Source organism: Miscanthus floridulus, chromosome 11 (genome assembly GCF_019320115.1).
Source record: "Miscanthus floridulus cultivar M001 chromosome 11, ASM1932011v1, whole genome shotgun sequence".
Lineage (NCBI taxonomy): Eukaryota > Viridiplantae > Streptophyta > Magnoliopsida > Poales > Poaceae > Miscanthus > Miscanthus floridulus.
Window position 1 is genome coordinate 75,613,237 of NC_089590.1, and position 67,311 is coordinate 75,680,547.

Sequence of the window (67,311 nt, forward strand, 5' to 3'; positions counted from 1 at the left end):
TGTGCTAGTGTAATTGCTTACTAGTGTAGCTTTAGTTGACGTTTAACGTTTGCTATTAGTATGTGTAGGAGCTCCAGTGTGCGCTCTTGTGCTCTAGTAGCTTAGGTTGTTTGACTTTACTAAGAACAACTCCAGCAGGGCCCCTACTTGAGCCCCCATAGTTAAATATGGGGGCTCAGGCAAAAAACACAGCTCCAGCAGGGCCCCTACTAGAGCCCCTAATTAGGGGTGGGCACTGTTGGTATTTATTAACTTGTCACTTGTTTTAATAGCCACCTATTAATTACCTACATCTCCTAACATTACTTTACTAGGTTGTCATCCCTAGTGATGGTGCCAGAGATGCTTGTTGGTGCTGCCTAGCATCACTACTAGAATGATACTAAGTAGTTCTTTATCATCTTATGTGACTAGAAAGAATATATAGATATGAATGAAAAGGGATCTACAAGCGCACAAATAATATACTATTGTAGCACTTCACCCGAGAGTATTCTAAGTATCATTATTTATATTTTTACCACAGGGAAGGTCTAGCATGGACAAGTATTGATAACTTATACTATTAATGGAGAAGTAAACCATAATCAATATTCTACTCATAACAGGGGTAGGTCATATGATAAGATATATATATATCACTCAGAGTACTCATTTCTATGGCATTAGCATGGTCAGGTAGAATATTAGAGGAATAATTCCTAAGTCATCCTTAATTACAAGTCAAAGCATATATTGATTAGTGCAATTACACCTAGTAATCATGGCTAAGATCATTTTCATATCTACACATAAGGGATATTACTAGGGAAGAGTAAGAACAGAGCTTATCTTCCTTCATAATCAGATCCTACGTGCTACCTACATCGGGGAGTGGACTACAAAAGTGTCACGTCCGCGATCTACCACATGACCCAAAATATAGGGTGTATTCGTAGGTAAACAACGTATAAGCACCATACTTACACAATGTCGATCACCCACCCATGGTACCATAGAGTGAGCGCTATACGAACTTATGTATGAACATGATGATAATCCAACTATACTAAGCATATAATCAAAGTGGACGATGAACATTATAACGAAGAACATGAATAAGATGAATACTAATATTGTCATAACAATTGTAGCAAGCATATAAAAATAATAGAGATACAAAAGAGAGGGGGTACAAAGATTATACCGAACCACGCTCTTGACACGATCGAGAATTCAAACGAAGCTTGCTTGCCTCCCTCTAGATCTATCCTAACTAGCTATGCTCTAGAATATGGAGGAGGAGCTCTGAGGAGATTAGGGTTTGTCTTCTCAAATGACTTGATGATTAGGGTTATGCCTAGGGGAGAGGCAGGGGCTGGATTATATAGCCCTAAGGGTCCAACGTAAGCCCTTGGATCAAACCGACTTAAGCAATGGCATAGATGCATCTTCAAAGGCGGTGGGAGACCGACATACGAAGCTGGCTAATAGGTGGGCCCATGGGGGGCTGGGCGGCCTAACAGTGGGGTGGGGCGGCCCCATATGTCATCCCTTTGCTCTCTGCTTTGGTGACATGGCTTCTGGAGTATTCTAGAGTCTTCCCATGTAGGTACCGTGGTGGAACTCTGTATTTTCCTTTGACGATTAGGTCCTTGACGGTTTTCTGATAAAACCCTGCTGGAAATACAGATTCACCAAAACTCATGTAATTTATTAGTTTAAACCCCTAGATCTTTGTTGGTGATCTCAATTGTGCCCTTATACATGTTTTATTGACGGTTTATAATGGTTGTTAACTACCGTCAACAGGCACCAAAATCTCTCCCTCAGACCCAATTCCTGTTGGCCCAACACCTCGCCCCCCATCTGCATGGACACTGCACCTTCCCTCCCTCCGCGTGCGCGTGTTGCTCTAGCTCGGCAGCGTTCCCTCCCCTACCTCCGGCGACCCCTGCCCTAGCCTCTCCTCTAGTCATTGAGATCCGGCTCCCTCCGGCAGACTGCTTGAGGAGGTGGAGATAGAGGCGGCCATGGCGCACTCGTGATTCCCTCACGACCATGGTCGCGCCTCCTTCCGTCGCGCCGGCGCACCCTCCTCTTCGGTGGCCCTGGCCCGGAGCTCCTACTCGCTCTGCGACTAGATCTCCTCCCTGTCCATACCTCCCTCCTGCGATGCCTCCCGCCTGTACGCTCTCCCACCACATCTGGTGCAGGGCCGGCTCTTCACCTTGCCAATGCTCAGGAAGATGGCCGCTGCTCCACTGCATGGTCACACGGGGCGCGACTCCTCTCGCCCATACATGTCGGCCGCTTCCTCAGGGTGGTTGTGTTGAGATAGCTCAGTTGCTAGAGCAGAGGATGACAAGTGGGTCCCAATTGTCATTGTTTGTTAAAAAGGATTTGGGGGCTTCTGATGGAGGTGATTGCAAAATAGAGGGCCAACAAAAGTAGGAGGAGCACCCAAATTAGATATGTGGCCCCTGATTTGGGTGCTCCCGCTGGAGTTGCTCTAACTAGACTTATTTAGATGAGCTCCCCTAGCTCGGCACCCTAGTTGCTCACTAGTTTACTCTTTTTGTTAGGGTGCTAGCAAACTTATTAGAGGGGTGTAGTCGAGGCTAGACCGTTAGTTCATTTCCGCATTTAAATTGGCTAGCCTTCACGATTAAGTTTTAGAAACGACTATTCTCTCTCTCTCTCATCGGCCACCTCGATTCTACATCTGTCAATCATTCCCATTCCATAAAATCATATTGCCCTAAAGGTTTTCTAAACCTAACATTCCACTCATCTCCCTGCCAACAGTCTCTAACCATATAATGTTTATCCCTGACATATATTATAAAGACTAGGGAACTCAAGTTCCAGAGGAATATCACATGCCCGAACCTCCTCCCAAAATAAAGTTTTTCTTCCATTATTCACCTTAGAAGGTAGACCCCACTTTAGTCTTTTTCTGATCTTAACAACCCCTTTCTAGAATTGCGATTTCATATTCCCTTCAAAATACACAAATGATTTTTTTGGAAGTATTTATTTTTTAATAGAGTATAACATAAATCATCCTTGTTATCTTTCAACATTCTCCTGACCTATTTTCCTAGCAAAACCTCATTCATCGCCCTGGTATCCATATTTCCCAAACCGCCATATAATATTTGGGAATACGTAGGTTTTCCCACTTCATCACATGACATTTGTGTTTAGCTCAGCGTAGGGTAGGAGGGGACCCACTTCACCATGACTGTATTTCCCTCACAAAAGAGAGCATGATTGTAATTCAAGAATTTATATTAGTGAAACAAAGAAATTCCGGTCCTGCATTTTGTGACCACCCCACCCATTTTCTAGGAGTAAGTTTAGCTCAGTGCGGTGGAATATTTTTTTAATTTTAACCCTTTTTTGAATATAATTTTAAATCTAACACTGTTGGGTTTTTTTTAAACTAACACTTTTGGCCGCGCTTATTGTCCTGGCGCGGCCAAATGCCTATGCCGCGCCATGCACGGTGGCGCGGCACAGGGCTGACGTGGCGTGGGCCGGCCGGGGGGCCGCTGACGTGGCGGGTCTCCGACCCTGGCGCGGCAGTGCCGCGCCCTGTTGCGTGGCACGACTAGACCAAACATACCACATGAGCAGCCACACCACCTAGCCGCTGCGCCTGCCGTCGGCCCGGGCTACCTGAATGGTAGAATCGAAACGCGTCGCGCCCGTATTTTGTTGAGTTTTTTTCATGGCCAAATAGAGAATTTGATAAGCCAATGATTAGTTTTTCATCTTTCATAATACGGTTATGCACCATTTTAACTAATCAATTATAAAAAATTGCCACCGGTGTCCAGATATGCTGGGACTGCCGGTTTCCGAACGCAGGGTACTTAATCTCACCGGCATTGCCGCCGCGACTCAACGAAACGAATAAGAAGCAAGTTGACAAGCTGCCACATAACATATTCATTGTTTTGACATAAGTTTGACATAACATAACCAAATAACCCCGCAAGTTTCAGATGCCAATATTCGTTTGACCTAAACAAACTAAGACCCAGGAGTGTAAGGATCCCTCGGACGCCTCTGTCTCTTTAGATTTGTTGGCAACATATTGGGAGTGTAGCCAACGTCGGTATGGTCGCGTCGACGGTGCGTACGGCTCGTACCCTGCAGGTATATGATACGCACGATTACCTATAATTATTTATGATCGTTAGTTCATGGAGCCTACGTATTGAAATAAACTATCTTTGTTAGTACCTGTGAGGCTTCTTGGGTGCCAAACGGGGCACCACCTAGCTGAGTGAAAAGGTCCTAATGGCTAGAGGGGGGGTGAATAGCCTAATAAAAATTTCTACAACAACACTTAACCAAATGGTTAGACAATTAAGAGACGAAGCGAGTGTTGCGCTAGCCTACTCAAAATGCAAGCCACCTACCACAATTCTAGTTTAGATAGTGTCAATTCACACAAGAGCAATGACACTACCCTATGTTAGTGTGCTCTCAAAGGCTAACTAAAGAGCCACACCAACCAAGCATGCAAGCTCTCACAACTAGCTACACTAAAGAGCTTGTCAACTAGTTTGCGGTAAAGTAAAGAGAGTGATCAAGAGGGTTATACCGCCGTGTAGATGAATGAACCAATCAATCATGAAGATGAATAACAATGATGACCAATCACCTCAGAATCAATGATGAACACAATGATTTTTATCGAGGTTCACTTGCTTGCCGGCAAGCTAGTCCTCGTTGTGGCGATTCACTCACTTGGAGGTTCACGCACTAATTGGCTTCACACGCCAAACCCTTAATAGGGTGCCGCACAATCAACACAAGATGAGGATCACATAAGCCACGAGCAATCCACTAGAGTACCTTTTGGCGCTCCGCCGGAGAAAGGTCAAGAACTCCTCACAATCACCACGATCGGAGCCGGAGACAATCACCACCTCCGCTCGATGATCCTCGCTGCTCCAAGCCGTTTAGGTGGCGGCAACCACCAAGAGTAACAAGTGAAATCCACAGCGAAACACGATCACTAAGTGCCTCTAGATGCAATCACTCAAGCAATGCACTTGGATCACTCCCAATCTCACTATGATGATGAATCAATGATGTAGATGAGTAGGAGTCCTTTGGCTAGGCTCATAAGGTTGCTATGTCAATGAAAATGTGCAAGAGTTGTCCCTTGAGCTGGCCATGGGGCTATAAATAGAGCCCCAATCAAATAGAGCCGTTATACTCCTTCACTGGGCAAAACGCGCTCTGACCGGACGCTCCGGTCATACTGACCGGACGCTGGCCCTCAGCGTCCGGTTGCCTAATGGACGCCACGCGTCATCAGCTTCAAACACTGTTTGTCAGATTTCAACGGCTACGAAGCTGACCGGACGCTTCGGTCAAAACTAACCGGACGCTGAAGCCCCAGCGTCCGGTCGTTTCTAGTAAGCTCCCCGTGGCATATTTTTTTCGACCGGACGTGTCCGGTCCACCTTGACCGGACGCAGACCAGCGTCCGGTGCTCAACCCTACCTACTGTGCCGTCTGACAGCTCGACCGGACACAGCCTTTCAGCGTCCGGTCGCTGAGTGATCCAGCGTTCGGTCAGTAGACCGACGCCAGCATCATTTCGACCAACTCCATTTCAACTCTAACTTCTTCACCCTTGCTCAAGTGTGCCAACCACCAAGAATTTTGCATCCGACGCAATAGAAAATAGACATTTCATTTTTCCGAAAGCGTCGAATCCCCGCATTCCGATACGAGTTTCACCCCTCTTAATAGTACGGCTATCAAACCTAAATATGATCACACTCTCAAAGTGTCTTGATCATAAAAACAAAATAGCTCCTACAAGTTATACCTTTGCCTTGAGCTTTTTGTTTTTCTCTTTCTTCTCTTCAAGTTTAAGCACTTGATCATCTCCATGCTATCACCATTGTCATGTTATGATCTTCATTAGCTCCTTCTACTTGAAGTATGCTACCTATGTCATGATCACTTGATAAACTAGGTTAGCACTTAGGGTTTCATCAATTCACCAAAATCAAACTAGAGCTTTCACTGAGACATGTCGATCTTGTCCTGCGGCCATTCGTCTCACTGGCCGTGCTGTCCGCGAAAGCCTAGGGGTTCGTCGTCGTCGTCGTCGTCGTCATCGTTCTCCTCCTCGTCCTCGGTTGCAGGGTCCTTCCCAGCGCTATGATATGGTGGTGTACGCACCGCGGAAGTGGCACCCTGCGTTATTGGCTAAGAAGAGCCGGCTGGTGTCCTCAAAGAGGCTGAAGACGTGCCACCCGACTGCGCGGGGAGTGGCGGTTCCTCATAAGGAGTGTCCATGCAGCTCAACTTCTGAGCTAGCTTCCTGCGGCTCTTCTTCACCTTCTGCATAAATAGACGTTAAAGTTAGTTCATTAGCCAAACACATATACAATAAATAAATATTTTCAAAATAGACAAGTTTATGTTTACCTCCACAAAAGCCGCGAGAACGCCTGGCCCCTGCCCTCTAGACTCGTGAAGCCGGAACACTGCTTCGTTGGACAGCCTTGACAATTGTGTCGCCTGGGTACAGAAACGCGGTTGGACAGTTTTAGTACACATACTTAATACCAACAGGATAATAAATTGTACCATTCAAATATCTTACCACGTATCTTTGAAGCGGGGCTCTCTGTAGCTGTGTGTCCTCCCTAGTGGTAACGTCGTACACATCTTCGATGATATCTTCCTCCGAGTCCTCGTCAATCGCCACGTCAGTGTACGGAGGCTTGATATGTGTCCTCGTAGACCTGTGAAGCCACCGCAGATACTCATCGAAGGTGTGCTGGTCGTGTGGAGGACCCACAAGGACCGCATGTGGTACCCTGGTGTGCCACAAATGGATGTACAAGCTGTGTGTCACGCGCCAATCCTTGGTCTTGTACATCTTTCTGCGATCAAACCTGCAACAAAACGATATTAGTTGTACCAAACACACCTCTAAATTGTAGCATTGTTATTAATCGATAACGCACCCGTGCAATACTTGATTGGTGGAGTAAAGCGGTGGTGGGCAACCTATCATTCTTCTAAACTATCTGCAGACCCGGATGAGCAAGTGAATCTCGACCACATGGAAGAAAATAAGAGGGACGTCGCAGCGATACTCGTCCCTAGTGATAGGACTCAGATAGTCCTGGAGCTCCGAAGAATCCCAAGGACACCAAAACACCTGAAATTTCGTAATTGTGTTAGGTTGTGATATAGTGTACATCGAAGAAGACACTGCTACGATAATATAGAGAGTGTAACCTAGTGCTATGTCAGGACGTCGTGACTGTTCGTATACTCCCTGTACTTGCGCCACACATTCCCTCTAACTAACTATGCTTCTGTCCAGATATATAGAGCTGTAGGGAATGTATCATGCCCGTTCCATTGCTGCATTGAACACGATAATGAATTAGCAACAAATAATCTCATCATATCTAACTGCCTGGAAGAATATAATGAACCGAAGTACTTACCGGTAAATCTCTAAACCCAAAATCCTAACTATACTAGATAATAAATATATAATCAATCCATATAAAACTTTGGTTCTAAAATTACAAGTAATCTCTCCGTCTCAAAATAAATACACATCTTGCTTCTCGAGTAGTCAAATATATTTAAGTTTGATCAAAACTAAAAAAATGGTATCAATATTTCTATCTCCTAATAAGTTTATTATGAAAGTATACTCCATGCTTAATGTAATAGTACCTATTATGTATCATAAATATTAGTACGCTATTATATAAATTTAGTCAAAGACACTAATAGTAGATACAAAAAATACTAACTATACTAGATAATAATAATAAAAATATGAAATCGAGAGGGAGGTACCTTAGGAGCGGGCGGCCTTGACGCGCCGGCGTTCGTGGCGTGGCCGACTAGGGCGCTGCGCGGCGGGAGTGGCCGGGCGCGGCGTGGGCGAGCGACCGAGGCCGGGCCGTGCGGGCGCGGGCGGGGCGAGGTGAGGCCGGGCGGGCGCGGGCGCGTGCGGCCGCAGGCAGGGCGCTGGCGGCGGCGGCGTTCGGGCGTCGGGCGGGCAGGCAGGGCAGGGGTGCGTGCGGACGAGCGGGCTCGCACGCGGTATATATCTGGTCCTGCCGCGCCACAGATCAGGGCGCGACACTGCCGCGCCAGGGTCGGTGGCGCGGCAAGACCCGCCACGTCAGCGGCCCCCCCGACCGGCCCACGCCACGTCAGCCCTATGCCGCGCCACCATGCATGGCGCGGCACAGGCATTTGGCCACGCCAGGACAATAGGCGCAGCCAAAAGTGTTAGTTTAAAAAAACCTGACAGTGTTAGATTTAAAACTATATTAAAAAAAGAGTTAAAATTAAAAAAAATTCGCGCGGTGCAGGAGGGGGACGCTGACAGACCATGTCAGGGCCCAAGGGAGGAATGCGATAGGGAGAGAATATTTGGTGTACATATTCTTGTGTTGACCTAAGCATGGAGGCCCTGGTTCCTTTCCTGGAGATAGGCTTGGCTTTGATGTGGTAGCTCTATTTGTTTTCTCTTTTGGAGGGGATAAGAAACGGAGGGAGGCATCAAATAGGAAGCTGGCTAGATAGTGGTGCCAACTCACCCCCATCACCCCATCCCCCCAAAAAATGCATGCCAAATGCTAAGGGAAAAAACTCCACCGGATTCTCGCTTTGCTTTCCTCGCTCTGTCACAGCACTTTGTGCGATCATCGCTCCATTAGCCTGGCATAATTATGCTCTGTCTAGTACCATTAATCTTTATTTTGTATTATTTATTTTTACTTGGTCCTTTTTCTTCTTGCTTCTTGGGTAAAGTAAATCGAAAAACTACACCAGCGGTGGATTCATTTTCTGAAGAACCGAATTTCTTTGGGTTACTGCTACCGCACCCGCATCTGCTATATATACGTAACTCACTGTCAGTTATTACCGCCGTGACGTTGAGATGTGCGTGAAACGAGTTCGCGGTAATATAATGGCGGTTGTTCTTACGTGTACAGCATTTCCGATGAATCAAGTGGTTGCAGCGCGTATTTATTTATTAGAGGAAGTTTGGGTTGAATGAAGTCCTCGAGATCGTATTGAATTCTAAAAAATTTGTAAAGCAAAGCAACGTCGTCATGCAGACCAAACACTGTCAAATGAGTTTTTTGGTGGGCTCTCTCCGTTCAGTTCTTCACATTTCCTTGCGTATAAGCAGCCAACTCCGCGGTTCCGGAGCCGGACTGACAGGGAAGTCGCAGCGGCTCCCTCCGTGTTTTTACTTTTTAGACAGCACTATCATGTCTGTACTTCAGGGACTTCGTGTACACTCTCTCTCTCTCTCTCTCTCTGCCCCAGGAGTCGGTAGCACGAAATGCTGCTGAGATAATGTGCAACGATGTCCTTTTTAATTGCCAAAGAAAAATAGCACTGGCCTCTTTTCTTTTCTTTTTTTTTTTGAAACGAACAACAATAGTAGTAGTAGTAGTGACTGGCAAAATGCAGACCTGGGCTAACGGAGCATCTGGCCCGAGGTGCAGTGCCTGGTCAATTTTTGGGTACTTACAGTTACAGGATGGTAGTAGGTTAGGAATGACTTCTGCAGGTGAAATGATTTTGCAGTCGGTATTACTAGCACGTACCGAAGTAGTAGTTTGGTTGCGGGTAGCTTTGCCTTGGAGTGCCCACACTCTGATCTGACGCTGCGTAGGACAAGAGAGCGTCTGTACGTACGTATTTGTCGATCCCCATCACCCCCCCCCCCCCCCCCCCCCCCCCCCCCCACCCCCCCAAAAAAAAAAGAAACCGAAGATAAAGTTGCCACGAATATCAGCAAGCGATTCAGATACCAGCCAGCGGCTGGACACGCAAATCCGCCGTGCGCGGGCGAGAGAGTTCAGGTGCTAAGCAAGGGACGGCTGCTAGCATCGCGTAGAGCCGTAGATGATGGTGATTAGCCAGTCAAAGCGCGCGCAGTTGCTTGACACCGAAGCAGCAGCGACCTTGTAGCGTTCGCGCTCGGGGTCAAACACTCAAACGGGCTGTTGGCATCTACCTGTTCAACTTTGCCGAGTCTACCTGCGTTTCTCGGCGAGCGGACAAAATAGCAGACAGCCCTGTCAACCGTATAATCCCAGGGGAAAAAACATGTTCCGGAAGGTTCAACCATGGCTACTGGCAGCAACGGGGAAACAGAATGTTTTTGTCTTTTATATTAAAAAAAAGAAAAGGAAAGGAAAAGGAAGATAAGAAATCTTGCTCGCTGGGAACATGTGGCTCGCGTGTGGGCCCCGCCGTGACATGGTGCTGATTAGAGTAGAATTATATCGATAGATATATGATATCTATCCACGTGTAGCGGGCGAATTAGGCTTGTTCGCTTGTATAATACGTACTTTTCAGTTTTTTTTAATTAGAACAGTATTTTTCTCTTAAACAAATTAGTCGGAATAGTGTTTCGGTTAAATGGGCCCTCCCTTTCGAGGCGCGGAGTCTCCGTGCGTGCGCTCGTCGCGTCGCGGCCATGTGACGCGCCCTCCGCCCCCTCTCCTTTTGTGTTGTCTCGCCTCTCGGGCTCTCGCGGCGCGCGCGGCCGGCTCCGTCTGGATCTGCCGAATCCGAACAACCCAAGCTGGTTAACCGAATCCGCAGCAACTGCACACTGCCGAGTCCCCCTGCACTGCGCGCAGCAGCCACCACATTGATGGCGTGCGTCCAGTTGCGCCGCGTCGTTGCCTCCACGTCATGCGCTAGATCCAATTCCAACACAAATCACCGTGTAAAGCTGAGGAGTGAATCGTCGCTTTGTGTGCGCATTATTTGTGTTGTGTGTCACTGGAGCGTGCGGTGTGTGTGCGCGGATGATGTCAATCAAAACTCAAAAGACAGACACCGGTGACCGGTCACCACAAAAAAGGCACAGGTTCGGTTCTCCCTACCGTCGCCGGCCCGGCGGGCACATACACAGCACTTGGACGTGCGCTCCGAATTATGTATATGCCAGAATGATGCTACTACACCACTAACGCCCACAAGTAGTAATCAAAGCGGCATCGAACTGGATCGAGCGGCTGAAGAAGCCGGTAGTAGCCACCGACCAAATGAATGATGGTGGACAGGCACCAAGACCGTATGGGGCCACAGCGAGTGGCGGTAGTAGTTAGCCGGGTCCCCATCCTTGACCCTGCCATTGCCACTGCCAAGTAGGAGGAGAGCTAAATGAAAATGGGGTTCCCCTCGGTTCAAAAAAGTAGGAGGAGAGCTACTTACAGCTAATGCTACTGCTTTGCTTTTCGGCTGTCCCATGAGCTCTGCAGTAACCTCTCCCTGTCCTAACCTCTGTAGTGTAGACGACGACCTCCGTGGCTCCATTCCGACGAGGCGACGACACGGTTGCTGCCGTCCACTGGCGACTGGCTAGCCTTCTCTATAAGCGGCCACCTGATCATGCTTCGTGTCGCCGCCGACTGCGAGCGAGCGTCCGGGTATACAGCACGAATGCGGCCAGCCTGCCGCCGAATACGAGTCGCAAAGCAGGGCTGCAACAGATAGAAAACACATACTATCTTGAATGCAGCAAGTATGCATCCTTGCCGACTGCACGATTGTATTCCTCCTGCTCACAATAAAGTCTGAAAGCTCTTGTTATATAAAACAAAGTCTGAAAGCTGTCTCAAAAAGGAAAATAAACTCAGCACGTTGTTATACAATACTGCTATGATTCCCCCCATTCATTTCAGGAAAAGCGTGTGTACTTTCTTCCGGCTCTAAAATGTGACAGAATTTTTCACCTAAAAATGGCAGTCGACCCCCATCTAGATTTGCAGGTAGCTTCATGGCAAGACCCAGAGATTTACTATATCATATATGTTATATGTATCACACAGACTGACTGAACACATCTTCACTGTTGGCAGTTAGTGGTCCTACGACAGGCATCTGGGTGTCTCACTGTCCTCAAGGACAACCAGGCCAATTCAGTGAAAGAATGTCAGGGTTTCTCATATTCCCATGTGCAAACACCTTGGGTTCTTTCACCTGCAGCAAATGTGCAAACAAAGAGAGTAAATTCTTGACAGAATAAGGAATATGCTGGTGGCACCATAGTTATTGCAAGATCCCAAATTTGCAAACTTTACTTGATGAGCTAGTTACCATACCAGAGAGAGCGGGGGAATTTGGGGCTTAAGTTTTACTCTGGAGAATCCATCGACAGCAAACAAGCACTGGTAGCCACCAATGGAGCGGTGTTCACTGTTTCATATGTCCGGGATAAGAGATAGAGCACTAAAGCATCGCGATGTCAAATCCATCAAGTATTATCAAATGAACAAAAGTTGCTCCAAGCATTAAAAAACTTGTTAGGTATCCAAAATGATTGCATGGTCCATCTACGCAAACTAATAAAACTCACTTCAGTACATAGGTGAAATTCCTTTTCTCAAATTCTTCAATGGGAATTTCTTCCTCCTTAGAGTATCTGCCAGACAACAAAACATTATGCAAAACGAAGTCGTGAGAAAATTTAGATGTAAAGCGACGAAAGCTCAGAAATGGTGGTATAAAAATTTAAGATCAAAAGAATGCACAGTAATAAGCAACAAAGACAGACGCATCATCAAGTCACCCTTCAACATTGATGAATAGAAGACCAGTTTGAAAGTAAGCATTTCTGAAGGAAAACTATATGGCACCCAGGATGAAGCACGCCCTGGACATCCAGGCCATTACCCTGTATCATTTTTATGGAGAGAAATTTGATGGGGCTATTCATCCGTTCACAGATTCTTTTTGGGGTACGAATGTGTGTACCTCCTTCACCGGTGAGCCATTTCTTCTCCAGGATGCTAGGCTCTTTCTTCATGTCCGGCGACCTCCATTAACTCTGGTCTGTTATGGTTTTGGTTGGGGTTGGGGTTTGGGTTTGGGGGATCTTGATGGCTTCCGGCTGTAGAGGGATGGCAGGGGAGGTCGCTGACCCAGCGGTGGTGGCGGGTGGTGGGTGGAACGATGAGGCGACAGGGGTGCCACTCACCGTGGTAGTGGTGGACTGCGGTTGGACAGGGATGGAAGCGGGGGAGTCATGCTCGCAGTGGTTAGCGTTGGCCGTGGTGGAGGGCGGCACCTCTGGCGACGCTGATGCTGATGGATCCAGGAGGGGCAGTGGAGGCGGGGGAACAGGATTCATCAAGAGGGGAGGAAGGCGGCTTGCATGCGGGGGTCGAGACGAAGGAGGCACGGGTGGGGATTGGGACAATCACAGCTCCATTTCTCTTTGTCTACTTGTACCGTTTTGGACGTCTAGGATATCCAGAGGGTGCGTCGTCCTGGTGGGCACAGAAACCGAGCTCTATTTCTGAATTCCATTGCTTCCAAATATGAAATTAGTATGCCACAACAAAATTTGGGAAGCATGTAAGGCAGACATGTCATGTAGGAGACTAAGTATAATTTGCCAAATATAGTGAAAGTGTAGTTTGCAAAGAAAGGGACGTGCCTGATTCAGTATTACAATAATTGCATCCTATAACGAAAGAGTACTTGTAAAACTAACATGAGCTAAGTTTAACCTGATAGTCCAAAATCAACAATCCAGAAAGAAAAAACTAATGGACTGGTGATATTAATTGATAATAATGAAAGAAGAATTCTCTTGATAGCAACCAACAGAAAAAAATAAAATCGCATACATATGAATTAATTTTGTCGTTTAGGAACATACCTCCAAGGATATTCATTTTCACAGAAACGAGAAACCCCACTCATCGCAGTGAAGGCATCAATATGTACCATCTTTTCCTTCACTGAAGAATCTGCTAACAGGGGAATGCAAAGATCAATCGCTACTGGTATCTGCCAACAAAGAAACACTTAGTCCACAAACCTGATCATAGCAAAGGCCACTACGAGTAGACAGGTGCTCAACTTGTCACTCTTTGCTTGTAACTTATTCAAACTTAGTTAATTTTTAATAAATAGACGTGCCTACGCCTAACTTGTAGTTCGACTATAGAACACAAGTGTTGCAGTTTCATGTATTCCACAGTAGTCATATAGCCCTCACCTGCTTCGTGTAGAGCCTTTAAAGCATAGCCACCAGGATAATTGTTGTAGGATGCCATAAAAGTCACAGTAGAGTATCCTAGACTACAGGAATCATATAAGTTATCGATGCTGAATGTATTATGATATTCCAAAATTAGTTAAACGTTACAATCATCAAGGCAGAATGTTCTACCTGACAAGAAAGGCACCAAGCATGAGAATATAAAGCAAATTCCACCCAGCTTTCTTTCAGTTATTATATCTGGAAATGATGAAGAAAACCAAATATTGACTAGTTAAATCAAAAGGAAAGGAATGGCACTTGAACAACATGGATTTTCATAAAGAAATGAGGCAAAAGGAAAAATGGTGCTAACAATCCTAGCTTGAATTTATCATTGTTCAATTGGTACGCACTAGATAAGATAGTTGCACACAGTCTGCTAGCAGCTAGTGAAGCAGACACATTAAACATGGGAATTGAGCCAATTATGAAACGAAGTTCCTGAAACATAAAAGATAACAGTCACTATGTGCAATTTTGACCTAGGATTTCAGATATAAGAATCAGACTACTATCCAGAGATGTAGAATAACCTTATGTGGATGTTATGGTGGGGAAGGTGTACCAGCGCCGTAACAAGAAGAGTGGCTAAGCTAGTTGTGCGGAGGCATGCACTAGAGTGCGGCCACCAGGGCCAGGCGTGGGAGCCGGTTCGGCTCTAGCCGGTTCAATAGGAGTTAGTTATCAGGAGTGCTATTTTAGTTGGAGTTTGTTAAGTCGAGTTTGTTAGTCCTTAGATTTAGGAGAGATTTGTTATTGAGTTGGTATAAGTGTCAAACAATCTGAAGGAATAAATCTTTAGCCTGGGATTGAGTTTATCTCACCTTGGGCCCCTCGGGCGTTACTGTTCATGTCTCCCTGTTGTCGCCGAGTTCCTAGCCAGGCGCCGAGCACAGCGCCGCCAGTTCGTGGCCGGGGTTTCAAGCCCAAGCCTCCCCTCTCACACTCCTACGCCCTCAGATCCTTAAGCTCCAACAGTGGAAGCTTGGAATAGAGCACAACAAATAAGAAGACCGGAGCATGTATGGTACTATCCTTCTATCAAGAAGAGCACCAACCTGAAATTGAATGGAAAGGCTTCGTCCGATACTTCTCCGGTAAAGATTAACCACCAAATCAACCAGTAAATCAGTAATGCTGCCTTAACAATACATCAAATCTCAACTAGCTAGTGCATAGAAATTTAGAAATAAGTGCTTTTGCAAATCCAACCAAAGCTAAAGAAAACACAGTCCCTATCAACACAGTTAAAGATAATAAGTCCTTGGGTAATCCTTATAGCATTAATCCCTTACAATTAATATCTCAAGGCGAAATTGGAAATGGAAAACATGGCTTTTATTATTGTGTGGGGGGGGGGGGGGGTATAACCTCAGGTACCCACGGCAATGGACATGGGCCGCACTGCCAGGGGCAAAGTTCAAAAAAGCGCTAAGCGAGCGGTGACCCGCCGCTTAGAGCTTAAGCGGGCTTAAGCGTACAAAGTGTCGCTTAAGCGTTTTGTACTGTAGCAAATCAGATTCATGTAATAGGCTGTGAACTTGAGAAGTATAAATAAAAACATACCTTATTTGATCTTATTCCTAGACTTGTAGAGCTGAGCAATTGTTGGACTTGTACAGGTACAACTCAGCAATTGTTGGTTTCATGTTGTAATGTTCCTAACAGTCACAGATATGGAAAACATCAAATGTTGATAAGGTTCATAAAACAAAACATATACCTCATGATTAAATATTTATAAACAAATAAGGCGAATAGTAATGGCAAGAACACTACTACTTAGTTCATAAGAACATAGCATTGCATCCGAAGTTCATAAACCATAGTTTCAGGTCCTACTTAGTTCCAAATTAAAAGATACATCATTGCAGCCCACTCATGAGCATGACAGTACAACACAACTGATAAATTGATAAAACATCAATGACGGCAATGCATAGATAGACATAACAAAAGATGCCATCATTCCAGCTGACTCATACAAGAAACCCACTTGATCTTTCTCTTTGCCTTCAATAATTCTCCATACAAGAAACCCATAGATGGCTTCACATCCCCATCAACCAAACGAAGAACTTTTCTTCAATTGCTTTGTCCACTAGTTCAAAGATGACTTCACTTGTGTGTGACACATCTGACATCTCCTTTGAGCTGATAAAACTTGTTCCATCAGCACAATTCGTGCACAAGTTCATTATGCTTCTCCTCTTCTTATCAGACCAGGCATCAGTCATGATAGAGCATCCATTCTTCACCTTTTCAGCATCACGTTCCTGCAACAAACTCTTGGTTCTTGCATATTCCTCATTCAACAAAACCCCCTTAAATGATCTTGAGAAGGAGGTTCAAATCCAACACCAAATTGACCAATTGCTTCACACATTTGTACAAACTCATCATTGCCAATAGCATTAAATGGTATGGCTGTGAAATAGAGAAAATAATACAAGTTAATTACCATGTGTATTTTCAAACAATAATGTACATGAAGAATACTGGAATAGTATATGCAAGGGAGGCGATTAGTGAATTACCATGTGTATACATCCATCTTGCAACATACTGCGGCACCTCAGGTGTTCTCTGTTTCCAAAGTTCCTTGTTTATCTTTTGTTGCTTCAAGGCTTCAGCTTGTGTTGATTTAGGATCAATTGGCCTTGTCCACTTATCAATGGGACCTAACTTGTGAGGCTCTGAGCTGCCAAGACAGGATCCTTCTTTCTCTCCTCCTGAAACTCGAGAAACAGACACTTCTCTAAGATTGAGCTCACGAATAGCCTTTTCTTTCCTCTTATTTGCTGCTGCATCTAGTGCTTTCTTACATTTGCTTTATCTTCTTCTATGCTCTTTTCACATTTAGCCACAGAATTCCCAACACCTGCTATGTGTTGCTTCATACGACCCCCCCCCCCCCCCCCCCCCCCTATGCTCACATGTCACATGTTTACATAGCTTGCACTTCAACTTGTTAAGATTGGTAGGATCACATAGATACCTATATTCCCATCCTACATCATCTGACTTCCTCTTGAGAGACAAAGTTTCCTCTACTGCTGACTGGGGTTCTCCTACTGCTTGTGTCCCAGCAACCTCCATCCTATAATTACTTAATTAGTATTCTATTAATCTAGACAAGGACAAGAAGCAAAGGAATTAGGCATAGACTAACTAATCACTAATCTGTAGTGCTGCACAACACAACAAGAAATCTAAAAGCACAAAACAAAACAAGAAATCTGTATTCTACTAATCTGTACAACAAAAGCAGGGAAGAAATTAGGCATAAACTAATCTAGCAATCCAAGACTGCACATGCGCACACCTATATGGAACTGGAGCCTAGCAGTAGCAGTGTAGCACACATTAGGACTCAAAGGAGGGGGAGGAAGGAGAAGGGAAGGAAGAACCAGAGTGGAGAACGGAGAAGCAGAGGAGAGAGGAGCAGACAGTGAAGAAGTCAAGCAGAGGTAGAGGAGCTCATCTTGCCGAGCGTGGGGAAGAGAATCGAGAGGACGACACCGGAGATGGGGGCGGCTCGAGCTCGACCTTAGGGAAGAGACGTCGGACTTGGGGAAGAGACCGACGAGCTCGACCTCCTCCAGCGGCGGCTCGAATCAGTAGTTGGCGGGCGTCGGCGGCGTCCCGCGTCAGTCTGCGGGCGTCAGTCGGCGGGCGGCGGCAGGAAGTCTCTTATGCTTTTATCCCCTCCTCTCCCGCGCCCCGAATAGGGTTCTGCATGGCGCGCGCCAGATTGGAACTTCCGCACGGCGCGCGCATCCATCTTCCGCGCTGCTTTCCCGTGCTACCTTTCCCGCCCGGTCGCTGGCTCGCTGAGCGGCCACGAAGCAGGGCTTCCGCGGCGCCTTTCTCCGCCTCAGCGGCTTCCATGCACGTCCGCGTCCGCTCAAGCGCTGACGCCGCTTAGGGGCCGCTTATGGCCCGAAGCGAAGCGCCAGCCTCCCGCGTAGCGCTTCAGCGCGCTTAAGCAGCCGCTTAATACCGCTTTTTGGAACTTTGGCCAGGGGAGGTCCAGCCCATAAGATCAAGGCCTACGGTGCCCAGTTCTGGTCGGCGTGCACCGCAAAGCAATCAGAAGACATCTTGGCGATGAAGAAAGATCTGTTCGGATATGCTAGATATCGTATTCCTTGTAAATACTTACCATATAGCCGAATAGATCCAGGCCTAAACCGACTTGTAACCCTACATCCCAGACTATATAAGGCGGGTAGGGACCCCCTCGGATTCATCTCATATACAATACAATACAATACATCAAAGACATAGGACGTAAGGTATTACGTCGATCAGACGGCCCGAACATGTCTAAATCGCTGTCTCTGCGCTTGTGTCACCATCCGGTTCCTATGACGCGCACGTCTACTGATTCATCTACTACCGTGGGCATAACCCTCGGTAGACTGCCGACCATATTTCGTCGACAGTGACGCGCCAGGTAGGGGGTGAGCGTGCTGATTCCATGGCCAACGAGATGGTCACTTTCCTGAGCTCCATGGCCTTTCCCAAGCCGGGCCAGATCTTCACGGTCGGTTCCATAACTTGGATCATCGGCCCCGGCGACAACGGGGAGATCGTGGAAGCGGTGCAAGATCACCCTGCGCCGATTTCGCTAACACTTGCAACGACATCTCCGATCCCGACGCCCCGCCGCTGGGTTAGGAGATCCATCAGCAATGATGATCTGATCGCATCCATCGATCGAGTCACAGACCGCTTAGCAGAATGTCAGCTCCTCGTGGATTCGGTCTTAGATCAATCTAGAGCGAGCGACAAATTCCCCGTACTCCAAGATCACCAAGCCGCTACAACCGAGCGACCTGCTCGGCCACTTCGTTCAAGGCGGCCAGATTTCGATCTGGTGGTCACGGCAACTCCGGATGGGTGTACCGTTCAACGCCAACCACTCCCCGCCCTGACGGAGAGCATGCCGAAGCCCTATTCTTTCGGACTAATGGGTGCGGGTCCGATCTGTCAGGACGCCGTGCACCATCTTTTCACCGACCACGCCAAGCGCAGCCGCGTCGACGACCTCTATCAGATCGACTTCCTTGAGGCCAACCAGCCTGCACCAATGGTAAACATGGTGCAAATCCGAACAGATTTTCCGGATGATACGCTCCAAACAATCCTGGAGGAAAGTCCCGAGCCATACTCCGAAGGCTCTACCAGCACCTGCCCACCTTTCCCTCCAGGCTTTGGGAGAGAGCTCTTCATGGTTAGCCATGATAGCGTCGCTATCGATGGAGAAACCAGTGTCCAGCACCGTGAGCGCGAAATCAGGAACGCTGATCGCCAACGACGTCGCAACGAAGATGCAGAAAACGCCGTCCAAGCTACCGGAGGTGACCCGCCGCCTCTCGCTCATAATCTTCAACAAGAATTCCTCATGGTGGACAACCAGCAAGTGGAGCAGACGCTGAGCGCCAATCTGGCTGTGGCCATCCACGAGTTGGCTAGACTCCCACCGACGCCGGAGGTACTCAAGATTCAAGCGCTGCTTAAAGCAGCTCAGGTCCAGCTCAACGACATCCGGAACCCAGCTCCGTCTTTTTCGACAGCGACTGCATGCAGTCGTAACCCCCATGGTTCTCGTCGTGATGGGGGCAGTCATTACCATAGCGGCTAGATTATCCAAGGGGGGTCCAGGGGCAATGTTGCCATCAATCCCGGATCACAAGGACCACGAAATCCGCATGGCCGACCAGCTCGTAACGCCAACCAGGAGGTTAATCAACCCGTGCGCGGTGACGCCCGCGACTGCATCAACGCCAATCTCGATGCCCGCAATTGCATCGAGAACAGTCGTGCCCAGCGACATCAGGCAAAACCCCAACGCCGACAGGAGTACAACGACCAACACGGCGACCCCGTCGGCCTCCGACCACTCCCCGCTATCGAGCCGACGGGACCCCGCCCCTTCACAGCGCAAGGCTGCGAGCTGTACAGTGGCCCGCAGGCTTCAAGATCTTTGGGGTCGATCCCTATGACGGCAAGGCTAATCCCGAGCAGTGGATGCAACTCTACGAGATCGCCGTATGTGCCGCCGGGGGAAACAACAACGTAATGGCAAATTATTTGCCTGTCATGCTCTCCCAGACAACCAACAATTGGCTTATGGGCCTAAGGGAGGATTCCATCGAATCTTGGGATGATCTCAAGAAAGTCTTCATCGAGAATTACATGGCGACGTGCCAGCATCCTGGCACGAAATACGATCTGGAGAAACTCCATCAGACCTCTGGAGAACCTCTGCGAAGCTACATCAGGCGCTTCTCCGAAACAAGGAACACCATCCCCAACATCGGGGACAGCGAGGCCATCTCCGCTTTCACCAGAGGACTCCATCACCATCAGGAGCTGCGCTCCAAACTTTACCGCAAGAAGCCCTAGACCATCGGCGAACTCCTCAAGGTTGCAAACTCATACGCAGATTCCAAACAAGCTGATCGGCAGTTCAAGGACGACGTTGCTCGTGCTTCCCGCTCGCATCGCCACCCACGTCGTGATGATGATCGCCGCGAAGGACGGCGTTACGACGATCGCGAACGCCGGCATAATGATCGGCCAGAGGGATCGAGGACTGCACAGCCACGTCGCCGTCGACCGGAAAACTTCAACAACGTAGAGCAGCCACGCGCTAAGCGTAATTTTAATGCTGCCTACGAAAAGCTCCTTGACGGTTCGTGCCCAATTCACAAGAATAGCAAGCACACCATGCGGCAATGCTATGGCATGGCCAAAGCTTTCTGCGATGAACAGCAAAAACGACAGACGCGCAAGGACGACGAGTCCGATGACGGCAAGGAGGAGGAGCGTCCTAAGGATGCACGACTTGCTTTCCAAGATGCCAACAAGACGGTCGCCACAATCTTCGGAGGATGCGCCGCTTCCGAGAGCAAATGCCAGCAGAAGCTCACCGCTCGGCAGGTCATGTCGATCACCAAGTACGACACGGTCGCTAATCCCAAATATTTGGACTGGTCGGAGCATCCTATCACATTCAGTACGGCCGACCAGTGGGCAGATATCCCATACCCTGTGCGTTTCCAACTCGTGCTGGATCCAACCATCCGCAACGTGCGGTTCAAGGTCTTCATTGATTGCGAGAGTGCCCTCAACGTCCTCTTTGCCGAAGCCCTAACTGAGTTAGGACTCACGAAGGACGATCTCGTTCCTATTGATTCTCCATTCTGGGGTATTGTACCTGGCAGAGCGTCCCAACCTTTGGGGCAAATCACCTTGCCAGTCCAGTTTGGCAGCGCCGACCACTTCCTTACTGAGTACGTAAATTTCTTTGTGGCAGACTTCGACACCGCCTACCACGCCAACCTTAGGCGTTTCTATCCTTGAGACGTATTGAACACTTTAGGCGTTTCTATCCTTGAGACGTTCTACTAAAGATATGTACCTTTTTATGTATATATGCATTTCAATAATAATTATATCTGTGACGTTTTCTCCATTTGTTTTCCATAATTTTTCTCAAGTTACTTATTTCTCCATACTAAACATCTTTAAGATGACATATACTACCGCCATTCGATTCACCGACCAGCCACGCTCTCATTCGCATTATCCACAAGCAGTCCTGTTCTCGATTTGGCACCTAAACGTGCATGGGCAGTAGCGCTCTGCTTCATGGGCGGTCGGCAGCGGCTCCTCGACGATGCCTATATTCCTAAGCGTGCACAGAAGCTATGCTCTTAACGCTATGGGGTGTGGGATAGCCGGGGCGGATAGCAAGATAAAGGACTAACAATGCATCGTTAATATTAAATATTAACACCTTATACATGTTAAACATAATGTTTCATATACAGCTGTTCGGCATAACGCAGGCAAATCTGTTACATGTCATCATGGTTGATGATCAGCATCGCCGAACAGATCCAAGTCGTCCGCCAGCTTGATCGCCGAATCAGCCACCTCCTCCAGCGCGGTGATTTGCTCATCGCTCATATTTCGAGCAAAGCCACCGTCGATTCGTTCAAGCTTCACCGAGGAGTAGACCGGTCGGACAACCGCCAGTGCATGGTCCGCGGCAGAACAAGCGACGCCACGAGCATAATACTTGAAGTTCTCCAGCGCCGACTTGCACCTCTCCATGATGACATCCGACTGCGGTGGCCTGTCGGGCTCCGGCAACTATGGGTCAATAAGGTCTAGCACGGGTTTTATCCCGTCGGTCATGGCCTTCACCTTACTTCTACTGGCCTCCAGCCGGAGCACGAAGTCACGGAACAATACTTGACTATTGGTTCGGATCACTGCAGACAAAAGGGGCAATCGTCTTAAACAAGTTTCTCATAACAAGATGGGTATTGACATAAGGGGTAACTTACGTTTCAATTCTTCGGCGAGTCGTTTTTCCGCCGTCCGAGCTTCGTCTCTTTGTTTCTCTACTAGCACTTTGGCTTCGCGCGCTAGCAGAGCTTGGGTCTCCGCCTCCGCCTTGGCATCATGCGCCAAACGCGCTTCGGTCTCCGCCCGCCATTTCGCTTCATCAAGCTCTACTCAAATGAAAGATTACTATCAGCATGGGTGAATTGAGGATTTGAAGGCAATACACCGTGGGGCCTAAGGCCTTACTTTTTTCTCGGACCACGCCGTCGCCTAGTTGATTCTTTAGCTCCCAGTTCTCCGCTTCAAGTTGCATCTTTTCTGCTTGCAACTTCTCCTGGTCGGCATGTGCTTCAGCCAGCATTTTCTCCAGAGTCTTCACAGACTCACGCAGCCTCTGGTTTTCGGCAATTGATTGAGCCGCCCGCTCTAGCTGGCGTCTGCGGTTCTCGGAGATCTTCATTACATTCTGCGGTGACCAACAGTTAACAGGCATAATCTACTATTTTAATTGGTCGTGCAGACTAACTTACTTCAATTTGGCCAGACACTGATGCTAGTGCCGCCCTGAGTTTCTTCACCTGCTCGCTCGCCTCCTCGTCCTCCACCAACTCCATCGTATCCCCGCGGCATACGAAGGTCCGCAAAAGCTGAGGATGATCCTGGGTATTTGGCGCTTCGCGCTCAATTTCTTCAATCACCTCGGGGGACTCCCTCACCTTCCTTCGCGCTCGGCCGGCTCGTGATCGGACGGAGGGGACAAGTTCTATCACTGGCGTCTGAGCCCAGGGACTGACCCTTGGCTCTAGGCGACTGGTCGACTCGGTAGCAACCTCTTCATTGATTTGCTCCGGGTGCTCGAGGACTTCGTCTTGGGGACCAGCCTGCTTTTTGGGTATTTCTCGCGTTTCTTTTGGCTGTCCCGTCCCAGCACCCTGAGCAGCAGCAGCAGCTGTGGCACTCAGCTCGGCGTCCAGCCGAGCATCGCCGATGTCAACCGAGCACAGTTCCTCGGTCGACGTTTCTCTGCAACATGATGTCGTATCATCAATACTTCCATTTTGATTTTACTTGGACTAAGTCTAGAGCAAAGACACTCATTGGATCGCCTGCGTGCAGCTCTGAATGGCCGGGGCTTGTTGGAGCTCCCCTGCCCTTCAGCTGCCGGCACGAATCTTGAGAACACCGGAGGTGGCCGGTTCGCCTCTGGTGCTTTTGTCCTCGTCGCGGTGGCCCTCCTGGCCGAAGCCTCTCATCTAGGCTCAGGGACTTCACCTTGAGCGGGTCTCTGGCCGGCTGCGCCTTGGGCTGGCCGGTCGGAGGCTCTAGTGGTCGGTGTCGGAGCGACCATCCGCGCAGCTCGCTGCTGCAGTGTCTCGCCTGCGTCTTCACCATCATCAAACCAGTCCGCGACGGCTTGTTGGCTTGCCGGAGGCTCTCTAATCAAGATCCCGCCACTCTTGCATGGTGGCGGAGTGTTCGGTTTCTTCTTCTTCACTGGCTCTGGTCGGGCCGATTCTTTCCCGCGCGGTGTCTGCCGACGCTTGGGAGCTTTCTCCACCACGTCCTCGGATGAGGACGACGAGCTACTCTCTGATGGCGGACCGGCCGGAACATTGGTCAGAGGGGCATCTACGCCCTTCGGCCAAGTACCATCCGGCACGTCGGAGACATACACAACACGATCTTGTCAACAAGTTTTCACGAAGACGTTTCAACATCAACAAGATTTGACATTACAAGGACTACACACGGTATATTCTTACCAGTGGTGGTGGATTCGTGATGTTGTATGCTCTTTGCTGTCCTATGTTGCTCAGTTTGGTGTTACTTGAAAAGAGCTCCAGGAGGCGACCATAGGCATCGTCCTTATTTATCTTCTCGGGGGCTTCCCGAGCGGTATCTTCATCCCCTGTGTACTCATGAGTGGCGGAACCTCTCCTTGCTCGGCTGGATCCGGCGTATGACGAAGTTGATGGCTACACCAACTCCATCAAGATTGTTACGCATCTGACCCAGAATCTGCAGAAGCTCATCGACTTGGGTCATATCTGAGCTGTTCGGTCTTGCCGACCAGTTTGCGCTTGGCACTGCTAAGCGGTCTATGTCGGCCGATAGGCTCGGTTCAGCATTTTGGATATATAACCACTTAGCATTCCATCATTTCAATGATGTGTTGAGAGGCACTTGTATGTATTCCTTAACCATTCCATCCCTCGGCTGCAAATAAACTCCGCCAACCACTTTGGGGGAACCAGATCCATAAAAGGGTTTGAGGCAGAAGAAATAGCGAAAGAGATTGAAGTGCGGAGCGATTCCGATGAATGCTTCGCACAGATTGATGAAGAGGGAGATATGAAGAATACTATTGGGATGGAGATGGCACAGGCTAATGCCATAGTAGCCAAGAAGTTTTCGCAGGAAAGGATGCGCAGGAATCCCAAATCCGCGAACGAAATAAGCCACGAATACAACGAGTTCGCTGGTATCGGGGGTCGGAAACGGTTCACCTGCAGCGGGGCACCATCTGGCGGTTACTTGATCTTGAAGGACGCCTTCGAACACCATTCCCTCCAGGGTCTTCTGGGTGATAGTAGATCAAACCCACTCCTAGTCGCGGCGGACCTCGCCGATTGGGTTGTGGAAAGGCCGCGGTTGCAACTGTAGAAGGGTGCGAGAAGGCGAAGCGCCAAAGTGTTGTGCGGTTGCGAGGAAGATGATGCGCTAGTGCGTAATGAGGGGAGTGCGCCGCCGCGTGTAGATTGAAACGGTTCAACCCTGACCTTTTTATCTTCAGGGTTTTTGGGAAACCACGCTAACCCCTCCGCATTGTTCGCACCCCTCCGCAATGTTTGCGCCACTTCCTTCGCGCCCCTCCAACTTCTCCGTCAAAGGATATTAGGCTGGTCTAATGGGCCTACGGGCATACTAAACGGCTAAGCCCACGTCTCGTCGGTTTACCTCTCCATGTTCTTCAAATTTCGCCATGTTCTCCAATGTTCGTCACGGTATAGTGCTAAGCACTCTCCATATTCTCAAAATTTTGCCATGTTCGTCATGGTATAGTGCTAAGCACTCTCCATGTTCTCCAAATTTCGCCATGTTCTCCAATGTTCGCCATGGTATAGTGCTAAGCACTCTCCAAAATTCACCACGGTTAATTGCCAAGTACTCTCTCCATTTTTAAGTGCTCAACACTCTCCAAATTTTACTCCTATGAGATTTCGTCCTTTATACAAATATGAATAAACTCTAAATAAACATAAACTGCTCTGCAGGATATAAAATCCAAATCCACCGATACATTGCTCCTGATGAACCCCGCTCTGTTTTCTTCATCACTGAGTTCATATATTTTATTTTAAAATCATGTACTATCCGTCCTACATATTTGTATTGCAGGATCATCATCTGGGTGGTTGCACCATCTGGCCTTCGGATTTCTCCGCCGATCAACTGGTCGGACCATTAGGTTCATGACTTCATCGCCGACCAGTTGATCGGACCATTGGGCATTCACTTCTACTCGGCACTCACTTCACCGCCGACTAGTTGGTTGGCCTGCTCGGTACTTGATTCTTCGCCAAACAACTGGCCAGATTGTATGTCGCTTCATCGTCAGTTACGCTAGGGGTTCGCCAGCTAAGCTGGGGACTTCGTCTGCCGATTCGCCTGTTGGCTTACTACGTTTTGCCGACGCTGCATGTCATGTGTGATATCAAGGTTTTCCATGCTGTCCAGATCAGGGTGCTGATCTTGGGCGGCACGTCAGGGGCTTTGATAAGTATATCTATCGCAGCAATCCAGTGCTAAGCACTTTCCGTTTTCTCCACGTTTTAATGCTCGATATTATCAAGTTTTACTCCAGATGTCCAGTGCTAAGTGCGGGGACTTCGTCCTTTACACTTAATTCTTTGATCCTGCTACAAGATGTTTTCTATCTTACAGCAGGCTCGGGGACTAAGTGTGTACACTTCACCTTGCGGTGAATGTACTGTTTTTTCTTCTTACTGGTTTTTCAGCTAAGCTGGGGACTAGCTGTGTGATCGGCTAAGCTGGGAATTGGTTGTTTTGACTAAGTAATCGTTGAAATCCTTTGATCCTAACACCAGATGTCTTCTTCACCTACTGTCAGGCTCGGGGACTACAATGTATAGATTGTACCTTGCGGCGCATATATCAGTACTAATATCCTTTTTGCCTAAGTCATGGATGATGATCATCTGACTTCGCCAACGAAGCCTAAATGTGTACACTTCACCTAAGGTGGAGAATTTTTTAAATTTAAACTTGAGCTCCTTACATCCTTCTGGCAAGCCTTACTTGGCTAAGACCGAGATCAGGTCACCAGATAAATTAGCTGGCTTCAATTTCTTCCGATCGGATTACCAGTTAAACTGGTCAGCACTTCATTTTGTTGATTGGATTACCAGTTAAACTGGTCAGATTGCTAGATTTGTTGGTTGACTCCAAGTTAAACTGCTCGGACTTGCTCAAGACGGCGTTGCTCAGCGGATACAAGGCGCTCGGGGACTAGGTGTGGGGGTATAACCCCAGATACCCACGGCAATGGACATGGGCTGCACCGCCAGAGGAGGTCCAGCCCATAAGATCAAGGCCTACGGTGCCCAGTTCTGGTCGGCGTGCACCGCAAGGCAATCAGAAGACATCTTGGCGATGAAGAAAGATCTGTTCGGATATGCTAGATATTGTATTCCTTGTAAATACTTACCATATAGCCGAATAGATCTAGGCCTAAACCAACTTGTAACCCTACCTCCCAGACTATATAAGGCGGGTTATGACCCCTCTCGGATTCATCTCATATACAATACAATACACCAAAGACACAGAACGTAGGGTATTACGTCGATCAGACGGCCCGAACCTATCTAAATCGCTGTCTCTGCGCTTGTGTCACCATCCGGTTCCTATTACGCACACCTCTATCGATTCATCTACTACCGTGGGCATACCCCTCGGTAGACTGCCGACCATATTTCGTCAACAATTATCATCATCCTTTAAGTTTTTATAGTCATATGTCGGCATCACTTCCAAGCAAAAGAAGAGTACGTAGGGTCAAGAAAAACGACGTGCAAATATGTTCAAAACACTATGTTGTAGGTCATTCAAAATTCAAACAGATTATATGATAGTTCTAATCAGGCAAGATCTGTCTTACCATGCAAAGAGGGTATGCCACAATCATGGAACGTGGAAGCGCCGAGGTAAAGTACCAATGAATTGAATGGGTCTTAAGCTTAAGTCAAAGGGGAACAGAGGTAGGTCATTCACATCAGCACCAGTGTATCATGTTTTGTTATTTTGTTAATGCATAGATTGAACGGAACATGCAGCACACGCAGAAAAGCAACATAAAGGAAGATGATAGCAAACTAATATCTGGGGGAGGAAAGAAATATAAATGTAGTTTCACAAAAGCATGAAGGATACACCCCATTCTGAGCTCCGATTAAGAACTGAATTAAACCAGAGAACTTGAAATTCTGGCCACAGGATTCGACGCCACATTATAGAGTCAACTAGCACGGTGAATCCTGTGAAAAGAAAACATAGTGCACTAAAAAATTTCTTACAGGTTTGTGTGACAATTCCATCACATAATACACGGCAACACACAAAGAAACATACCGATGCATATAAGGGCAGTGCTTATGCAATATTTTACTGCTTCCAACAGAGAAACAGACCTGCTATGTCATAACATAGTGAAATTCATATATTAGAGTAACTCAGCACCAACTGTACAGAATGCATGAAACCATAAAAAAAAACATGGTGTACGGATGATTCTTAAACACCGTACCGACCCTACAACTTCAACTTCAAGATCATTGCAAGGCGTGGTATGTGGCTATAAGATATTGCCCTAGCTCACTACATGAACACAAAATGTGATGTGCTGAACGTCTGAGAACTCAAAGCTGAATTTGGAGCAGTATGAACAAAGCTGCTTGGAACTTCATTCAAGAAATCTAAACAACACATTCATATAGAAAACTGTAGAACTGTAGAAACAATATTGAAAATATAAAATGTTTCTGAACAACAGTACCACTTCCTAGAAAGGAATACAATGTTGAAAATATAAGTAAATCTGTAGAAACAAGCAGAACTATGCAAGTAATGAAATAAAATAGGTTTGGATATTGCATAGGTCAGAGACTCACGAGCAAAAGTGCAAGCCCTATTGGGCCAAGAAGCAGAATCATATCACATCTAAAAACAACTGCTGCAACAATCTGCAAGAAAACAAAAATTATACAATACACATAGTTCGGTATGATTTTAATTAAATAAAAGCTTTAATCCTTTGTTGACTCAGATTCTTGGTGCTGAAACGAAGAATTATATCTTGGTGCTGGAACTAATGATTATATCTGAATGTGGTGCTCGGTAGGTAAGGCATCAGAAAAATGCATAAGGCATACCAGAGCCTGTAATGTACATAGGTAGCTTCCCTTGAACCAGAAAGAGTATGCCAAGTTGACTGCACGACATAAATCATAGAAGAGTCACATTTTTTCCTCCGCAAACTCCTACATTTTTGTTGTTGACAAAAACTTGATCGAAACAGCTTTCAGCTTTGTTATACAGTGTGATCTGTGCTTACCTAAAGCTAAAGCAAAGATATTTGGAAGCGGACGGCTTGAGTAGAACAGCAAGTGAAACTGGATAGCAGTTAGTGCCACAAAGAATGCTTCTGCTTGATGGCCAAACTTCTTTTTTACCTGGTTGTTTAGAAGACAGTCAACCAAAACATGATATCCAATTATAAAAGTACCAGAAATCCAATATGAGCTCTTAAATAAAAAGTTATCACAGTGAACACAACCACTAATCAATACAATGCATGCCAAAATTATATCTGCCCCAACTTCCAAGGGGAAAAAGGCACCAAAAAAGATAGGATTTGAAAGAAGAGCAGCTTGTTGTTGTGTGATGCTCTAGAATCCAGAGTTCCAGACAAGTGAACCATACATCTACATTCTACAGTACATCATACAGTAATGAACAACTACACCAGTCTTAATTAAATTTGGTTCATTGTACCAAAAGTCCGCATAATACTATATTTAAATTTCACAAGAAAGACTTCTTTAGTATATTTAATTCTCGATCATTTTTCTGCGGGCTGTTTTCATGCTGTTATTTATTTGTGTCATTGTGACTAGTGTTCGAACAAACGATAGTAACACAAATTACTTCCCGATTAAAATTAGACTTCATCAAGGGTCAGCCTTAAGCCCGTATCTCTTTGCCTTGGTAATAGATGAGGTTACCAGGAACATACAAGGGGATATCCCTTGGTGTATGTTGTTCGTTGATGATGTAGTGTTAGTGGACGAAAGCTAGGCGGGAGTAAATAGAAAACTAGGGTTATGGCGGCAGACCCTTGAGTCTAAAGGTTTTAGATTGAGCAGAACTAAAACCGAATACATGAGATGCGACTTTGGCGGAGTTGTACAGGAGGAGGGAGATGTGAGTTTGGAAGGTCAAGTAGTGACTAAGAAGGATATCTTTCAGTATCTGGGATCGATGCTACAGAGGGATGGAGATATTGATGCGGACGTTAGCCATAGAATCGAAGCAGGGTGGATCAAGTGGCGACAAGCTTCTTGCATTCTCTGTGACAAGAGGGTACCACAAAAGTTAAAAGGCAAGTTCTATAGAACGGCGATTAGACCAGCTATGTTGTATGTAGCAGAATGTTGGCCTACAAAGATTCAACATGTTCAACAACTGAGTGTTGCAGAAATGCGTATGTTGCGATGGATTTGCGGTAACACAAGAATGGACCGAGTTCGGAACGATGATATACGTGATCGCCTAGATGTAGCACCAATTGAAGAAAAGCCTGTTCAACATCGGTTGAGGTGGTTTGGCCATGTCCAAAGGAGACCTCCAGAGGCACCAGTGCATTGTGGAGTCCTAAGCCAAGCTAATAATATGAAGAGAGGTAGAGGAAGACCGATATTGACATGGGAGGAGGCAATAAAAAGATATTTGAAAGCTTGGGATATACCTAGAGATCTATGTTTCAATAGGAGTACTTGGAAAGCAGCTATTGAAGTGCCTGAACTGTGACTTGGGGCTCTCGGTGGGTTTCATCTCTAGCCTACCCCAACTTGCTTGGGATTGAAAGGCTATGTTGTTGTTGTCGTCATTTTCGGTAAACCACTATGTTTTCAGAATACCAATACCAACAGAAAGCAGTAACACACTGACAGTATTCAGTGTCAGATATAGTGAGAGATGAAAGAAAAGAAAACCTGAACTCTGAGAAGTCTCAAACACATCAAAGTGACACAACTCAATGTTAATTGAACTACAAAAGGAAACAGAAAAACATCAGTCTTCCAAAACTGCATCAATGAGAAATTAAACATCAGATAGCATAAACATCCAAGGAAGATTATGTACAGAGCTTTAACGATCACCTGTAAGAAGACTATAGAACTTTGGAACATGAAGTAAACGCAATACAAAGACTGCCGGTGATGACAGAATAGAGATAACAAATGCTCCTGAAAAAAAGCAGATGGTACATCATGTTAATGTTATAATTTCACATCAAGACTACAAGGTCTGCAACAAAAATAAAAATAAAAAAAATAAAAATCATGTTATTATCTTGGAGCTAAAAGTATTAGATGGTAGGCTATAAGAATCATTAGTCCAAAAATTGATCATTGAGAAAATACTGTTTCATGCTGCACAAATTAAGGGTGGGTTTCATGCCATCATGAAATTTACCTATAAATGTTCGAGGAACAACTCCAGGAAATTCTAAATGATCATACTGCATAAAACCACAAAAAAAAAACATAGTAAAAATCAATCAATGAACACCAGGATATTATACTAGAGCAAATTTGGAGAGTTGCTAGCATTCTAGTAAGTTACCTTCTCGATGTGATAACTGTGATAAAGAATATCATGCATGGCCTACCAAAAAAATCAATTATGTGATTAGCTCAATCACCAGAAATGCATGACAGTAAAGGTAAAACTATTCTATCAGATGAAGGGTAACAATGTAAAACTATGTATAGGTATAGTTAAACTTCATTCTCAGCAATGTAGAGGTATTCATCATTATGCAATGAACAACAGAGACAGCACAGATTTCACGGGCATAATCCCAGAAAAATAAACCTGTTGCTTTTCATACAAAGAGCATTGAAGCACAATATCGCATAAAAGAACTACAGTACCGCTTTTTTTACTGCATAATTGAGGTATGATATGAAACTTATTCTGTTTGGGATATGAAAATAAGATCTCTTCAAGTAATGAATAGGAAAATGCTGAAAGAATGCATCTGCATGACTGTTGCCATGGCAAAGAAACATGTATTCATCAACAGTAATAAATCCAACAATATCGGGTGCAGTGCAGTTGAGTCCTTGGAAACAAAAAAAGTTATGCAACTTAAGTCTTCTATGGCAAAGGACACCTGGCATTTCTTTTTTTTTTTAAGTTACAGGACTTGTGCAAAAGAAATACAAATTGGCATTCGATAATGTGAAACACTAGAAATTTGCACAGCATATGAGGATAATTGTAAAACGGTCTGAATGAGAATGCCTTATTGCATACCTACAAATATCAAACAACTTGTACCAACTAAATATATTCAAATGCATTTAAAAAATTGTCTGCATTTTACGCCACGACACTCCCTTAAAGTCACTAAGTTCATTTCCAATAATTGCTGCAGAAGAAATCTTAGACGCAACCGTGTTGAGCAGTAAATTAATCCACACCACATGGATGCGTAGGTGTTATTGTTAACTCCCCACATGCCATGCCCCCTCCCACCAACAAAGGAACACGTACTAATAAAAGCATTGACTATTGAGTCCAAGAAAATAGCAATTATTCATCCTTTAGCATTTGAGGTACCTAGTTAAGAGTGAGTAAACACGACTAGTTGCATAAAACATCAGCTACTGCACAGAAACTGGGTCATGTACTGCTCGCTGGATGAATACCAGCATCCCATAATTAGGTAAAAGGGTTAATAAGCCCCACAAATCAGAGTAGAAGCGGATGAGCCCGCAAGGCACGCCAGGCGGGGGATTGAGGTGATCGACGGCTGCTGGAGGATGAGAAGGCGAGCATGCGACCAATCCAGAACTCCAACAATGGAACAACGATACTGCAGCAAAACTACAAGGAGGGATTAGAGGCTGGAACCTGCACGTTGAAGCTCTCCTCCACCTTGGTGTAGGGCGCCATGACGGCGTAGAACGCGGCGATCGATCCGAGCATGAGGTCCCACCCCCACCCTGAGAGCCAGCCGCCGCCGCCACCACCGGCAGCGGCGGGCTTGGGTCAGGGCATGGGCGGGAGCTGAGGGTCGACTGAGCCCTGAGGAGTGGCGGGCGGAGGATCCGGCACTCCGGCAGAGACAGAGTGAGCGACCGGCGGCGTCGACCTCGCCGTTGCGTGCGCCGAGTTAGTGGCAGGCTTTGTTGGGCTCTTGTTGTTAGGCCTAGCCCAATGTAAGCCAACAGCCCAGTTAAGCTAGGCTATAGCAAACGGCCCTCCTTTCATGCTGGTTGTTGCGGGCCGCCTCCCTACTGCTAGCTGCTGTCGGCAATGCGGATGCGTCCCCTGCAGTCCTACCCCACCGGCCCAGCCACCGGTCGGCTGCCGCCGTCGCTCGAGGTGTGCCTTCCAGGTCATACGAAATGGGCCAACTTAACGCCAGGCTATATACAAATTGGGCCAGTACATTGGCCCAACGTGTCTACAATTTATTTATTTTTTCGACTGCAGTTTATTTGTGACACAAGTGCATATAGGTATATAATAAGTTTCAAAAAATATATATATAGGTATATAATAATAATAATAGCACTCTAATAATAATAATAACAATCCCGAATGATTAGTTGTTCTATCACCAATATATATATGAATCGTCATGGGCTCTATTGTATTTATTGTGACAAAAGTTCGGGTTCGCCATAAGGTACCCATTCATGCTATTGTATTTTCTGTGACAAAAATCCATGTTCATCATAAAGGTACCCATCATTGTCAACAGCTTAATTCCGTAACATTTTCTATTTATCACAACGATATCCGTGTTGAAACTCATATTTCTTCTTGTGGTAACAACTTCAGACAAGGGGTCATCTTTTGTGCTATTTATGTACAAGCTGCTGCGTTCCCGACCACGAATAAGTCTCACAAAGTTCTACCTGCCCGATGCATTCAGTCAGATATGATATACACGAGCATCAGAAGAGCATGTGAATGGAAGTTTGTCTGAGAGCTCATGTTCGTTTACTTGCATGCATCAGGCTCGCAGCAACTGCTGCGGTGCAGTTTCGCAATCATTAGCAGCTGCACGCATGATGAGCAACGAGCTGCCTTCTTTGTACAATTAACCCCACGTGATTACCATTGTGTGTACTGCCTACACAGGCTACACCAGCAAGCCAGCAGCAAGGTGGCCTGGCCTCGCTTTTTGTGCCTTACATGCATGGCATGATGGCAGCAATGTCTAAAGGCTTTAAGCAGGCACGCGTACCCCGTTCCAACAGCATCAGATTGTTCTCTGACGCATCATGCATGTAGCAAAAAGTCTCCAGTAGAATACGATGGACCTTGCAGCTACTGCTGATTCATTGATTGGTTACTTTCTACAAACGTAAGCTTTGCACGCCCGCATCGATCTCTAGAGCGACGTGAAAGCGCAGCTGCCAGTGTGGTCGCCGCCGCCGGCGTCGGCGTCGTCGCTGCAGGGGGAGTGCGTGTGGCGGCCCTCGTAGGTGGTGATCACCATGCGGCAGTCCTCCGACAGCCTCTCCACTCGCTTCTTCACGCGGCAGTTGCTGCGGGTGCACCGGTAGTAGCTCCTGGATGTACGCATGCAAAGTGATAACTAATTTAAAGGCTGACCAGCCAACTGAAACCACAGATTATGAAGTTTAAAGCTTTGAACTAAAAATATAATATCAATATGTAGATCAATTCGTGCTTGTATATGAATCTAGCTGCACCAGGTTAGAGGAATACCTCCTTGGTCTCTGAAGATCGATCCAAGCATTATTAGTAAGCACTGTCAAACTGAATATATCATTTTTTTCTGTTCAAATCTAGTGCATGCTTCTGGTGTGGAAATGTAATGGTTTACTGATAGATTTTTCAGTGTGATGGTAGTCTAATTTCGTAGTACTTCATCCAAAAAAAATATTAATTCTCACTTCATGAGAAGTTACAATTTCAAATTTAACCAAATCTATATAAAAAATAATTACTGTTTATGATATCAAATAAATATCATTAGATTAATTATGATACATATTTTCAAAGTAGAGCTACTTAAAAACGTAAATGATGATATACTTTTCTATGAACTTGGTCAAACTTAAGAAAGTTTGACTCATCCCAAACTTAGAATTGCATTCTTTTGGGATGGAGGGAGTATCACCAAAAAAAATGATTGGTGACATGTTTCACCATGCTGGGTACCTAATGGAAATAATGACAAGTTATCGATTTTTGGGACCCAAATATGTGGTTTCAATCAAGGTTGTCAGGATCCTGATCGTGATCTTAGAATCTCTATTATCCTACCAAGCCGAAATGATACCATTCCCACCATGTATCCCAATTTTCATAGTATACTGATCCTATGTGAAAACTCCACACGATCTCATAAGATCATTAAATCTTAATACATAATATTGATATAGATGACCTTGGAAGTGATTGGGTTATGATAAATATTATTAAGGCTAAGGTGGATTGAAATAATGCCAATAGCTAGGCCCACTTAAATTTACGAAAATCCAACTAAATCTTACCCTAGAATCCTGATTTTAACAAGCTTTGGTTCAATTATGCATGAGAACCTCTTTTTTCTGCTGTTTTTCTTTCTGTAATCTCCTGCTTATGTAAACTGAACCTTTTTCTTAATTAATTTATGCTGTAGGGGTGCAAACCCCTCCAGTCTCGTTCAAAAAAAATTATGCATGAGAACTCAGGAAAAAAAATATTTCAGAATGATAATTTTACAAGGTAGGTTCAATGTGTGGTGGAGTTTTGATTGTACACTAGGCTACTATTTGTATTTTCTGTGAATTTTAATTGGCCAGTAGTATATACGCATGGGTGATTGTATTCTGGCACTTTTCAAAAGCATTCCCATGAGACGAAAACATATGAACAGGCATAGATTCAGCCTCTATACGCTCTACCAAAAGGAAACACTTACAGGTGAACACATGTAGCCTGAACGAAATTCAAAGAGACTACGGGCCAACAATCATGGACAGGTCGGCCTGCCTTTCCTACGGCACATTGAGTGTGTGAAGAAATTGTGCTGTGAATATGTGTGCACCATTTGGCATTTGTCCCAGCGCATCTATATGCACTCGCTCATGTTCATGCGTGTGTCCTATTGCTACAGATCATGAATGATGATATGTTTTACCAGTGCATGCTGACATGCCGCACCATATATGATCAGAACTTAGACCAAGCAGGGAGAAAATTAAAAGATGTCTTCTACAGATCCTTTAAACTGATATTTTTAGAGTTCCAGAAACAATGCATCTGTCCTTTCATTTTGTAGTATTCCATTGTGACTCTACTCCTTTGGGAAAAAGGTTGCTTGGTGTGATTCCTGCACCAACATTTTGGTGGATATGCATATGACATTTTTAGGTGAAACAAAAGATTAACACTTAAATAAAATCAACATGGCATGGAGAGCTGCCTTTTGAACATCATCTATCGCCGATGATGCATCAAGCGCTAATGTCATATACTATATAAACAACTTAGCCATAAAGTTACTTAATTATTATGGACCGCTCCCATATGTATCTGAGCTCATTTAAGCCTATTTGGCTCATGATAATATGTTGCATATGTCAAAAACTCAACAAAACAGTTTTCCCTTGTAAACACAAATAAAAGTATTGCCAAGCACACTTATGGTGCTGTTTGGTTTGGCAAAAGGGAAGGCAACGTAAATGGAAACCATTCCCTCCTGTATCTGTTACCAACCAATCGATTACGTGTTCTGTTTGGATCGCGCCTTGCGAGTCCCTGGCCGCGACGGGAGCGGATCGCGCCGGGAGAGGAGGGGCAACGGGTTTCTACGGGGCTGGATGCGTTTACGGCGTTATCTATTACAGAGTGGGCCAACCAAACACGAAAGAACGTAATCGTTTAGCGCTGTGAACCGATACCGGGTCACAAAGGCCGAACCAAACAGCTCCTTATTTCTATTCTCTAAGAACACGTCAAATTGGACGACACTCACTCTTCGGACAATATTCCATATGATATATTATTAGCAACCTTGATCTTTCAAATGGTAAGCTAGACAGCTAGTTGAACAATATCATAAATGACCATGGCATCAATCTTTCCTATGATCGGTCAATGAAGCTGGGCATCAATCTTTGTGATTACCCCTTTTCTCCATCTTGAAAAATGTGAATTGTGCATGGTTCCCATATAGACTTGTATATGAAATTGTTTGCTTTATAGAATGTAAATTTTATTTTCAAAAAAATAAGCGATAATTTTCCATATAGCCAGTATAAAAAGTTAAAGAAAATATATATGTGTGTGCTCAAACTTTAAAAAATTATGGATCTCAACCAAAGTTGTTGGTTTGATTTCAATCTTCACAGTTTAGCTGATTTCAGAAATTGACAAATTAAAACAACTCAATTCCCATAGGAGCAGTGGGGAAAATTCATGTCTGGAAAGAGGCATTAGGGTTAGGAACTTAGGAGTTAGGATCGCCATATATACATTGCTGCGTATACCTTGGATGGAGGCTGTTCTTGACAACCTTCTGGCCGTACTTCCTCCACTTGTAACCGTCGTCCAGCACATCCACGTCGCTCCTGGTCTGGAAGCAGAACCTGGGTTCCCTCATCTTCCTCCTCACCTTCATCCGTCCTTTCTCCCCCGCCGCCGCTGGGCCCTTCCACCTGCTCACCTCATCAACAGATGTAGTAGATGTGCTCCCAATCAGTTCAACAGCGCGAACGACCCCTCCGCCCCGCACTAGAAACCCTAACAATCGGTCAACCACGCTACTCCACTATTGCTCCCAAGCGTGCAAGAATCAACAAGTGAGTTATGGTGAGGTCATACTCATACGTACCAATTGCAGGAACTTGGGCCGTTGCATGTGGTGGTGGTGGTACTAGCGATCTCGACGGCGGATTTCGCCGCTGAAGTGCGGCCCGCCTGCGAAAACTAAGATTACAAGGATCAAGGAACAGCCCAGATCAGCAAGTCATTTAACCAGCTGGGCGCACGGGACGGGATCGGGATCACGGGAGTCGCTTCATTTACCTCGCCGGCATCGAGCGCCGCGAAGCCGGTGGTGGTGGTCTTCTCGCAGGTGGCGGCGTCGGCGGAGGTGCAGAACGGGATGCCGGGAAGAAGCAGCGGGTACAGGAGGCCGCCGCCGACGTGGTGGTCCGAAGAGAGCATCACGCCATGATTATTCGCAGCCTGCTCCTGGACCAACGGCATCTGCAGAAGCTTGTGCAGGTTCGGCAGCGGGGCAAGAAGAGGATGCGGAGGGGCGCATGGACTGAGCGCGTAGAGGCTAGCAGGAAGGCAGGTCTCCAACAGCTGGCTGCTCCCCTCCATGCACGCATATAACAAGATCGACCGTGCAGGTGTGGGTTGTGGTGGTGATCAATTGATCGATGGATCAGGATCAAAGTGGTATTGGGGGCATGAGGGAGTGAGCGAGTATCTAGTGAGAATGGGAGAGGCCGAGGAAGATTTCTGTCTTTTTAGGTTAAAGAAAGAAAGTGGTGGACAAGCTTGAGCTTGGTATGGTAGCCCAGATGGGAGGTCTGGACAGGGACAGCCCCTTTAAAGAGCCTTTTTGCTCAGATGGTGGTGTGATGGCAGTACCTGTTCCTGTAGCGGTGTTGTAAGCGCTAGGCTAATGCTTGCACATTAAGGGCCTCTTTGACATCGCTTATGCTGGCTTTGGCTTCATCTATTTTACGTAAATTGAGGTAGCGTAGAAGTCGTTTTGTAAGCCGGAGTTAAAATGAATTAGAAGCCGAGAAAAGTCAGTTTTTCTGGCTTCACCGGCTTTGGCTTCACCGGTGAAGCCATTTTGGATGAGTCGTGCCAAAGGGGGCTTAAATCATCGCGGTAGGCTTTTACTTATGTACAGACTGTTCGGCTAGGGCTGAATATTATGGCTGGCTAGTTTGGTGTGGAAGAAAAATACTGTTCTTTTTAAAAATTTACGATCGTTTACGAACAGACCGGTAATCTTTCGGTCCTACAAAAGAATATAATTCTACGATCTATGTATTGTTCTAAAAAAATATAACTCTAGCTTTATAAGTTAGTGCAATTTAATAAAAAATATGTTCTATAGATGTACGATGCAATAAATTAGTATAGAGTTTACAGGTACAATCATTTATTTTTGTCCCATCAATATATATGGAGATCATAAAAGAGTAGGAGTACATCTGTTTTTATTTGTGTGCTAATTTCTCCTCAATATGGGAGAATAGTATTATTTTTAGGATCCATGGAGTAGTACTTATATCTGCTTTAATTTCTTGACTTTATATATATGGTTATAAACTAGTACACGAATTGGTGAAGAATTTTTAGGTTAGTTGTCTCGTTGTAACTTCATCACGTCCCTTTAATTTGTTTTTAGGAATCCTCTTTAATTTGTGGGTGAGTAGTTCATCAAGAAAAAAGAAACGCACTCTCTCTGTCCGAAAATAGATGACATTGGTGATGTTCGTTTCTCTTATAATCCGTTTTTTTAGTTCGTTTTTTTTCAGCCAGAACAGTGTTTCGGTTTATTTTTTTTAGCGAAGCGAACATGCCATTGTAGTTATAATTCTGGATAAATATTTGTTTAGTTCCATAGCTAAAGTAACATCTATTTTGGTACGTTGGGAGTAGCGCGGAACAACATGCTACACGACATTGCATGTGTGGTCTCAGAATTTGGTTTGTTACGTACTTACGTTGAACCCCATTGTTTCGCAAAACAATAACCTTCTCTCCTATCATGTCTCCTATATCGCAATGTATTTTCTCTAGAGTGAAGGATGATGGGAAACAAGTGCATCACTGAATTTGGACCCTATTGTGATAGTATTCACAACCAGAATCTACAACTTCTCCTAGTGATCGATGTGGAGTTTTTCTACTATTTTAGCATTCAACATTTAGTAGTAGTGTTTTAGTATTCCCATGTGCTATAACTAGTGGTACTATTTTTTTTTTGGAAAAACTAGTGGTAGTGTTTTTAAGTAGTAGTAAAACTAGTGTTTTTAAGTAATAAAACACTAAAACTAGTGGTAGTGTTTTATTACTACTTAAAAACACTAGGAGAACTCCACCATTTTGGTAGTGATTGTTAGATTAATTATAGAATAAATTTTCTTGGTAAACCTATTTAGAGACATAAATATTGATATTATTTTCTATAAACTTGACCAGACTTAAGAAAATTTGACTTCTTTTAAGTCTAGATTGCATTCTTTTTTTGGATGGAGGGAATATGATATTAGCGAGGTGGTCTACCCAACCTTAGTGGAGAATCAAAATTAACGAGAAACTAAAACTCTACTCTTGTTTCGATCATTCATATGTGACGCTCCTTTTTTTTGAATTACACAATACAACGTAAACGTCCAACACGCATGCACACTCACCCCTATGAATACACGTAAGTAAAACCTACCCCTATGAGCATATCCGAAGAACTGAGCCGACAAATATCGAGATTCACGAAGTCACCATTGACGTCTCATTGTCGACGGAGCCGTTGTCTACCACTGAAAGCATAGCGCCAACACTTCTTTTTTAGGACACCATAATTAGAGCAACCTAGTTCTAAGTTAGAGTTGCACTTTTTAGATCAACGTTTAAATGCTAGAATTAGATTCTTCCCTGGATGGAAGGAGCAGGAGCACAGCGTACTCCCTCATTCAAAAGCTGCCCTAAAAAAGACACTATAGCACTGTTTGATACTGTTTAACACTATATATCAGTGTCCTCTGGCATTTTTAAGGGGCATCCAAATCATTTTGCTGCTTAATCTTTAATTGGTGCTAGAAATACTCTAGCGACTTCCTTCGATCTTGTTTACGTATAGTTAGATTGACATTAATCCGCGTGTGTTGGAGTGGATTGGAGTAGAGATGAATCTGACAGCATCCAAACAAGGCCTTAGTGAGACCGAGGGAGTATGCTAGTGGAGCGATGGATCAGGGCACAAGAATGCAGTAATTGTATGTTTTGTTCCCTGCAAATTGCTCAATAATTGTGGGGCATCATCCCACTCACTACCCTAGATCTTAACATCATTGTCGGTTCAAAAAAACCCTTTACTGTCGGATTTTGAACCGGCAGTAGTATACCAGCAGTGATGTGGGATTAACATCACTGCCGGTTCTTATGAATCGACAGTGATGTGAACCTGCAGTAATGTGGTTTCTAGGAAAGCCAAAAAAATCATTGAAAAAATAGGGATTTTTTTAATACCGGACATCATATGAGAAACTTTGATATGAACTGACAGTTATGTGAACCGGTAGATCTCATCGAGTACTACAACTTTGATATAAAGTTTGTCTTCATCGGACATCATATGAGAAACTTATAAAGTTTTCTTGCAGCATATCACTGTCAGTTCAAGCCATGAACTGACAGTGATAGTATCAGTGTCGGTTCTTGGCTAAAACCGACAGTGATGACCCAATATCACTGCTGGTTCTTGGCTAAAACTGACAGTGATATTAACCGACAGTGAATACCCGAATATCAGTGTCGGTTGGTCCTATCACTGCCGGTTTTAGCCAAAAACCGATAGTGATAGGTTATCACTGTCGGTTTTTTAAAATCCGGTAGTGATGAGGTCGACAGTGATGTCCTGTAGCAGTGACTCCCACCAAGGAAGTTTGGACACACTCGATGTGCAAAGCCTGCATTACATTTGTGTCCAACGTACTCTTTTTCACTAACTACCTTCATCTTTAGGTGTATATATCTTTTACTATATCTGTCGACAGAGCTAGCTTGCTACACAAACACGATAAATGTGCTTGCGGATGCTCATTGGCAGAGTAAGTAAAATGCAATAAACGTACTCCTACGACGTGTATGCTTTGCATGCAGTGGTACGTACATTATGGTACCGCTGACCGCTGACACAACGGTCCATGCCAATTACTATTCGTAAAAGCTTAAGGAATCATGCTAGATATATACAGTAAGCTCAGGAGGGAAAAAAAAAAGGAATCATATGCCTGCACCTGCATATGGCATGCACGCAGCTAGCCGTTGGTGCCAATCATATGCCTGTACCTGCAGTGGCTGCTGTGTGGTCATGCACATGTGGTCATGGTGCATGATACGCCGATTGAAAACTAGAGTGTCATTCTCATCTCACGGGGCAAGTGGTGGGCCTAACACGCCATTGCCAAAGAGCTGATCAGCCAGCCAGCCAGCCATGCATGGCCAACCAAACGCATAGATCGCAGGCTCGCAGCATGCCGTTGCAGAGGCAAGTGAAGCACTAGCCACGCTGGTGGCCTGGTCGTCACAACTCACACTGTACTGGTGTTTCCAGATTACTACGAGCCGCCGCTGAGCTGAGTGCTGAGGCAGCTGCAGGGGAGAGAGGGGAATTTTGTTATCATTGCAGCTGTTGTAAAAAAAAGCCTCTTCTTCAGGGCCATCAGCAGCCATATGCTCTGCCCCCCTCTCCGCGCCAAACTATGGGCCACTTGCTGATAGCTTGTGCATGCATGCGTGCCCAGCAGCGCCCGTCTGTCCAGCTACTGGCCTTTGCCTTGCACAGTTGCACTGCCTCATCTTGATCTCCTGCCTATCCAACGCAAATTTGGGCAGGATTGCACTGTGATCAGTGTAATTGAGCTGGAGATCCAAGTGCAGTGATGATGCGCGGATAGTTCATGAAGGAAGTCTGCATATTGGAAGAGATACGAAGAGCAGTGAAGCACTACAGTTCCGTTGGCACCTGTTATTGCAAGTTTGCAATGGTACTACCAACGTGTTCCTAGAAAGGAGCAGGGAGCACATCGGAGGTGAAGTGAAACAGGCAGTGTACTGTGTACGAACTGGGAGTCCACTACGGGCTACAGACACTGAGACAGACTACCAGCTGGCCCAATTTTTTTTTGTAATTGGGTCCTTTTTTAAGAAAATTTACGTTTAACCCCTTGAGCGACGTAAACTAATATTTGGACCATGAGGGTTGGCGCCGTAGGTCTTGGCGCTGAGATGACGGGCCGGGAAAAACGGGCATCCAAGTGGCGCTGACGTGGCAGGTAGGTCGGCACCATAGATCCTGGCGCCGAGGTCGGAGCCACAGATCTTGACGCTGACCTCGTAACCAAGATCCCTGGTGCCGATCTCGGAGCCACAGATCTTGGCGCCGATGTCTTAAACCTATACCGTGCGTCCTCTTTCTCTTCCTCTCGACTCCGGCGCGAGCTCTCTCTGTTTCTGTCGTCGTTCCGGCCGCTGCCCGTGCCACCGCAGCAGGTCGCGGCACTAGCTCCGAAGAGCTCCGCACCCCTGTCGGCTTCCTCAGCCGCCCTCATCACCCCATCCTCCTCCTCCGAGCGCACCGGCGGCGAGGGCGGCCCCCGCCTCTCCCCGGCGGTCGCGCCTTGCGGCGCCGCCCCCCCCCCCCCCCCCCCACCGGCCGCCCTGTGAGGCCACTCCTCTCCCTCAGCCGGCCGTCAGCCAACTTAGGTAAGGTAATTTTTTTTTATTTTCTATAATTTCGTTTTACAATTTAGTTAGTTAGATAGTTTAGTTAGCTAATTTAGTTATATAGTGATGTAATTTAGTTAGTTAATTTAGGTATTTAGTGAAACAATATAGTTATGTAGAGGTTATATATTTAGGTAATTTGGATAGATTGTTTGATTATTAGTTATTTATGTACTTTTGTAGGTTGTTAATTTAGTTATTTAGTTTATTTGTAAGTCAGATAGTTAGGTAATTAAGTTATATATAGGTAGTACTTGTAGTAACTGTAGTTAGTAAAATTACTTATACAGTTAGATAGATAGCTAGGTAGTTTAGATACTTATTTATTTAGGTAGACAGTGTGATACTTAATTATGTATGTAATTTAGTTATACCCTTATTAGTTAAACCCATAATAACTTTGATGTTGTGCATACCAACTAGATGGACAACGTAGTCACCCTGTATCATGGAGGAAGTGTGGAGGAAGATGAGTTTGGGAATGTCAGTTTTGTTGGAATGCAAAGGGTGCCTCTCATATTCGATGATCGGCCGTTGTTTTCTGAGTTGTTTGGTAGTGCTAGTGATGAGCTTCATTTCAATTCAAATGAGGATGGCATCTCAGTTGAGGGGGTACTTCACTATGGTAAATCAGGCGTATTTTTAGACGGTTGGTCCCAATTACATCAGAGGTTCAATGGGACAAATATGTCAAAACTATCATTAAGAATGAGTTTCAATGTTTGGATTTGGTTGTGCGAAAGTTGTCCAATGATCCCACCCCTCATGGATATTCACCCCCTTGTGGGTTCTCTCTAGAACAAGAGAATCCAGCATGTTCTGACCCTCCGTTACCCAACCACGAGGTGGAAGTGGAAGATGTGGTTCTGGTGCCCGATGCTCAATCTGCCTCGAATGAGGTTGGAGTATGTCCTGATGTTTGTGCAGAATGTCAGTCCAATGATAGAGTTGCTGCCCCTCAGGAGACCCCTTTGACCTAGAATCATCCAAGTAAGTGACATAGTAACACTTTCGCTTTTGTTATTCTTCCTTCCTTCCATTCCTTTGTCTCAATTCTATCCATATTTGTGCTTTATATGCAGGAGACAATCCTGATAATGATGATTGTCCTCCTATGCCTCCATCAACCAATGTGGACCCAGGGTTTATAGCCTCTAATAGTGTGGATGTTAATATTGCAGATGATGAGGAGCCTTATGGCACAGCAAGAGCCATTGATTCTGATGATGACCGCTCAGATGCACCTTTGAGCGAACAAGAAATGGAGCTCATCTGGCATTTGTGTCCTGATCGTGATCCACTAGTTCATGAATTCAGTGACATCAGTCATTCTCAACTTGCTTATGGAGAAGGATGAGATGATGAGCTGCTAGAGGCTCTTGAGGCCGGTGACAGCGTGGAAATTCAGAAGGGCATGGTCTTTAAGGACTTGCCCACCTTGAGAAGGTGGTTACAGGAATATTCTATGAGACATAAAAGACCAGTCAAGGTGAGGCACTCCTATGTGGAGCGCTATTACACAGTGGTCTGCGAGAATGCATATTGCAATTGGAGGGTCTGTGCTCAGAAACAGAAGGCCACGGGGAAATTCAAGATCACCAAAATTGTAGGTCCACACACTTGTGTCCAGCAAGATCTAAATCAGAAGCATCGACAATTGACCTCTACCCTCATTGTTAGAAGGTTGTACACAACATTATAGGGTCAGCCCAACTTGAAGGTCAGAATAATTATGGAGATGACTAAGGAGATATTTAAGTATGACAAAGTATGGGAAAGCATGGAGGGCAAAGCAACAGGCCTGGAAGAAGATATATGGGGACTGGGAGGAGGGGTACGAGCAGTTGCCTGCAATGTTCAATGCAATGAAAGCAGCAAATCCAGGTGAAAGGATCAAGATGCCCAAGAGGGGGTGAATTGGGCTAATTCTAAATTTCTTTGCAATAATTAAACTCTACAGTTAGCCCAATTAACCCCTTATGCCTAGAAAATGCTTTTATTGATCTAACGCACAAAAGTTTAGCACCCTAAGTTCCAATCCTACTCTAGCATGGCAATTCTAGGAATGTAAATGACAAGAATTGAATTGCTCAAGGTAAATGCTTGAAGTAAAGAGAGAAGGAGGAACGCAGCGATGTTTTGCCGAGGTATCGAAGAGTCGCCACTCCCCATTAGTCATCGTTGGAGCACCCGCACAAGGGTGTAGCTCCCCCTTGATCCGCGCAAGGATCAAGTGCTCTCTACGGGTTGATTCTTTGACACTCCATCGTGGTGAATCACCCACAACCGCTCACAACTTGAGTTGGGTCATCCACAAGCTCCGTCAGATGATCACCAAACTCTCCAATCACCACCAAGCCATCTAGGTGATGGCGATCACCAAGAGTAACAAGCACGAACTCTCACTTGACTAGGACAAGGCTAATGAGAAGGGTGGATACACACTTTGCTACTCTTGATCTCACTAATGAGGACTCTCTTTGGGATTCTTAAATCTGAATCACCTCACTAGGAACTTGCTCTTCTTGGCACTCTCAAGGAGGTTTCTCAGCTGTTGAAATGAGCAAAAGTACCCCCATACATGAATGGAGGAAGTATTTATAACATGGGCTAAAAAACGAACCGTTATGTGCCTCTGTGGGATGACCAGATGCTTCGGTCAAGTTGACCGGATACGTCGGTCAGTTCACCCCAAACTCTAGTGTTTACAATGTGATCGGACGTGTTCGGTCATGATTTTCCCTCTCTGTTACCTTACTGGAGTCGACCGGACACTGGCTCTCAGCGTCCGGTCACCTGACCTCAAAGCGTCCGATCGCACCAGACAAAAACACCTCGGTCAAATGAACTGTCTGGACCCTAAGTTAGCGTCCGGTCACACCGGAGCTAGCGTTCGGTCAGTATTTGACCCTCCACACTTCCAACTCTCGATCATACATGAATGAAGTTTGCTCCATTGGATCTAAGGGCTATTTTGGAGCTACCTAGTGCTAGATTTAGCAAGTTTGCACCACACCTAACTCACTAGACTTATCTAGGTCAAGCTACCCATCCATACCCCCTTAATAGTATGGCCAAAGGAAAAACAAGGTCCTAAACTACTCTAAGTGTCTCTTCAACTCCAAACAACACTTAGAACTAGTCCATCCTTAACCTTGTCGTCCATCCTTTGAAAACCAAAACGATTTCCATCGTAGAGGCATGACCACCATGATTGCCCAATCGATCTCCATTACCGTGACCTAGCTTAATTGCCTCTGCAAAACACACGTTAGTCACAGTAATCACATATTGTCATTAATCGCCGAAACCCAATTAGGGGCCTAGATGCTTTCAATCTTCCCATTTTTGGTGATTGATGACAATACCACCTCGATTATGTGAAAGAGATAGGGTTTTTAACATGCTTGGTTCATATAAGCTTTTGGCAATAAGAACAAAAGTGTTAGGCAAGCTTATATGACCCAAGCCAACATGATGTACTCAAAAGATATGAAATAAGCATGAGTACAAGTAACAAAGCTCATTCGCATCGGAGTAAAACGCGGAAGCAAGAGCAAATGAGCTTAGCACAACTGATATGACATGTAAATAATTCAAAGTAGAGAGCACACATGTCATGTATCACAATCACGTAGATATCACTATCACATAAATAGTTTAATGCATAAAAGTAAACACACGACGAATGCATAACAGTATATCACACATAAAAACCAAATATAATAGATAGTCTAAGTAAACTAAGCTCCCCCTAAGTCGCTCTCCCTAAGTCTAGCATACTCAATCCCTCTCCCCCTTTGGCGTCAAACACCAAAACCTAAGGGTCAGTCGATGGGGCTACAGCAGACGAATTGGGCGCTGAGGTACGAGGAGCAAGCTGGAACTGGGTGCCATCATCATCTGAACTAGAGCTCTGAGCTGTCTGACCCTCTATAGCTGGAGCTGCTATAGACTGTGCAGGTATGACTGGAGCAGCTGGCTCTGATGATGCCACTGACGAAGGGAGCATCTCTGTAGTCCCGGTAATAGGTGCAATGATAGAAGGACCTAAGACATACAAATATGGCGGAGTAGGCTGCCCTGTCAACTCACTGAAAGATGCACCAAGGCTCTTGGACACTATAGTCTCTAGCACTAGCAGCGAAGAAGTCTGAGCCAATGTAAAGCCCGTCTAGAGACTTATGAACTGTGGGGCTATCATGGGTGAAGCAAACCACTAGGACACCTCCTCTATAGGTGAAGCAAACTGTGCTGGTGGCTGTCCCTCCTGAGTCTGCTCTGCTACCTGTGGCTGCTGCCATGACTCCCCCTGAGGCTGACTCTCATCCAAGATAACTCGTCGTCCTACTACCATGATAGTCCTAGCTAGAGCACCATGACGGTGCTCAACTTGCTCAAGTGCTTCTATTGTCGCTAGTGTAAGCTGCTGATCTGCAATAACTACACCACTACAAGCACCTCCTCTCTCGACATGCTCTATGGCCTCTGTAACTACGACTTCTCTAGTTGTATCTACATATGGATACTTGTGCTTCTTTGTTGCTAGCTTCTTTGTCGCCTTGCCTTTTGGATCTGCAGGCAAGCAAGGTGGACGCCTCGGATCCTCATCTCCGGGACCACCTCCAACATTCTTGACGTGAACCATCGGTTGGATCTAAAAAGAACAACTACCGCTGACAAGAAACAACTGCCAACTGTCACTTCTGAGGCTTGGCCTTGATCTATACTCGCGAGCTTGGCCCCGAGTTGACTGACAACTACAAGTATGACCTCAACGGCACCGACTCGCTGCACGATAGAATAGATAGGAAATACAGATAATCTTAATTATTCATCTAGAGATACGAAACCCTAAGAAAGCAAGCAATTAGGTATGAAATTGAATCGAGGGCTTGCTACCTGATGAACCGGCGATCCAAAGAGATGAGATACGATACGCGGGGAACCACCGAATCGGCTAGGGTTAGGGTTTGCGATGCGATGGATCGGCAGTGGAGATGCAATGGCGCTGCTGGAGCAAGCTAGGGCACAAACAAGCTAGGGCACAACGTGGGTGCCGATGTTGGAGTGGGGCTTGAATGTAGTGGTGGCGCTGGCGGCGTGTGGAGGCATGGGTCGCGCAAGCAGCGGTGCGCAGAGGCGGCGGTGCGATAGCTAGGGCACGGGAGCAGCGAGCTACGGTGTGAGCGCGGTGGTGCTGCTTGGTGGCGCGCGGGTGGTGTGGCATAGGAGCAGGACACGGTGGTGAGATGGTGGCGCATGGTACTAGAATAGGTCAAGCGACATGCGGCTTATATGGGGGTCCCCCACGAGACAGAGAAGGAAACAGAGATAAGAGATTGAATCCCGCATGTTTTCTACTGACCGAACACTCTGGTGGCAGCGACCAGACGCTACCACCCAGCGTCCGATCGATTCCAATAAGGTCCAAAACCCCTGGAATCACGACCGGACACGTCCGGTGGAAACGGACCAGACGTAGCTAGAGTCCGGTGCAAGCTATCTCCTTCGTCTTCAATCAACTAGACGTAGAACCACCATCTGACCGGACGCTGGGAGAACACTGTTCCAGTGTCCGGTCACTCATTCGCAGCAAGTTCACCTCCTATGAACTAATCGGACGCTGGACATCAGAGTTCGGTGCAACGTCCGGTCACTCCTTTTCCAGTGAATCTTCAAAGTCCTTCATGCTGCCTGTTCCCAATCAAGTCCCAACTCCAATAAGATCCAAATAAACACTAATTGGGACTGATGTGAGTGACCTCTCTCAAACCCTCATGTTTTCAAAAATATTTTGCCTTAGACTATTATTCTTTTTATGAAAATAGACAATAAGAGGGCAATTTAAGATGAACGATAAAACAACATTCATGCATATGCAATGCAATACTTGGAAGATAAATCTAGTTGCTTGTCAAGTTTGATCCAAGGTTAAGCTTCTTCACACGCTTTACGATGGTTATCTTAACCATGTTAGACAAGCCCTATATGCATTATCAAAAATTAAACATGTTGTAAATTACAATGCAATGCAAGGAACAACACAAGCTCATTTTTAGTGAAGTTACTAAAATCAAGAACATTGAGCTCATTCCACAATCGACAAAAAGTCGTCTTATCTAGTGGTTTAGTGAAGATATCCGCCAATTGATCCTCGGTCCTTACACCTTCTAATGATATATCATTTTTAGCAACATGATCTCTAAGAAAGTGATGGCGGATATCTATGTGCTTGGTGCGAGAGTGTTGAACCGGGTTATTTGCAAGTTTTACCGCACTTTCATTGTCGCACAAAAGAGGTACTTTATCTAGAACTACACCATAGTCTAGCAAAGTTTATTTCATGTAAAGTATTTATGCACAACAAGCACCCGCGGAATATATTCCTCTTCGGCGGTGGACAAAGCTACACTATTTTGCTTCTTGGAGGACCAAGACACAAGTGATCTACCAAGCAAATGGCACCCTCCGGATGTGCTTTTTCTATCAACTTTGCAACCAGCATAATCTGAATCGGAATAGCCAACTAATTTAAATATAGCTCCTTTGGGATACCAAAGGCCAATGCTTGATGTGTGCTTAAGATACCTAAGGATTCTTTTTACAGCGATTAAATGAGTTTCCTTAGGATTAGCTTGAAATCTTGCACACATACACACACTAAACATGATGTCAGGCCTAGATGCGGTTAAATATAACAAGCTACCAATCATAGAGCGGTAGATAGTTTGATCAACCATGTTACCTCCCTCATCTAGGTCGAAATGTCCATTAGTTAGCATTGGTGTCTTGATTGGCTTACATTCATCCATCTTGAATCTCTTGAGAAGATCATTTGTATATTTCTCTTGAGAGATGAGAATCCCTTCTCTCATTTGTTTGATTTGAAAACCAAGAAAGAATGTAAGCTCTCCAATCATTGACATCTCGAACTCCTTTGACATCAATTCACCAAACTCTTTGCAAGAATTTTCATTTGATGATCCAAAGATGATGTCATCAACATACACTTTACAAATGAAGATGTGCCCATCAAGCTTCTTGGTGAATAGTGTGGTGTTGACCTTCCCGATAGTGAAGGCCTTCTCAATGAGGAACTCCCGAAGGTGCTCATACCAAGCTCTTGGGGCTTGATTAAGCTCATATAATGCCTTGGACAACCTATAAACATGATTAGGATATCTAGGGTCTTCAAACCTAGGAGGTTGATCAACATAGACTAGTTCATTAATAAAGTCATTTAAAAATACACTTTTCACATTCATTTGATATAGTTTCATTTCATGATGTGATGCATATGCAAGGAGGATACGAATGGCTTCTAGTCTTGCAACCGATGCAAAGGTCTCTCCAAAATCCAATCCTTCAACTTAAGAGAACCCCTTTACAACTAGTCTTGCCTTGTTCCTCACAACTATGCCTTGATCATCTTGCTTGTTATGAAACACCCACTTTGTTCCAATGACTCTTGCACCTTTTAGCCGATCTTCAAGAGTCCAAACTTCATTGTGGGTGAAGTTGTTCAACTCTTCATGCATGGCATTTATCCAATTCGGATCTTAAAGAGCTTCTTCTATCTTAGGTGTTGTCGCTTCTTGTAAATGTAGCATTTGCAACCAAACACCATAAAGAAGGAGACGTCCGGCTTCTTCCCATTGAGCAACTCATAAGGTGTCTTGCCAATGAACTTTTGAAGGAATAGGCGGTTGGATGCATAGCATGCGGTGTTGATAGCTTCCACCCATAGAGCTTTGGGGGTGTTGTACTCATCTAGCATTGTTCTTGCAAGAGTGATCAATGTCCGGTTCTTCCTCTCAACTACACCATTTTGTTGAGGAGTATATGTTGTGGAGACCTCATGCTTGATCCCAACTTCATCACAATATGCTTCTATGTTTGTGTTATCAAATTCCTTCCTATGGTCACTTCTTATCTTCTTGAGCTTCACTTCAAACTCATTTTGTGCTCTCTTGGCAAACTTCTTAAAGCAAGATGCAACTTCGAATTTGTCATGAAGGAAGAATACCCATGTATATCTTGAATAGTCATCAACAATCACAAGACAATAAAGATTTTCTCCCAAACTCTTATATGTTGTTGGCCCAAATAGGTCCATGTGAAGGAGTTCTAGCACTCTTGTGGTTGACATGAAAGCTTTGGTTGGATAAGTATTTGCAACTTGCTTGCCGACTTGACATGCACTACAAAGTTTGTCCTTCTCAAACTTCACATCCTTCAACCCTCTCATCAAATCATTCTTCATTAGCTTCTTGAGTGAGCTCATCCCAACATGAGCAAGTCTTCTATGCCATAGCCACCCAAGTGTTGTTTTGGTGAATAGGCAAGTCTTCAAATTTGCATCTTCGGAGGTGAAATCAACTAGATATAGGTTGTTGTATCTAAATCCTTTGAATATCACTTGATCATCATCCTTCTTAGGTACAACAACTTCCTTCTCAATGAATAAGCATTAGAAGACAAGATCACACAATTGTCTAACGGATAGCAAGTTGAAGCTCAATGAAGCAATATATAGCACATTTGAGATAGAATGATTATTTGATATTGCCACTTTGCCCAATCCTTTAACCTTGCCCTTTGAGTTATCTCCAAATGTGATTCTTTCTTGTCCATCTACTTTTTCATCTAGTGAAGTGAACATACGAGGATCACTGGTCATATGTTGTGTGCAACCACTATCAATAACCTAATAACTTCCACCGGTCTTGTAGTTCAACTACACACAAGAGATCAAGCTTTAGAAACCCAAACTTGTTGAGGGCCCTTCACCTTCTCAACAAGTGATTTGAGCTCTTTGAGTTTGGATGACATAGCTTCATTTGCTTCTCTAAGCTCAACACTAGCCTTTTCGGCTATATCACATTTAGCTAAAAGAGAATCATTTTTAGCTTCTAGCTTTTCATTCTTAGCTCTAGTCTTTATAATGATCTTGGAGTATTTATTTAGCAATTTAACAAGATCATCATAAGAAGGTGATTCATATTCATCATCATCACTATCGCTATCATCATTACTAGCATGTTCATCACCACTACTCTCATCATCATTTGATACCTTGCATTCACCCTTGGCCATAAGGCATAGGTGTGTAGAGGATGATGACGATGGTGGTGGTGAAGATGATGAAGAGTCAATAACAATGGCGGCCACCTTCTCGTTGTCACTATCATCATCAGATGAGCCACTAGATGAATCAATGTCCGTGAGCCAATCACCGACGATGTATGCCTCTCCACTCTTCTTCTTCTTGTGGAAGTCCTTCTTCTTGCCATCTCTCTTCTTGTATGGCTTGTCTTTCTTCTTCTCATCTTCATCACTTGAGTCATCTTTCTTGCCCTTGTTCTTGTTCTTAAACTTGTCTTTCTTAGGCTTTATGCATTGGTGAACTAGATGACCAAGTTCTCCATAATTGTAGCAATCCATCTCGGAGATTGGCTTCCTTCTAGAGCTAGTGAAGAACTTCTTATTCTTGCCATCAAACTTGATGCCACTCTTGTTGAGCTTATTTAGCATCTTGGTGGTTTTTCTCACCATGAGAGCAAGGCTTGCATCATCAATTTTATCATCACTTGGGCTCTCATACTCAAGCCTTGCTTTGCCCTTCTCTTGACTAGCTTTGAATGCTAAGTCCTTTTCTTTCTTCTTGTTAGAGGATGAGCCATCTTGAGGTGTGATGTGCATGTATATCTCATGAGCATTGATCTTTTCCAAGATTTGTGTCGGTGTAGCGGTGGAAAGATCACCTTGATGAAGCACGGTCACATTATGCCCATATTTGTCAATGAGGAGGACACTCAAGATCTTTCTTACAACATCGGATGGCTGCATTTGAGTTAGTCCAAGCCCATTGACTTCCCCTACAAGAACATTCAAATGTGAATACATTTCATTAGCACATTCTTTAGGAAGCATTTTAAAAGAGTTAAGCTTTTTCATGACAAGATGATAGCGTTCCTCACGCTCACTCTTTGTTCCCTCATGGAGTGCACAAACGTCCGACCATAGTGCATGGGCGTCTTTGTGGTTCCTCACCTGGTTGAACACATCTTTACAAAGGCCTCTAAATATGGTGTTTCTAGCCTTTGCATTCCATTTTTCATAATTCAACTCATCGCCTTGTAGGTTAGTAGCATCCCGAGGTTTTGGGAAGCCTTGTGAGGTGGCTCTAAGTATTCCAACATCTAGAGCTTCTAAGTACGCCTCCATGCGAATTTTCCAATATGGAAAATCATCCCCCTCAAAGATAGGAGGAGGTCCATCCCCATAAGACATCTTTCTCTAGGTGGTTAAGCCTAAATACCTGAGCACGAGGCTCCGATACTAATTGAAAGGATCAAGATGCCCAAGAGGGGGGTGAATTGGGCTAATTCTAAATTTCTTTGCAATAATTAAACTCTACGGTTAGCCCAATTAACCCCTTATGCCTAGAAAGTGCTTCTATTGATCTAACACATAAAAGTTTAGCACCCTAAGTTCCAATCCTACTCTAGCATGGCAATTCTAGGAATATAAATAACAAGAATTGAATTGCTCAAGGTAAATGTTCAAAGTAAAGAGAGAAGGAGGAACATGGCGATGTTTTGCCGAGGTATCGGAGAGTCGCCACTCCCCACTAGTCCTCGTTGGAGCACCCGCGCAAGGGTGTAGCTCCCCCTTGATCTGCGCAAGGATCAAGTGCTCTCTACGGGTTGATTCTTCGACACTCCGTCGTGGTGAATCACCCACAACCGCTCATAACTTGAGTTGGGTCATCCACAAGCTCCGTCGGATGATCACCAAACTCTCCAATCACCACCAAGCCATCTAGGTGATGGCGATCACCAAGAGTAACAAGCACGAACTCTCACTTAACCACAACAAGGCTAATGAGAAGGGTGGATGCACACTTTGCTACTCTTGATCTCACTAATGAGGGCTCTCTTTGGGATTCTTAAATCTCAATCACCTCACTAGGACCTTGTTCTTCTTGGCACTCTCAAGGATGTTTTGCAGCTATTAAAATGAGCAAAAGTACCCCCACACACGAATGGAGGAAGTATTTATAACATGGGCTGAAAAACAAACCATTATGTGCCTCTACGGGGTGACCGAACGTGCCAGTTAGTTCACCCCGAACTCCAGTGTTTACAGTGTGACCGAACGCTGGCCAGCGTCCGGTCAGCACTTACCGAACGCATCTGGTCATGATTTTCTCTCTCTGGAACCTTACTGGAGTTGACCGGACGCTGGCTCTCAGCGTTCGGTCACTTGACCTCATAGCGTCCGGTCGCACCAGACGAAAACACCTTGGTCAAATGAACTGACTGGACCCTGAGCCAACGTCCGGTCAGTATTTGACCCTCCATTCACTTCCAACTCTCGATCATACATGAATGAAGTTTGCTCCATTGGATCTGAGGGCTATTTTGGAGCTACCTAGTGCTAGATTTAGCAAGTGTGCACCATACCTAACTCACTAGACTCACCTAGGTCAAGCTACCCATCCATACCCCCCTTAATAGTATGGCCAAAGGAAAAACAAGGTTCTAAACTACTCTAAGTGTCTCTTCAACTCCAAACAACACTTAGAACTAGTCCATCCTTAACCTTGTCGTCCATCTTTTGAAAACCGAAACGATTTCCATCATAGGGGCATGACCACCATGATTGCCCAATCGATCTCCATTACCGTGACCTAGCTTAATTGCCTCTGCAAAACACACGTTAGTCACAGTAATCACATATTGTCATTAATCACCAAAACCCAACTAGGGGCCTAGATGCTTTCACTAGGCATGCATTATGAGTACATCCCAAAGCCAAATGAATGGAACGACGGGAGGTTGATATTCTTCCGTGCATTCTGGTGCTTTTCCCAGTGTGTCGAGGCCTTCAGGCACTGTTGTCCAGTGTTATCCATTGATGGTACTTTTCTGCTTCACAAGTACATGGCACACTATTGGTAGCCATTTCCTATGACGTAGACAACGCATTGGTTCCTTTGGCTTTTGCTTTGGTGGAGAGAGAGAACAAAGACGGTTGGGGATGGTTCTTGCATCTTGTTCGGATACATGTCATTGACCCTAGTAGGGAAGTTGGTGTCATATCTGATAGACACCAGGGCATACTCAGTGCCATACAAGAGAAGATTCCGAGGTATGCACCTTTGCACCACCGTTGGTGCACTCGGCACCTTGTCAAGAATTTACTTCGGAAGGATGGTACGAAGGACAACTTTCCTCTATTCGAGGAAGTTGCTCGCATGCTTGAGGTGTCATTCTTCGAGGAGAAGTTGGAGCAGCTAAAAATGACAACAAATGGAGAAGGTAGGTAGTGGCTAAGAGGATTGATGAGAGAACCTAAAAAATGGACAAGAGCCTACAACGATGGTAGATGGATGTACGAGTTTCAGACTAGCAACATGGCCGAGTCATTTAATAGTGTGCTTAAGGGTATACGTGCCATGCCCATCAATGCCATTGTATCATTCACCTCTATAGGTTGGTTGCATCGTTTAATGAGAGACACGCTCAAGCAATGGCACTATAGTGGAATAATCAGGCATGGGCACCTAAACCTCTAAAGCATCTAGAGAAGGCAAAGGAAAGGGCTCTCACACATGATGTCAAATGTTTTGATCACAACACCGGCAAGTACCAGGTCATGGAAAGGGGTGGTACAACGTCTGATGGTGAGATCTGGCCATCAAGGAGTTATATTGTGGTACTTAGTAAATTTTTCATGTAGATGTGGGAGAACCAGACAGTACCACTTTCCTTGTTCTCATTATGTTGCAGCATCTCGGCATCTCAACTTTGCGTATGAGACCAAGATACCATGGGAGTTCAGTGTTGACAGTCTTGTACTTACTTGGTCTCCTCATTTCGACCCTTACCTAGATGAGGGGCAGTGGCCACCGTACACTGATCCGAGGTACATTGCGGACCTAGGTACATGTTGGGACAAACGTGGAACTAGGAAGACAACGAGACACAAGATGGTCATGGACTAGGTTTCCGGTAGAACGAGGCAAGGGAGAGCAACCCCCTTTCTTACTGACCCTGAGCAAAACCAATGTGGCAAATGAGGGAGACTTGGGCATAATTCACGTGCATGCCATTGGCCGCTTAGTCAGGTGCAAATAACAAATGAACCTCATTTATGAATTGACGATGCTGTTCAATGTACTTCATTTTTTAATTGTCCAATTTAAGAAGCATGTTTACTTGTATGGAAGAGTTCATTATTTCTTTATATTTAACTAATCTGGACTTTCTCAAATTTTTTTTGTAGGATGGAGCCGTTCCACCTGCTGGATCCGTACTACGAGGAGCACCACCGAGGATGACTTACCGCAGAGGGGGAGGTAACTTATTTAGTTCTGCTTCTTTATTTTTTGCACTGCATATTTATTTGAGTTCGTGCATTAATCTAGTAAATTATGTTGTTATAGGAACTACACCCTTTTTGTCCTTGAACCCATGATAGGTTCAAGGACACGCATACGACGATAGGTACACTCCTCTCCTTGATAGGGCTGGCCTAGATGTTGTATCATTCTAGGTTCACCGTGGGTTGCCTGCCATCAACCCCGCGGCGATCTCAGATCTGGTCGACAGGTAAAATAACTATGAACTAATCCACTTACATTTATATTTTCGCTTGCCGATGAGCACATGACCGTAGTACTTGGTCTTTGTTTTGTAGGTGGAGGCCAAAGACTCATAGCTTCCACCTTTCTTGCGGTGAGATGACCTTCCTTGTGGTTATGAGGAGCTTGGACCGTCTCAGCTACAGGATGCTCCGTCGACTCAACCTACGCAACATGTAGGCACTAGGCGACGCTGTCCGCCTGACCCTTTCACTCTAGGCATCAACGCTCTTGGCCACAAGGGTAAGGGTAAGACTAGGAGGCATTGAGGGCTTTTGATAGACTCTGTAGTAGGCTTTTGTGGTAGATGTTATTATGGACTATTATGGACTTCATGGACTTTTTATTTTGGACTATTATGTGTTGTATGGACTATTATTATGGTATGGATCACTATGGACTTTATGGACTATAATTATGGATTGTGTGCATTAATATGCTCATGTGTATGGTTTGAGATGAATGTGGTATATATTTGTATATCTGAACATGTTGTATTGAGGTTATATATTCATGTCATATTTGTGTATGGATTGCATCAAAAAATAGGAGAAACTCTGCCGAAATTTTCTAGCTAAAGTATATGTGTGCAGTACACCTATAGCATCTAGCCTTTATAGTGATTTATCATGTCACCGTCGTATCGTACACATACTTTTATAGATGCATTGATTATGCATACGAATGTAGCCTTTTCAGTTGAGCTTTGAAATAGGCTTTTCAGTCTAGCATTGAAATAGTGATTGAAGTGTGAATTTGAATAGGTTTTTCAGTCAAGGAATCTAGGCTTTCCAGTGTCCTTCGATGTAGACTTTTCAAGTGATTCTAAGTAGGCTTTCCAGGAACTAGTTACAACACAATGCAACAGGATAGTAAACCTGCCTCCGCCTATATATATGCGTTGCGGGATGCATTGCTAACCAAAACCAAAACTAGTATTTGCTTTCATTGGAGTACGAATGTCTGGAGGGTTGTCTAGAGGAAAGGGTTTCGGTAGTGGGAGAGGAAAAGGGGGATGAAGGGAACTCAGCATAGTGTGGGAGGGATCTCTTAGTCCTGATTTCTTTGAGGAACCAGTTGATCAGTTTTCTTCCGAGAGCAAGAGTGATTTCACCAAAGAGTGCCCTCTCAGAGGATACGATAATCGAAAAGAAGATTGGCCCCAATGCTTGCATGGTGAGGACTGTTTAGTGCAGATGTTCACCGAGTGGATGGATGGAGGTCCGTCGCTTCTTCAAATACCCATGAGCATGGGTAATTACTATTACTATTTGTTTGTTAAATATGTTTCTCAATTGCACTACAACTTACATGACATACTTATTGTAGTCTTCCGAGTCTAAGAAAATTATGGGTTCACTAGGTGGGTCGATCCTCGTCCAATTTATCCGCATTCAGCAGTAAATCTACTACCTGTAGGACCGTATCTTCAAGCTAGAAAGAGAAGTTAGCAACGGTTACAAGGACGACGAAGACGACGGCAACAACAATGGTGTCGGTTCACAGGAGGCACTCTGCAGTGATCCATACCTGCACCTGTCCCTAATCACAAGAACAAGGGTACTCCGCCGCCACCCCCGCCACCACCACCACCAACAATAAGAGGATACTATGAGAAGGTGCAACACAATTTGCTATGTGGCCACACTACTAGGAGGAACCTATCTTATTTACATGCCACATCCATGTGTTTGTTGATTCCTTTAATTACTTAAGGCATGTTAGATTTAGTCGAAGGACCTATGTATCCTTGTTTGGTACATGTTCTCACAAGTCATTTCATGTGCTTGTTGTTGGCTTTAATCACCTAAGGCATGTTAGGTTTAGTCGAGGACCTCTGTACCCTAGTTTGGCACATGTTCTCATATGCCATTTCATGTGTTGTGCTTGTCGAATTATATAATGCACTAGTTCGTTATATTTTATTTGCAGTACGTGAACTCATTTCACTACCTCCGCAATATAAAAGTGAATAGTATGACCACAAATAATGAAAACAACAACACAATGAAAAGTTCAATACTGTGACACATTACACAACACAATGATAATAGAAGTACATGCCGACAAACTAAATAACGTAGTAAATAGCCTAAGTACGTCCATAATTAAAGTGAAGTACATGACTACACAATAAAAAGTCTAAGACTAGACAACTTTGTTCATGAATAAACCATACAACTTGCAAGTTATGGAGACTACTGAGTACAACGAGGCCACTTTCCCTTCCTCAGGGCGTCATGGATTCTCCTCCATCGCTGCTTTCGCTCGGCATGCACGCTTAAGCTTCTTCTCCTCTCTCATCCCTGTACGCAGCAACACACTCCTTTCCTCCTCTTCCTTGTGCTCCTTTTCTACAGCCATCTCTTTGCGTCTCCTCTCGATCAACTCCTTGTCCTCTACCTCCACCGCAAGAGTTTCTACGTTCACTCCTTGTCTTCTGGCTTGATCTCAGTATCGATCCGACTACTCAAAAACACAGAGCAGTGGAGGGGTCTGTAATACATTGAAATGTTACACACCAAATAAACTATGCATGACTTCATATAACACAAAATAATTATTACACAACATTAATTTCCCACCATCTTGTTAATGCGGTGCTGACGAAGTGTAGGCTCAAAGGTAAAATTAGGCACACATCCAATATCCTTTGCCTATACGTATCCTCTTCATCGGACTTCACTACCTTGCAAGGATCACCGCAAAAGCACATGGGCACTGGAACACCACTAAGCAGAGGCAATGGATCAAAGGCATTTTCGGTCATCCCGACATAACTACAAATGAATCAATTTCATTCTAAGAACAGAAAGCAATGACCATTAAACTATAAACCTAGGGTTTTTCATTTGTTGCACATAAATGAACCAATAATATAACACGATTGACAGAGATTACATTGGTTTACTAGCTTTACCACATCTTGGCATCCCTACCGTTACATAATATAAAAAATTAATAATCACTTCAAACAATAAGTACTAACGTATTTAGGGTTGCAAAAATACATGTAATATATACCAAACCAATGCGTAAAAATGAGGAGGAGAGAGAATATATCTTGCTCTCGAAGATCTATGGATCAAATCCAACTTTCCAAGGTCAAATTGCTCGCTTCAAGAGATTGGACGGTTTGGGGAGAGCAAAAACCCGATAACAAGGATGAAGAAATTAAAGGAGCCTCGGCCAGGGAAACCTTGGTGTGGGTTTTACATCCGAGCTCGGCACCATGGATCTTGGCTTCGAGGTCGACGCCAAGACCCATGGCTCCGAGGTCGGCGCCGAGATCTGTGGCTCCGACCTCGGTGCCAGGGTCCGTGGCACCGATCTACCTGCCACGTCAGTGCCACTTGGATGTCCCGTTTTGCTTGGCCAGGCATCTCGGCGTCAAGACCTACCGTGCCGAGACGTATTACCTCGGCGCCGTAGGCAACGACGTCGACCCAAGGGTTCAAAGGTCGGTTTACGTCGTCCGGAGGGTTAAACGTAATTTAAAAAAAAACCAAAATAAATTTTTTTTTGGGACGAGCAGGGTAGGCTGCAACTGCAAGGCAGCAAGAGCGGCAAAGCAGTAGGGGACAGCCAAAGGCAGCTAGCTAGCCTAGGTAGCTAGCAGGTGGCAGTGTCGTTGCGTCGTCCAACGAGCAGTTTTTCAATTATTCGTGGCCGGACGGACGGGCGGCCAGTTTCATCCTGGGCTTCTAGTCGTTGCGTTCAGAGTCATTGGTCATAGTTGCTGGAGAAAGTAGACACGGCGCCCTCGGCAAAATGGTCATCATTGCTCAGGTAGACACGGCGCCGGCGCCGGCGCCGTGTGCTCCGGAGGAGGGCGCCAACAGAGGACTTGCCTGTTTGCTTTGCCTTCTCGTCCCCTCCGTAGATCAACGTAACTGGTCACAAGAAAAGTGAAGATGAACGCGTACAGCAAAAAGTTGCTCTACAGAGTACAGACTAAAAGTTGTTTACGAGAAAGGTTGCTTTTGGTTTAGGGACAAAGTGGAATAGGATGGTGCTGTTTTAGTTTTTGTTGGAACGGGATCGTCCTGTTTTCTTGTTTGGTTGAGAGGAGAAAATCATCGTTTGATTTCTGCTAGCAAGTGTGGGCCCGTGTGTCTAGCTTCTGGCTTTTCACTACTCTGCCCCATCGGTCCTCACCACCGTGGGTTTCCATGGATGTCGTTGCCCCACCTCGATTCGGCCGTGCCATGCTAGTCCAGCCCGGAGCTGTCTCGCTGATTTGTTGTCGTCGCTGGACCTCGCTCGCCCGTGGCAGAGCCCTCTCGGTCGCCTGTGTCGGCGGGGCTCTCCCGCCAACCGCCCGTGTTGGAGCTCCTCATAGCTGCTCGTCGACTTGTGCACGACTTGCTCAAGGGCGTGGCTGCCCTGGCGGCGCAACGTACCCTCCTCAGATGCCCTCTCCACGTGACCCCTTCTCGATGGCTCCCCTCCAAGCGCCCTCTTCCCGATGTCCCTCTTAAGCCGCCCTCTCTCCGCCGACCGGCCTATCCCCAGCAGGCCCGCACATGCACCTTCCTCTTGGAAGACGAAAAGCGAAGGCGAAGAGACGGATGAGAGAACGGCGTCATGGAGGGACGATGGTATTTTCCTTCGGGAATGACTCCGTGTCATATGTCCTAGAACCAAACAGCCCAAAAAAGTGAAATCGTCCCTCCCCATTTCGTCCCATCTAAACTAAACACTTCTTAAATACTGTCGGTGACCATTCCTCTGATTTTGCCCTCCTGATCTCCACCCGTGAGGAACTAGTTAATGGAACACGGCACATTCCTCCAAACCGACGATAACATTTTTAGGGTGGATCTAATGGTAGGATGGTGGGCCTCAAGCTCCTCCTTAAGTGGCATCTATTTTTTTAATATGGAAGAGAAAATGAGCTCCAAGTTTGAAGATGGCAGGCCAGAATTGGCTGGCCGGTGCCGGGGCTGAATTAGCCAGCCCAGCCAACCAATTCCAGCCGTCAGTCATTCCTAGCAGCTGATTTTCATGCTGATTTTAAAATTTCAAACTCAAATTGAATATTGCCGCCAACAACAGGTGGTTTTCATATAATGGCGTCAAACCACAATGCACATAAGGTTGTTTACAACATATTTGCGATCCATAATTCATAGTTAAACAAGTTACAGGTTCAACCAATAATTTACAGTCTATTTGTTCCATCCATACAACACATATACAACCTAATTAGGTCAAATGATAGGCACAAGTCATATGTTTGCTTGCACAATCTAACTACATTCACTACAAAATGCCTCATCTCCATCAAAAGCAAAATGTCATCTAGTTGGCTTTCCTGGTGACAGCATCATGTACACCTCCAAGGTCCTGCCTCAACCTAAAACAACAAGAAGGTAAGGACATACAGTAGCAACTGAAGCACCAGGGAACGTGTATCTGATCCTACTCCTGATCCTACCATTGCAATTATCAGCAGTGACAGGTTCATATTGAGGTGCTGTGACAGGTTCACATGTTTGAGGTGCAATTCTACTAGTGTCGAGTATCTTCTAACTCCGTTCACAAGAACTTGTACAACATTTACTAGTCATATGCAAGATAGAATTCTACAATAATGAACAATTGCCTTTTACTGCAGTGGAAGATACAACAGAATCTAACCTGATCAGCCACCACTGAGAGGCCTACCCATTCACATATCTCAAAATTTGATCTCACAAAATCCTTGAAATCCTCAAACTTGCCTGATGGATCAGCGGAGAAATCCTGAAGGTTTTAAGAATTATCAAATACTCTATCAGGACATAAAATAGCAGATATAAGAAAAAAATCATAAAGTATCAAAGTTCACAGCTGAGCTCCTTACCACTTCCCAGTTGCTATTCAGAAATACATCCATAGTAATTGCGCCTTCCATTATAATAAGCACAAATACGATGGCCATGTACTACGTGTGGGGTTAAGGAAAAAGAGACCCAATATTGCAGTGGGGTCGCACTGCACTAAACATTATAGAACTCAAGAATGTAACTGCACAATTTGAGGCCTGCACTCTCACTCTCAGTTCGGTCCTTTTTGGCATCTTATGTCCAAACAATTATATAGCCCAGAAAAAAAAAGTGTAGTTTCTGCACCTAACCAGAAACCTTGGATAAACCGGCTGGAGCTTCAAACCACTGAGTCACTATGGGTAGTCAACAAGCAAAACCCAAGTGATGGCAGTTGGTATGGTATATCAGATGATATGTAACTCCATGTATCTAGCAATTCAACATAGGTAATCAGCAAGCAAACGCAAGCAATGGAGGCTGGTATATGAAACAACATCGAACTCCATGTACCTACTGACTAAAAGGATACACAAGAGAGGCAGTGACCATTTGCAGATTTAGCAGCAATATGCCCAGAGCAAGTTAGCAGTCACAGAAAGATCGCCAGGACCAAGAAATGTGTAGATGAACCTGCATGACCGGTATTTTTTTTCTCAGTAAAACAACCAGTTCCTACAGTATAATACTCTGAAATATTGAAAGGCAAAAATTTTCAACATGGTGCTCTTGCCCCACCAATCAACTAACTGCGGATCTATTTTTGAGTTAGGCCGTCCATTGCATCACATCATGCGTCCCTATCTGAGAACCGTGTGACTGATCCTACTCCTGATCTTACCATTGCAATTCTACCAGCAGTGACAGGTTCACATGTTTGAGGTGCTAATGTTTGAGGAGTAATTAACTACCACAATTCAGTACTGTAAACAGCAGGACAGATATACAGGAAGTAGCTGCATTACCTCAACTTTCCTAAATCAGATACCACTAAACACAACCATAGATATCAACTCCCTAACTCCAGAGGTTGGGGTTCCCCGATTTAGCTCAACCCACTCCGGCAACTCATACGAAGGTGGATCAACTCCGTACTTAAGCATCCACAAGTAATTTTCTAAAGCAAAGCATGAAATGATTATCATAGCCTGCTTCTTACTCTTGCAGTACGGCACCCCTTTCAGAATATGTCAACGTTCTTTCAAGCCCTCAAACCTCCTTTCAATGATATTTCGCAACTTCGCATGAATGTAGTTGAATTTTGTCTCACGCTGCAACCGATGGAACTCTACGCCCCTAAAATCGTTCATATGATACCTTGTGTTTCTGAAGGGAGTCATGTAACCTGGCATGTCCATGTAACCCAGCGTCCACCAGGTAGTACCGACCTAAAAGAAATGACAACTAGATCACCAATTAGTCCTGTCGACACTGCCTGGAAATGCCAAAATTCATTGTCAGCATGCCTATTGAGTAAGCACTATGGTTGCCTACTGACTGAAATGTTGTAATTTTCCAGATCAGAATGTAACTAGTTTTCAAATACTTCCTTTTGTTTATAAATTTTGCTTATATGCACAGAAGAACATTCCTTTTCATAATAGTAGTGCATTCTTGTACAACATAGAAAGGCTAGAATTAGAAACAAGCACAATCCTATAAATTTCTAAAGCTTTTTAGGAGCAGACATGTATTGCAGAATATTTAGCTGAATCAACACATGAGATTTCAGCAATGCTACTTCATCCAAGCAAAACCAATAGATCACCAAAGTGCATATGTATATCATATATCAATCAATCTTAGCATTTCATCCAATCATCTCAGGCAATACATGATAAGAACAAACAACACGCAATCAAGGTCCTTGTAACGTATGCAAGCATTGTCATACACAAAGGAAAAATAAGTGACAATATGATGGAATTTTTTTTGCCAGGCATCACGAACCTGCTGGGGGATGTGGGAACGAACCTGTCGTCCTAACAGTCTTTCAACACTGTCATGTCATGACATGCCCTCTGCCTTCCCAGGCCCCCACGTATGTGAAATGGCCTATCCATATCTACGATGGCAAAAACATTAATTGTTGTTTCGCCTTTCCTATTAAAGAAATCAGCCTTTGCTTCACTGGTTAACCTCAACCTTTATGTGCGTGCCATCTATAGCACCTATGCATCCATCAAACCATGGTGCATATGCAGCAAGATTCTGGCTTACGCGTGCGTAGTTCGTATCTATGGGCACTAGGATAGTATTTGTCCACCTATACATGACCTCTAGCAACTGCTATTAAATTTCTGCTAACTATATCTAAAGACCTTTCAAACCTATCTTTGCACTCTCTACTTGTAGATTGGTGGGCATAGGTCCAGCTATAATGCATGCATATGGCAGAGAAACCAATAGCCCCTGCTATTAGTGCAAGAAGGGTCACCAGGAATAACTACGATAATAGATAACTTCTTATATTGCATATTGTGAACACGCATTTGTAGGCATAAAAACATATGAGATCACCAGTATTGCATGCATGTATTCATGTGAAATCCCTAGTACCAACAAATCGACACGTAATGGACAAACCCCTAGTACCAACAAATCAACAAGCTCTTAGTGGCCTGAAAACTCTCCATTCCAGGAACACTACAAACACACTAGTACTCAAGTAAAAACAACCTAGAATCTAAAGTAATAGATGAAGCATTTGAAGCCTAAAACATAACACTGGAACCTGTAAACTATCATAAAGAATTGAACATCCAACTAGAAATGGCTAGGCTAAAGCCCTGTTTGTCAGTGATTCCCGATTCCAGCATCACTCCAAGAGCATAGATAGTAAGCGGAATTAACATCCTAATCTGAATTAATACCTTGGGTACCAATACCATGGTCAAGCATTTCAGTGTAAACAAAAGCACTATATGTAATTCCTAGCCTATGATCAAAAAGCAAATAGCGAATTTGGAAATGATGGGCTACACCTAGAAGGAGGACAGCGGCTCGAAAACACCTGGAAGGAGCATACGTCGATCAGGTCCTGGCGGTGATGAGGGGTACGGCGCAGGGGTAAACCTACAAGATGAGGCAGTGGGGCTCAGATCCGGCCGGGTGAGACTGCGGCGGCGTGGGATCTAGGGGGTTACCGTGCTGGACGGAGTCACCGTCGATGGAGGTGGGGTCGGGGAGGGAGGCGGAGAGCACTGTCACCAGGGCCCGACGAGAGTGTGGGGAAACCCTAGCCGCGCGGGTGTCAACCTACAAGACGACGAGCTGGGGCTCAGAGGCGACCGGGTAAGAGGACGGCAGCGTGGGATTCGGGGGTTACCTTGCTGGGCAAAGGCGCCGTCGATGGAGGCGGGGTCGGGGAAGGAGGCAGACGTCACTGTCACCGCAGGCCCGACGAGGAGGATGGCATAGAGAGGCGGGCACAGATGGATCCGGTGGCCACCGACGGGGCCCGGCGACGCGGCACAGACGACCGTCGGGACTCGCGCGGAGAGACGGCGACGAGCGGCGCTTGTGCAGGGAAACCCTAGCCACCGACGCGAAGGGGAGAAGATGAGGGACGGCACCGCACGCTTGGGATTCGGAGGGACGAGCGGGTGGCTTATAAACAGCCGTTCGACTGGGGGCTGGACTGCCGAACGGCTGGGCTGATAAGCCCCAGCACATTCAGCCCAGCAAGGCCTGCCTGAACAGGCTGAACATCTTTTAAGGTGGATCTAATGGTAGGGTGGTGGGCCTCAAGCTCCTCCTTAAGTCCCATCTATTTCAGCACATTCAGCCTAGCAAGGCCTGCCGAACAGGCTGAACATCTTTTAGGGTGGATCTAGTGGTAAGGTGGTGGGCCTCCAGCTTCTCCTTAAGTCCCATCTATTTTTTTAATATGGAAGAGAAAATGAGCTCCAAGTTTGAAGATGGCTTGAGCTCCAGGCTACACTACACCGAGACGTTATAGGGTCTGCAATTTGAGTTCTAACGGAAGCAAGCCATGCACGAACTAGGATGCTCGGCAAAAATGAAACACAACCGGTCAAACGGCATATGATATTCTGATACGATGCACCACTAATCTATTCTGTATATCTTATATACCTAATCTCCACTAGCATTTAATCTTGACATGCAAGTTATACGACGGTCCACTATTAGAAGCAATTACAACCCACTAACACATGCAATTATAATATTCAGTCAGCGAGACACATTGTTGTCCAGATCAGTGTGCAATGCTATCCATTATAATTTATCTCTTCATATAAGTAAATATATGTAGTCCAATTTAATTTTAAATCATGAGCAATTTTCATAGCAATGCGCGAGGTATGCTTAAGTTAATAAAGAGAGTGCGGACAGATTGTAGAGCCGTCGAAAGAAAAACATTAAAGCACCAGTACACTCTTCTCGTGGGAAAGAGACGTGAGCTGAGAATTCCTCCGAACAAAAATAGTACTCCATCTGTCCTAAATTATAAGTCATTCGAAGAATGTTAATTAAAAAATCAAAGCATCTCAAGTTTGACTAAGTTTGGTTAAATTTGACTCCTCAAAATTCTTGGAATGATTTAT

General features: G+C 45.2%; 3 protein-coding genes across 16 annotated transcripts; all 3 read right to left on the bottom strand.

Annotated features, from left to right (window-relative positions):
- Positions 1-10,876: 10,876 nt before the first annotated feature.
- On the bottom strand, positions 10,877-18,322 carry LOC136491253 (dol-P-Man:Man(7)GlcNAc(2)-PP-Dol alpha-1,6-mannosyltransferase-like). Of its 8 annotated transcripts, XM_066487509.1 has the most exons (13): positions 17,639-18,322; positions 16,627-16,821; positions 15,656-16,516; positions 15,148-15,178; positions 14,914-15,073; positions 14,443-14,530; positions 14,219-14,287; positions 14,045-14,122; positions 13,703-13,793; positions 12,395-12,460; positions 12,141-12,234; positions 11,251-12,018; positions 10,877-11,176 (listed from the first exon to the last, which is right to left on the bottom strand). In XM_066487509.1, exons 6-12 carry the CDS (start codon positions 14,498-14,500, stop codon positions 11,938-11,940), a joined length of 537 nt encoding a protein of 178 aa, XP_066343606.1. In that variant the 5' UTR covers positions 14,501-14,530; positions 14,914-15,073; positions 15,148-15,178; positions 15,656-16,516; positions 16,627-16,821; positions 17,639-18,322; the 3' UTR covers positions 10,877-11,176; positions 11,251-11,937. The 8 variants fall into 8 exon arrangements, with proteins under 8 accessions (XP_066343606.1, XP_066343607.1, XP_066343604.1 ...); XM_066487510.1 differs by lacking the exon at positions 16,627-16,821 and having other exon boundaries at positions 15,656-15,750; XM_066487507.1 differs by lacking the exon at positions 17,639-18,322 and having other exon boundaries at positions 16,627-16,978.
- On the bottom strand, positions 17,051-32,958 carry LOC136491252 (dol-P-Man:Man(7)GlcNAc(2)-PP-Dol alpha-1,6-mannosyltransferase-like). Of its 6 annotated transcripts, XM_066487502.1 has the most exons (12): positions 32,681-32,958; positions 31,385-31,426; positions 31,235-31,280; positions 30,919-31,005; positions 30,751-30,806; positions 29,091-29,208; positions 28,909-28,967; positions 28,648-28,719; positions 28,109-28,170; positions 27,911-28,014; positions 27,639-27,710; positions 17,054-17,189 (listed from the first exon to the last, which is right to left on the bottom strand). In XM_066487502.1, exons 1-10 carry the CDS (start codon positions 32,753-32,755, stop codon positions 27,996-27,998), a joined length of 636 nt encoding a protein of 211 aa, XP_066343599.1. In that variant the 5' UTR covers positions 32,756-32,958; the 3' UTR covers positions 17,054-17,189; positions 27,639-27,710; positions 27,911-27,995. The 6 variants fall into 6 exon arrangements, with proteins under 6 accessions (XP_066343602.1, XP_066343598.1, XP_066343603.1 ...); XM_066487505.1 differs by lacking the exon at positions 27,639-27,710 and having other exon boundaries at positions 17,051-17,189; positions 27,913-28,014; positions 28,109-28,167; XM_066487501.1 differs by lacking the exon at positions 27,639-27,710 and having other exon boundaries at positions 17,051-17,189; positions 27,913-28,014.
- Positions 32,959-33,681: 723 nt separating this feature from the next.
- Positions 33,682-38,252, bottom strand: LOC136493448 (probable WRKY transcription factor 57). 2 transcript variants are annotated; one of them, XM_066489533.1, is made up of 4 exons: positions 37,823-38,252; positions 37,629-37,714; positions 37,285-37,452; positions 33,682-34,353 (listed from the first exon to the last, which is right to left on the bottom strand). In XM_066489533.1, exons 1-4 carry the CDS (start codon positions 38,123-38,125, stop codon positions 34,173-34,175), a joined length of 738 nt encoding a protein of 245 aa, XP_066345630.1. In that variant the 5' UTR covers positions 38,126-38,252; the 3' UTR covers positions 33,682-34,172. The 2 variants fall into 2 exon arrangements, with proteins under 2 accessions (XP_066345630.1, XP_066345629.1); XM_066489532.1 differs by having other exon boundaries at positions 33,683-34,353; positions 37,629-37,723; positions 37,823-38,251.
- Between the last annotated feature and the right edge of the window lie 29,059 nt (positions 38,253-67,311).

What these genes read in the sequence shown, in the direction of transcription:
- LOC136491253 (XM_066487511.1), bottom strand. Translation starts at nt 14,500, where the DNA reads ATGTTTAATGTGTCTGCTTCACTAGCTGCTAGCAGACTGTGTGCAACT. An exon ending in CTTGGTGCCTTTCTTGTCAG is followed by an intron (nt 14,123 to 14,218) that starts GTAGAACATTCT and finishes CCTGTAGTCTAG; the next exon opens with GATACTCTACTGTGACTTTT. An exon ending in GAAAATGAATATCCTTGGAG is followed by an intron (nt 12,461 to 13,702) that starts GTATGTTCCTAA and finishes GTTGTCTGGCAG; the next exon opens with ATACTCTAAGGAGGAAGAAA.
- LOC136491252 (XM_066487501.1), bottom strand. Translation starts at nt 32,755, where the DNA reads ATGCTCGGATCGATCGCCGCGTTCTACGCCGTCATGGCGCCCTACACC. An exon ending in GTTCTATAGTCTTCTTACAG is followed by an intron (nt 30,807 to 30,918) that starts GTGATCGTTAAA and finishes TTCCTTTTGTAG; the next exon opens with TTCAATTAACATTGAGTTGT. An exon ending in TATCTTTGCTTTAGCTTTAG is followed by an intron (nt 28,968 to 29,090) that starts GTAAGCACAGAT and finishes TATGTCGTGCAG; the next exon opens with TCAACTTGGCATACTCTTTC.
- LOC136493448 (XM_066489532.1), bottom strand. Translation starts at nt 38,125, where the DNA reads ATGGAGGGGAGCAGCCAGCTGTTGGAGACCTGCCTTCCTGCTAGCCTC. An exon ending in GGCCCAAGTTCCTGCAATTG is followed by an intron (nt 37,453 to 37,628) that starts GTACGTATGAGT and finishes TGAGGTGAGCAG; the next exon opens with GTGGAAGGGCCCAGCGGCGG. An exon ending in AAGAACAGCCTCCATCCAAG is followed by an intron (nt 34,354 to 37,284) that starts GTATACGCAGCA and finishes GCGTACATCCAG; the next exon opens with GAGCTACTACCGGTGCACCC.